The following is a 72089-nucleotide window of genomic DNA, read 5'->3' as shown; positions in this document are numbered from 1 at the left end:
GAATTAAGAGTTGTCACCTAACAAATTAAGGCATGTTAGGAAACCTATCTAACCTAACTAAGTCTAACTTAACGTCAACAAAGAAGAGATTAGGGTAAGGGTTCAAATTACCTCGAGAGGAAGGTCTTGGGCATCCTTACAAAATTTCCTAGAAGCTATTTATTATCCTGAACCTACAGTGTTGGGCAAAACGGAAGATATATGGGTTAGTAACCCACAATTAATGTTTCTTATGCACAAAATCATCAATGCATGAGAAAAGGTATAATTTAGTCAAAATCATGTTTTTATGTTCAATAACTCAACATACACATATATAGAACATTATAAATCAACCCAAAATGATATTAACCCAACATATAAGCAACCAAAAATAATACTTGTGCAATGGCAAGAATAGAACCCCATAACTCTATCCAATGCTAAGCATGACATTAAAGTCACTTATTACATGCATACAACAAAATTTCATACTTTATCATAACATCTTTGCTTTGTAAGTTCTTATATAACTTGACTAACATAACATGAATCAACTTACTCCTACAGGAATCCTACTAAGACCATCCCTTAGGATCCCACATGTGCAATGAGTAAGAGAAGTCCCATACCTCCCTAACCCTATGTAATAAACTTTAAGACAAGCCCTAATAATAGTTTTAATACTTGATATATTCATTTATCATGTTACATTAGGGAAAGCAGTGCAATAACCGACATGAGACCATGTGAACTACATGTAATATGGTGTTCTTCTCCCACACCAAAAATAAAGGGTTAACACTTGCCCAAGGTGTAACGAAATTTACATAGCAATATACATGGATCCACTATCCTATAGTCCTATGTGGGAACATAGTTAAGGGTCAAAGAGATTATTACTAGAAACCTTGACTTATTAACATGGAGGTTTCCATCTCATGATACCGCATATATCATGGGAATTCAGACTTGCTAAACATGAAGAAACCCATGTAGGAGGCTGGACATGCTAAACGTGATACCTCCATCTCATTTACATGACCTTTCACTACTAACTATTTATTCCCTTTATTAATCATCATACTTATCATATAAGATCACATTATTCTATTCTAGACCCGTGTGTGAATATCTTATTATAATAGCTCATAGGTATTCATAAGTGAGAACTACCCTTTAACTTTAGAAACCACATACAAGTAAGTAAATCCTTCACTCAATAATTTATTATAATTGTGAGAAACTACATTCAATCATATAATAATCATACCATAACATACTGGCATACTTCATAACCAATTCAATAGTTTTTATGATCAGGGAGAGCCCCCTAAACGTAACTGGCGTCGTCATCCTAGGAGAGGTTTAAGACTAGCCTCATAGCATTCGTCAATATATTTCATCGGTTAAAAAGTGTAGAAAATTAAATCTTCACATACATATATCTATATAATAAGGTTTAAATAGACTTCTTGCATACATAAGCTTCTCATTTAGATTAAGTAATTGAAACATAGAAATTAGTCTAATATTTCATCTCATATTGAATTATTTAAACAAGTAAAAATCATGGACATATCCAATAAAAATTCAACATGCTAATATAGGCTTACATCAATATCCAAATGGTTAAAGAAAGAACAATGTCATTATGACAATATAACTTCAAATCTAGAATGTAGAAATTAGTATCATCCCTGAATATGAGGACCTACCAACACTTGTAGAAAATAGTGAAAGTCTTCTTCAATTGGTCTTTTAGGAACTCAATGGCCGGAACCTACAATTTTCTAGAAAACATAGAAATAAGGGTTAGTAAAACACGTGTACTAAGTATGGAAACATATGCACATAAAACATTGAAATCATGCTAAAGGGAAATTTGTTCAAAAGATGCTAATTTACCTCAAAAACCCTTTATGCACAATCAATACCACATACGAACCAATGAGCACATAATTATCAAAAAAAAGACCATATACAATATAAGACAAACATCATCAAGTAAAGTCAAGTCATGATGTGAAGGAGCATATTGCAGTACATAACTAAAACACTTCAACAAAATCTTATACCACAACAAAGCATGTATAAAATTTCATAACATTACAACATGTGCAAGACCATTGTCCATAACCCATTACTAAATTGACAAGTGCAATGATAAAGTGAAGTCCCATAATCTCACCTAAACAAGTAAACCCAACAATGAATAACAAACAATGTCTAACTTCATATAACATGGCATCATAATTAGTCATCATTATAATTAGCAATATAGACCAATAACATATTCATAAGTGAAATTCACATAATATAGGTCGTCAACATGAAAATTCAACACATACATATCATTTATATTATATGAGCACAAGAACAACCTCCTAGAACTTCCCTCAAGGACAACTAGTGAAATCTATGAGTGGAGTCCCATACCCCTACCTAGACGAAGTCAAACCCCTTAAGTAACCCTAGTTAGTGTTCACTTTATTACTTCATTTTACATTCAAGAATAATTGCCTTAACAGAAATAGATCACATGAGGTAAACATGGAATCGGGCATCATGAAACCCTACACTGAAAGAAGGTGATCAACTTTCAAAGTAGTACCATAACATGAATATAGATTTCTTAGTGGATCCACTAGCTAGTATTCCTATGGAGGCAATAGAGTTAAGGAACTAAGAGATATATACTGAACCCTCCATGTGCTCATTAGAAATAGGAGACCTCATCTCATGAGAACACTTGGTGAATATCCCTTCTATGGGGAGTCAACACCTCTTATCATCAAGTTCACTCGGTGCTAAGTTGAAGTCCCTTTTTAAATGTCTTTGAGACTTTATTAATCACAAAAGATTAGTATAGGTCATAGGAAACTAACACCTTATTTATTCATAACATTATCTCATTAAGAAATTCATGAGAACTTCCTTCAATACAACCCTTACATGTGAGATCAACACATTATCATCATCATATCATGGTATGGCACAAAAGTGATTCACAATCATCCTTGAATCATCATACCTTAAAAAATCTCACAATGCATAAAATAAATACATTTCAATTATATTTATCATACCATCACCTATCTAATCTTATTACAATCAATACTATCAAGTGCAATCATAACAATTAAAGTAAGAATTCCAGATCATAGGTCTTACCAATTTACCTTCACAAGACTTTTTCCATGGTCTTACAATTAACCAACAATATTTATCCATTAATAGGATTAATAACATCATTTAGTAGTAACTAACACAAGAACTAAGTCAACTGTATGATCACTATTCAATTTTTTTATCAATTCATAACCTAGGGTTAGGGAAATATTATCAATTTATGATCTCTTCAATAGAACTAGATCTAACATGAAGAACTACCCTAATTTACCAATAAACAATCAAATTATATCCATAATATTAAAAAAAACCAAGCACGATACAGTTTGAAAGATCAATTTCAGAGTAGGAATGAAACTCATGTTCTACGTCTTGGTTTAAGATGTGAGGCTCTAGATTAGGTCTTAGACGATTGAAGTGGTAGATTATCCCTCCCCTTTAGGAACATTCGTCCCCGAATTACACTAAAATATTTTTTAGGGAAAGGATAGATTCAATTCTATTAGCCCAAACAAGAATAATATATAATAACAAGAGTTACAACTCGAATCAAGTAACAACATGGCATTTACACATAGAGACTCAAATCGCAATTTACTACATATAAGAGCTCAACATCATAACATGAGGAATTTCCTTGTCAACCTCAACATGATCTCAACATAATCATAAAGCGAATTACTCCAAAACGTTTTACAACATATTAACATACTTAATATCATTTGAAGAAGCCAACAATACACAAAACAAAACTACAATCCATTTCAAGCCAAAAGAGCACTTTCACATGAAAACTCATTTTATCACAAACCTTTTACCTCAATTATTCATTTTTTTTTGCAAAACAAGTCAAGTCCAAATTTATTCATTGTTTTCATTATTATTAGGAATAACTAACCTTAGTTAGGTAAAAGATAAGGATAACGGTACTTCATGTCGGTCTCAGTCTCCCATATTGCTCCCTTTACTAGTTGGTTTCTCCATAACACCTATACGGAGGCCACCTCCTTGTTCCTCAACTTCTTAACTGGTCTATCAAGAATCTCCATAGGAACCTCTTAATATGATAGACTCTCATCCACACCTAGCCCTTCAATTTGTAAAATGGATACTAGATCACTAATATACTTCTTTAGCATGGAAACATCAAACACCGGATGAACCGAAGCTACTATACTAGGTAGACTCCATTCATATGAACCCTTTTCAACCCTTTGCAAAACCTCATTGGGACACACTTACCAGATAATGAACTTCCCCTTTTCCCGAATCTCATCACACCTTTCATAAGTGAGATCTTTAAATAAATCATATCACCTACTTTGAATTCAAGATCTCTCCTCCTATTATCGACATAGAGCTCTTACCGACTATAGGTTGTTTTAAATCTATCCTTTATCACACGCACCTTCTACAAAGCTTCATAGATAATTTTGGGACCAAGGAGTGAAGACTCACCAACCTCAAACCACCCAACAGAAGACCATCTCCTACACCATAAAGTGTTTCAAATGGAGCCATGGGAATACTTAAATGGTAGCTATTATTATAGGAAAACTCAATAAACGACAAATGATTGTCCCAATTCCCTTTGAAGTCTATCACACAAGCTCTTAACATATCCTCAAGTGTTTGAATATGATGCGCCACTTGATCATTCATTTTGGGATGAGTGGTTCTAAGCTTCACTCTAATACCCAACCCTTTTCAAAAGGCCTCCAAAAACGAGAAGTGAATTGGTAACCTCTATCCAATATGATCGACAATGGGATCCCATGAAGACTCACAATCTCATGAAGGTAGATCCTTGCATAATCCTCCGTCATATAAGTAGACCTAATGGGAATAAAGTGAGGAGATTTTTTCAATCTATCCACTATCGCATAATGAGTCATTATGCCTTCGGGTTCGAGGCAACCTAACAACAAAGTCCATATTAATGTCCTCCCACTTCAAAGTAGGAACACCCATTTCTTGAATTAGACCACAAGGCTTTTGATGCTCGACTTTCACTTGTTGGGAATTTGGACACTTGAATATAAACTCCGCTATGTCTCTCTTTGGGCCATCCCACCAATATACCTATCTAAGGTCACGATACATTTTCATGGAACCCGAATAAATTGAGGAACCATGAGATTCCTCTAACACCCTATTACTCAAATCATCAACATCCGATACACATAATCTATTTTAGTATCTAAGCACACCATCCCTCCTTATCCCTTTTTGGAGAATGCCGAATTCAACTTACAAAGTACCAATTTATTCAACTGAATCAATAATGGATAGAGATGTTGATTAGACTTAACCTCAACAACTGAAGGTGACACGAAGTTATTATGGACCACAAAACCACCATGTGGGAATCTTCTAATCGAACACCCAATCTAGCCAACCTATGAACATCTTTCAATAGGTCATTTTTCCCTTCATTCACAGGAGAGACACTACTTATGTTTATACGACTTAAAGCATCCTCCACCACATTAGCCTTCCCTGGGTGGTAGAGAACACTCATGCCGTAATTTTTCAACAATTCCAGCCATCTTCTTTGTCAGAGATTTAAATCATTTTGAGTAAATACATATTGAAGACTCTTATGGTGAGTATACACATGTAACAACCCAAAGTACCCCCTAATTTTTGTGGCACTATTGAGTCAATTCATGGCGTATTTGACCTCTAAGAGGTCTTGTACAAGCCCTTAAACATCCTTCATTCCATACATAATGAAAAGTAGTGCAAAATTAACACTTTTTTATGAAATAATAACACTTAAAAATATCTATTTTATAGAATAACATAATTAAAGGCTAAGTCTCAAAGTCGCCACCTTAGACATATGAAATATATTGGGAAACGACCCATATTTCAACGTATAGAAAATAGCTAGGTCTATTAAAATAATTTCAAAAAGAAAATCTAAACATTATGATGTCCTCGAATATAGTGATGGCGTACGAACTCTTGCTTGAACGAACACTAATCCAAGATTCTACTTCCAGAATCCTTTCAAATACCACGTATGCCTTGAGATATAGACAAGAAGTACGTAATTAGTACAAAGTACACTAGCACTTATTATGGCATAATGCATAAAATCATGAAAAATGGACTTTTATATGAAACATGCTCTTTTTTAGAAAACCATTTAAGACAGTATAATAGTCACTTACAAATGAACATTTATGCATACAAGTCACTTTCCACAATATAGCACGAACATCACTTCAACCCATATAAACTTTTACACCTACCACCAAAGGTTATCCTAAGATTTACTTAAGTAAGACAAGAACAGATAGCTCATACACCCTCTTCAATCCTACCTAAAAAATTCTTAAGACTACTTAAGATAAGATTGTTCCATTTTATTTTCATTTAATCACTACCTAAGGTTACTCCAAGATTCACCTAACTAGGACAAGAATAGACCGCCCATACACCCTCTTCAAGCTAACCTAAGAACCTCTAGATAGAGGATATTCTAGTCAACATTCATTACTTAATGTCATAATCATTCATAATATCAATTAGAAGAAATTTCATTAATTAAGGACTTTATATAATGGTCTTAGAAAGACCTAGGGAACCTATACTCTTGCATTATCAAATCTTACTCGTGCCATTTCTAGATAGTTTCCCATTCCACTGCCTAAACGTTGTACACCTTATAAAACAGTGGAATGTATACCGCATGATGAGAATAGGCAATAACCGATTTACACCATACTAGCTAGGCATGAAATTTGTAGTCTACCCAACTCTGATGGAGGGTGTTCTACTTGACAAGGGTAGAACTAGGACAAGACCCATGTAGGCACATGATTAAGGAATATGATGTTCTTTTATTCACTCTAGTCTCCTTATCATGTAGATATACATTGCACTCTATTCTCCTTCTCAAGTAGAACTAAAACCCATAACATATTCACTCGATTCTACCCTTTGTTCTGATAGAGTAATGTCAATTCATGTAAGGAAATATGAAAGGGTACCATCTCTTAGTCATTACCTAATCACAATGCTCCTACCCAAGATGGGTCCACTAGAGCTGCCACTCAATGGTTCATAAGGATAGATCATTCTTAACCTTCTTTCTCTATAGAAGGTTCCATATATAAGTCATACTCAAAAGGACACCATCTTAGGTCTACCCATCCTAGACTTTCATTCAACATTCGTTCATAGACATAGAAGAAAAAGGTGCATAAGACTACAAAGTGAAGATATTAATACCATATCATTCATGTATCAAGTATGGGACATAGGTCTCCCAAAGAAAGACACACTTTATTATCATCTAACCACATATAACATAACATTCAAGGAGCACAGAGAGAAAACTAAGTAAACTTGGTAGTCATCCTAGTCTCTTCTTTAGAATCATCAATATATACCATCACAAGCCTCATATAAGTCTCAAGAAGAATCATACTTCAATATAAAGTCATTCTCATAGAGACTTCACTATAGCATACTAGTGACACCTATCATCAACTAGGAGAACTCATGCTTAGACTTCACGTAACACATAAGTCATAAAGACCTTCAAATTACTCAAATAATCAAGTTATAACACGATAATATCATAATACATAAAGTAATTTCAATGAGTTCACATTGTTTCACAACTAATAAAGCAATGCCAACGAGGTCACCTTATTCACAAGTATAGAACACAAACCCGCCACCATAAGAGGGCCATTCTAATCATATCACAGTTCAGAACCTATATTACATATTATAAAGAGAATTAGGGCAGAATTCCATCAATTGACTCTAACAACTTCAATCCATAGCCAATGCAACCAACACAATACCCAAAAACCCTTACCAATGGTCATGATCACCAATTCAACCAAATATTCATAATATACAATGAACTCAAGGTAGTTTGGATATGAATTTTTCAATATAAGACAACCTACACATGATTCTAACATAATTCTTCCATAAATCAACATCACCAGTCAAACTACACAAGAATTCAATAGAATAGCGACATGATCACTTAACCCATAAAATAGTCAAAACTTGGATAGCATGGTTTGCATGGGTTCATAGAGTTTTAGCATTAAAATCATAATATTAACATAATTTGAATCATAATACAATGTTTAAAAATATTTTTTGCAATAACCCATGGGTAGATATTGTATTAGAAGGAATCATGTTTTGATCATCTTTGAAAAATCATTCGAATTTACTCCATGAAGAATGTGATTTCAAGGATAAAAAAGCATACCTTATTTGTGATTAAAAACCCACACGATTGATGGAGAAAAACATGAGAAGAACAGTCTTCTTCCTTGGAGATCCCAAGCTTCAGCAATAGAGATTTTGGAGAGAATAATAGAGAGGTTTTGTTTTGAGTTGAGACTTTAGCTTTGATTGGTAAGCATAGGGGTTTTGAAAGACTCTATAACCGTCAATGAGTCATCCCAAATTACCCAAAAGACTCATTCACTTATTAGACGTTTTAACAAATTTAGATTTGACATAAAAATAACATGACCAAATCTTGGATCTCACTACGTGTCGCGGAGGCATTTTCAAATATTTGTTCTGGAAAAATTTGAGACAGAATGGTTTGTGATATCCCCGCACCGAAGGGAAATATCATTACCCATTCAGTGCAGGTTGCGCAACGCGTAGCCAGTACCAGATCTTGGCTGGAGCGGCAGCTTGATTACCCAACATTGGATCCTGCTCTGAGACCCTAACCTGGTCCCCGAGGCATCGTTCTGGGATTTTTCGACCTTTTTCATTTTAGTATATGCGTAGGAATCATTTATACTCAATTTCACCCTCAAATTATTCCAAAAACTTCACTAGAAAACACTACGACAGACTAGTTAAACTTGCACTAGTTTCCGAACATCTTGGACGATCTTGGACGTTTGAACTACAAACACTTCAAAACTTTATATGCTGTCTCCAAAAACACATGTTAGGCTATTGTTTCACCTAGATCAATTTTAGGGACGTTACAATATACCCACATGGACAACATTCATCCTCTTATGATACTTGCAACACTTTGAACATTTGTAAGAATTAAGAATCAAAGACTAGCCTGTCAATAACCATAACACACAATATACCATACACTTATATATATGAGGAACATCAACTCCACATAACAAAGAGACTAAAAATTCAATAAGAAGTTATGAACTTTCATCTACAACTCATAATGCAACAATACTAAAAAATTTCATTTCATATAGGAGGAACTTCCTTCTGCACATATTATCATGCTCATGTACATCAGTTATTTACACATTATAACCATTTTCATGAAAGAACAATTTAGTCAAAATTCTAAAATATTTATAGTGAACTACCCAAACCTTATAATGAAACATGCTCAAATTTCCAAAAGTGCAACTACTTAAGCAATTTATGATGGACACATGACAATATGAGAGATAAAACCATATAAAATCATTTTACAACATAATCATAACCTAATAAAATGCACAATGCAAGAAATCGATGAAATTCAATTTAAACTAGACTCCTAAACAAAATGTAACATGCAATATGCTACTATGGCATTCTATCTCTTAAGCTTTAATGGAATAGAAGAGGAGAGGAAAAAATTTACAACCCAACTACTCACCATACTCCCCCACATGGAAGGAAACCATCACAACTAAAAGGAGATACTAAAACTTAACGGTATCATCACACGTATTTGCTCCCTTAGATTGGAGAGCATAGAAATGATTCCACTTTGGTGCACCACCATCCTGAGCATTCAGAGGAACTTACTTGGCCTCCCTTCCTCAATCCGCAATAGTAGGACAATCTCTCACCTTGTGATCATACTTCCCACAACCAAAGCACCCACTAGTACCGACTAGACACTTCCCAAAGTGTTTCTTCCCATAAGTAGCACAAGAGGGCTTAAACACTTGGGAACCACTACTTTTCTCATAGTTAGACTTCGGAGCACTAAAACCATCTTGATTTGGAACCCTATTTTTAAACTTAGGTTTTTCTTTCTCCTTGTTTCTTCTCCTCTTAGCATCCTTACTTCTACTCCAAAGTTTTGACTCTTCAATGGATTGAGAATACACCATAAGATTTATAGTCATGTCACCATGGAGCATGGATGTACAACACGCTTCCTTCATAATATCTGACACCGGTCAAGAACCTATTCATCTCATCCCTAGGGTTAGACTCCAAGTATGGATCAGACATAGACAACTGGACAAACTTTCAATAATACTCCTCAACACTCATATTATCTTTTGTAAGGTTTATAAATTCCTCAATCTTAATCTTCCTCTTCTTATGGGGAAAGTTCCTTTCTAAGAATACTTCCATAAACTCTTCCAATTTTAAGGGACCCTATTAAACAGGTCAACTATCCTTCCATTGAGTAAACCACACTTCAGCGACATATTTCAATTGATACAAAGCTAACTCTGGTTTCTGCGTAGATGTCACTCCCATTGCATGCACTATCTTATGCACTTCATCCAAAATGTGTTGGGGATCCTCTTTCACCTTAGAACCAAGAATGATAGGAGGAATAATCCTTACAAAGTCCCTCAATCTAGAGTTCATAGTACTCTCCATAGTATTCACTCTAAGCCTAATTTCTCTATTTACTTGTGTAGTCATATATCAGGCTAGAGTAAGGAGAGTCTCTCTAATATACCCACTAGCCATAACAAGCGGAACCACCAAAATCTCATTACCTCCACCTTTTATAGGAATTTGATCACCTTGTGGAGGAATTTGATTGTCTTTATTAACTTAATCACATGCTCAACATGCTCAACTCGGGGAGGAACTTCCCCAATAAGCACCTCCTTATGAACCCTACTAGTCGGTGTCCTTTTCTTTTTCATGTCCTATAAACATAATAGGAAACATTAAGAAAGGACGCGTATAAATTTAAGCTCTACGGCATGACACAATCGTAGAGAAAAAGTGAAACTCTATCGTCCAATAGCCTCTAGCTCATGGATGTGTTGTGACTCAATCAATAAAAAAGACTTACTAGATAGGTATTTTTGAGACCTTTTGATTCCTAAGTACTCCTTCAAAACCTTATTCTCTATTACAAAGTTTTTAAGGACCCAAAGTATCTCCTAAAAGATAAGGCACACTTAAATCGATACACACTACACTTGACCTCTCATGAGGTCTTGTACAAGCCCTTACACATCATTGATTAAATATATGTATGAAAAGTAGTGCGGAATTAAATTTTTTCACACAGAATAATAATACTTCAAAATATCTCTTTTATATAAAAACATAATTAAAGGCTATGTCTTAAAGTCACCATCTTAGATATACGAATAAATTAGGACACGACCCATACTTCAATGTATAGAAAATAGCTAACTCTATTATAATACTTTCATTAAGGAAATCTAAACATCATGATGTTCTCGAATCTAGTGAAGACATACCAAGTCTTACTTGAATGAACATTAATCAAAGCTTCCACATTGAGACCTCTCTCAAATGCCACCTATACCTTTAGAGATAGACAAAAATATGGAACTTTTATGAACACTTGTACGAAGTATGAAATAATGCATAAAATCCTGATAAACAGACTTTTGTACGAAAAATGCTCTTTTTTAGAAAAGCTTTTATACAAGTATAGTAGTCACTTACAACTAAACATATATGCATATAAGTCACATTTCACAATATGGCATCAACTTCACTTAAACCTATATAAATGTAAACATCTCCCACCAAAATTTTATTCTAAGACTTACTTAACGAAGACAAGAAGAGACCGCCCATACACCCTCTTCAAGCCTACCTAAAAAATCCTTAAGACTAGCTACATAAGATTGTTCCATTTTACTTTCATTTAATCACCACATAAGTTTACTCTAATATTCAGCTAAGTTGGAAAAGAAGAGACCGCCCATACACCCTCTTCAAGCTTAGCTAAGCAACCCTAAAAGCTACCCTTGATAGAGGACACTCTTGTTAACATACATTACCTAAAGGCATAATCATTCATTGATTCAATGAAAAGATATTGTATTAATTAAGTAATTCACATAATGGTCTTAGAAAGACCTAGGGAACCTACATTCTATCACCATCAAAGCCTACTTGTGCCATGTCTAGATAACGTCCCATTATACTACCTTAACATTTTAGAACTTATCAAATACTAGAATGTAACCCACATGATGAGAATATGCAACTACAAAATTAGACCATACTAGTTAGGCATGGAATTCGGAGTTTACCCTACTCCGAATTAGGTGTTCTACTAACCAAGGGTAGAACTAGGGCAATACTTATGTAAGAACATGGTCAAGTAAAGATACATTGACCACTAGTCTCCTTCTCAAGTAGAACTACAACCCATAGCATATTCACTCGGTGCTAGCCTTTTCTCTTATAGAGTAATGTCCATTCACATAATGGAATATGAAAAGGTACCATATCTTAGTAATTACCTAATCATAATGCTCCTGGCAATGATGGTCCAGTTTGATAGATCATTTTTAACCTTCTTTCTATGTAAAAGGTTCCTCATATAAGTCATAGTTAGAAGGGCACCACTTAAGTCTACCCATGCTATACTATCATTCAATATTTATTCAAGAAAAAGGTGTATAAGACTATAAAGTGAAGATTTTCATACTAATATTCTTCATGTATCAAGTAAGGGACACAGGTCTTTCAAAGCAAGAGAGACTATATTATCATATTATCACAAATAGTGTAACATTCAAGAAGCACATAGAGACAACATTGCTAGTCATCCTACTCACTTCTATAGAATCATCAATATAAATCATCACAAACCTCATATAAGGCATTATGAAGCATCATACTTCAATATCAAGTCATTGACATAGAGACTTCACTATAGCATACTAGGGACGCCTATCATCAACTAGGAGAACTCATGCTTAGACTTCACGTAGCACATAAGTCATAAAGACCTTCCAATTACTCAAATAATCAAGTTATAACATGATAATATCATAGTACATAAAGTAGTTCCAATGAGGCCAAATTGTTTTACAACTCATAAAGTAATGCCAATGAGGGCACCTTATTCACAAGTATAGCACATAAGCACCGCCACCATAAGAGGACCATTCCAATTATATCACAATTCAATACCTATATTAAATATTATAAGGATATTTAGGTCATCATACAACCATGCACTCTAACAACTTCAATCTATTGTGAATGAAACCAACACAATACCCAAAGGCCCTTACTAATGGTCATGATCACCAATTGAATCAAATAATCATAATTTACAATGAATTCAAGGTATTTTCAATAAGATTTATCAATCTATGACAACATGCACATGATTCTAACATAATTCTTCTGTAATTCAATAGCACAAGTAAAACTACCCAAGAACTCCATAGTATAGAGACATGATCACTTCACCCATAAAATAGTCAAAACTAGGAGTGCATGGTTTGCATGGTATTATAGAGTTTATGGTTACAATAATAAAATTAACAATAATTTGGATCATAATACAATGTTACAAAACAAGTTATGCAATAACCCATGGCTAGAATTGAATAAATCATCTTTGAAAAATAATTGGAATTTACTCCTTCAAGAAAGAGATTTCGAGGATGAAAAACCGTACCTTAATTGTAATGAAAAGACGCAAGATTGATGGACAAAATTTTGAGAAGAGCAGTCTTCTTCCTTGGAGCTCCCAAGCTTCAACAATGGAGGTTTTGGAGAGAAGAATGGAGAGGTTTTGTTTTGTGTTGAAGGTTTATCTATGATTCATGAGTTTAGGTGTTTAAAAAGACTCAGTAACAATGAATAAGTAATCCCCAAATTACACAAAAGACCCTTACACTTATTGGACAATTTAACCAATTCAAACTTGACTTAAAAATGCCGCGACCAAATCTGGTAGTTTACTACATGTCGCGGAAGCATTTTCAAATCTTTGTTCTAGAAAATTTTGAGACAGAATGGTTTGTGACAGGCCCACATCGCAGGGAAAGAATTTTTCCCATTCAGTGACAGCTACGCAACGCGCAGCCACTGCCAGATATTGGTTGATGCGGCAACTTTCTTAGCCAATATTGTGTCCTCCTCTGGCACACTTAGGCTAGTCTCCGGGGAGTTATTCTAGGACGTTTCGACCCATTACATGTAAGTATATGCGTAGGAATCACCAGTACTCAATTTCAGCCTCAAATGATCCCCCAAAACATCACTACAAAACCTTACGACACACTACTTCAACTTCGACTAGTTTCCAGATGTCTTGGACGATCTTGGACGTTTGACCTCCAACACTTACAAACATTAAATACTTCCTCTAAACATAATTATTAGTAATTTTAATAATTTAAACCATAACGACACAACTGTTAGGCACTAGTTTCACCTAGCTCATTTTTAGGGACTTTACAATCTTCCCCACTAGGATAACATTAATCCTCGAATGATACTTGCCACACTTTGAACATTTTTAAGAGTTAAGACCGAAAGACTAGCATGTCATAAAAATAAAACAGAGTGTACCATACACATATATAGGAGAAAAATCAACTACACATAACAAAGAGACTCAAAACACAACAAGAAGGTATGAAGTACATCTACAACTCATCATTCATTAAGCTTACATTTTTCATATCATATAGGAGAAAATTCCTTCTCTATATTTTATCATGCATATTTACATCAGTTATAGGAGAAAATTCCTTCTCTCTATATTACAGTGAACTATCTAAACCTTATAACAAAACATGCTCAAATTTTCAAAGATGCAACTACTTAAGCAATTTATGATGGAAGCATGAAAATATGAGAGATAAAACCATATAAAACCATTTTACAATATAATCATAACTTACTAAAATACACAATGCAAGGAATATCTCTAATTTAATTTCAACTAGACTCTTAAAGAAAATGCAACATGCTAATATGGCATTCTTCCTCTCAAGCTTGAATGGAATAGAAAAGGAAAAGCATCAACCTTCATTCAAACTAATCACTTGTGAAATCCCGAAACCACACCCTAGAATATAGGGGCACTCTCGAATTGCAATTGTCTTAATTGACCTCTCGGAGGTCTTATACAAGCCCTTACATATTATTCATCGCATAGCCATAGTGAAAAGTAGTGCGGGATTAAAACTTTTCAAGAAACATATCATAGTCTTTAAAAATCTCTTTCATATGAAGCAATAGGAAAGACTAAGTCTCAATCTCATCATCTTAAGACTCAAGAATACTTGGGACACGACCCATAAAAAATACTCATATAGAAATACTTAGTCTATTAAAATACATCAAATGGAAAACATAAAAGACACATATACGCTCGAGTCAAATGAAGTCATACTTCAACTTCTCTTGAACGCATCTATGATCCAACTCTTCACTTCCCACAAGCTCCTAACCAACCAAGAACTATATTGATAGATAAAACCATGGAGTTAGTACAACCACATGAACTAAGTATGGCATTATGCATAAAAATCATGACAACAAACATTTTTTGGAAATATGCATATTTTCATTTAAAAATCATATTATAATCATAAGAACAACATTTATCAACTTATATACACATAAGATAATATTTAAACGAATTAATGCATTTTTAAGATTATTTAACAGTGAGTCGATTCACTGTTATAGTGAAGTCTCTTCACTGTACAATGAAGTACTTAATCTTCACTTTAGGCACCTTTTAGCATGTAATTTTCCCACTCAAAGCTATCCTAAGATTCACTTAAGTCACACAAAGTGAGACCGCCCATACACCCTCTCTATATATGCTTAAACGACCCTTAAGATTACATATAATGAGTCACACACACACTTCAAGACATCAAACATATCAACACATAGACACTTTGACATTTCATCATTGAAGGCTATAAAAAGACTTACTTATGGAAATCAATAAGATAATGTCGAGGATTGAGCTCTTCAAGACTACCTAAATAATCCTTAAGACTTCCTAAGTTCAGATCATGTCCACATAATCAACATCTTCCCTAACTACAGTCTTTCTTAAGACTCATCTAGGAGAGATTGAAGTGACCATTATTATGACCCCTTCACATATTGACTAGACAACCCTTAACTATTCTAGATAGGTACTTATTATATTTACATACATCATAAAATAAGTCATTAGTTCATTAAGAATCATATATCACATAAAGGACATTCAAGTAATGGCCTTAGAAAAGACTCAGGGACTCTAACTAAATCCTTTAAAGCATACTATGCAATGTCTAGATAGCGTCCAATACCAGTACCTAAATTTCATAGAACCTCTCTAATGTTAGTAAGTATCCCACATGATGGGAATAGGCAAAAATCAATATAGACCATGATAGCTATACATGGAATTTGGAATTCTAAACTACTCCGATGAGGGTGTTCTACTTGCCAAGGGTAGAAATAGGACACATCCCATGTAGGCAAATGGTGAAGGAATATGAAGAGCTTTTACGTACTCTAATCTCATTATCAAGTAGAGGTATATTGTAATATAGTCTCATCACAAGTAGAGCTACTTCCCATAACTTAATCACTCGGTGCTAGCCTTTGTTCAAATAGAGTAATTGACATTAAAGGATCAGAGGAAGAGGGTCCCTTATCTAGTTCATAACCCAATCACATTCACCTTACGAATGAGGTCCGCTAGGCCTACCTACAAATGGTGACTATGATTTCTCATTATGACTTTCTTAAGTATCAATATTATGGTATTTTAAACAATTAACCTTACGTCCATGATTCCTTTACAAGAAGGATACCATTACGACTCTCAAGTTCAACATTCATACATTAACCTTTACTATGTAAGTGACCTTTTTAGCATCCTCTAAGGTCTCACATATCAATCATTCATACATGAAGAGGGTGCACTAAGCCTACCTAGATAAACCATTTCTTAATCTTATAACATTCATTCATATATCAAGTAAGGGACACAAGTCTACCAAACAAGACACACCATTCTTTCACTTTATCACATATAGCATATCATTCTTTAAAGCACTTACGATAACCCGTATATTATTAATGACATCCTATACATTAATATATCATTATCAATTTAATCCTAATAACTCATATATTCAAGTAGGAACAATCATGTATCAACATCTAAGACTACACATCTAAGCACATAGTCATAGTCAAACATGATCACTTACATAACATCAATAAAAAACTTATACTTTCACGTTGCTTAACATGTAGATAGATATCATCATACTTCACATAATTAACTAGATATATATCCACATTACTTCAAGTAGTGCCGACAAGTCCATGATCATTATATTGCATAAAGTAACACCGACAAGGCCACGTCAATTGCAAGTAAAGCACATAACACCGTCATCATAAGTGAATCATACCAATCATAATAGAATTGAAGTATAAATAACATCAAAATTAAGGAAATAGGGCATATTACCACCACCAAATCCTCATCATCTCAGTTCGATGATAAATCATCAAAATTAACAACATAAGGCCCTTACCGATGGCCATGACTAATAATTCAATGTAGAAACTATGATAATCAATGAAAATAGTTCAATTAAATAGATATTCATCCATATAATATAACCTATACATCAATTGAATAAAATTCTTACATCATTACAAAGCCCATAGAAATCTACACTAGAATTCAACATTAGGTCAATATCAAGTTACCCATAGGTTAGTCAAAAACTGGGTTTCATCCAATAATTGGGTTCATAGGTAATTTAGGTTAAAATTATAAATAAAATATCAATTTAACCCATAACAAATGTGTAAAAACAACTGATGCAAGAACCCATGATAGAATCATTAAATTGGACAATTCAACTTAGAAAACTTTAGAAAACATCTTGAGATTTGGGGATCCTGAATGGAACGAGTTTAAAGGATTAATATCCATAACTTGATGCATATATATCTTAACTTTGATAAAGAATCTCCACTCAAAAATTCACACCAAGCTCTTCCTTGACTTTGGACTTCAATGGAGTCTTTGGTGTTCTTAAGGAATTTTGGGGTTTTTATTTGGAAGATTAAAATATTCTTAATATTAAACACTTATATACATGTTTAAAATACCGAAAAGACCCTTAATAAACCGCCAATAATCTTATTTGGTAGTGGGCTGAAATTACAATATTACTCTTGAACTTAGGGTGAGACAGCGAAGGAAAACAGGCCCATGATTGGTTGGACAGTCAACAAACTATTTGTCCACCAACAAACCGTCTTATCCTTCCGTTGGGTTGGTCAGAGACTTGTCAATATTCCCTTCTCACCCAAGAATAAGTCTCCACCGACGAAACCAATCGACTGGGTGTCGATTGTCCCACGAGCCGTCGATGCCTCCGTCGTTTCAGCTGCCTGGTACTGTCTTGACACCAAGTTTTAGGTCATTCCTTAAGGACCCTTGATTGGTCCATAGAGATGTTTTACCGGACATTTGCAAAACAAATGATAATTTATGATTTTAGCACCTATCACATGAATTTTATAAAAAACGAACATGTAAACTCGAGGAAACATGCATAGACACCCAAGGTCATTTCAATGCATATCTTTCGAACGTCATGGACATTCTTGGGCGTTTGACATCAAAACTCCATGAAACTTTACACACTACCTATAAATGCAATAATAACTCATTTAAGGACCTTATAAATCCATTAATCACAAATAAACACATAAAACCACATATGAGACACATAGGTGACTTATTCGTCGAACGTCTTGCTCGTCCCTTGACCTTTGACTTCCAATGCACATAATACTTTAGATACTGCCTCAATACCATATATTATACCTATACCTTAGACCATCAATACCAACATGTTAGGATAGAGTTAACCTAAGTCATTTTCGGGGTCTTACAATCCCCCCCACTTGGATAACATTCGTCCTCGAATGACACTTTCTACTCTCCGAACTCTTCTAAGAATAGAGATTCGACTAGAATCTAATAAACATTCCATACAACACGTAATAAAAAAGAAAACACCAATTTCACATAGTAAAGAGATTTACACACAACAAGAACTAGAAGACAATTTTATAACTAATCATGCTTCAAAACACACAAGCTTCATCCTCAATAGTAAAAACTCATTTTATTTTTAATACCATACTATATACATCAGTTCTATCCACATTACAACAATTTTAGACAAATGAATCAAAGAGTCAATTTTCCAAAAATTTTACAGTAAACTGTTTTAATGGTACAATAATTTTACAACTTTTTTTTAAAAAACTACTTCTTTCAGGCAATTCATGATATGAACATTCTAATATGCAAATTAACATCATATAAACACATCTTACAATATAATAACAACTTCTTAAAATACACAATGCAAGAATTTAATGAAATTGAATTTCAACAAAACTCCTTAACATCATGCATATGCAACAAGCTTCTATATCAATCTAGCCCATTTACTAACAACACTCCCCCACTTAGAAGGAACTCATATTAACACAAAGAAACAAAACTTACCAACATCATCATAACTCTAATTCTCATCCGGCTTTGATCATTTTGCTCAGAGTGCATAGAAACAAGCCTCTGCCTTCGGAGCATCTTCTTTTGGAGCACTAGGAGAAACTTGCGTACTCTCCCTTCCTTTAGCTGCAATGGTAGGATAATCTCTCACATTATGATTATTCTTATCACAACCATAGCAACAACTAGTACCAACTAGACACTTCACAGAGTGCCTCATCCCACAAGTGACATATATAGGCTTTTCATTTTGAGAACCCCATCCTTTCTCGAATTTCACCTTAGCTCTCCTAGGTTTTTCTTTAGTTTGAGACCTCTTTTTAACTAACACCTTCAAAGTCTACTGTGCAATGTCTATATATCATCCCATCCAACTACCTAAACTTCATAGAACATCTCTAATGTAAGTAAGTATCCCACATGATGAAATAGGTAATAACCAACATAGAGCATGATAGCTAGACATGGAATCCGGAGTTCTAACCTACTCCGATAGAGGGTTTTCTACTTGCCAAGGGTAGAATTAGGACACAACCCATGTAGTCACATGGTTAAGGAATGTCAAGGTCTTTTAGTAACTCTAGTCTCCTTCTCAAGTAGAGATACATTTTACTCTAGACTTACTCTAAAGTGGAGCTACATTCCGTAACATATTCACTAGGTGCTATCCTTTGTTCTCATACGGTAACGTTCATTAACATAAGGGCATATGAAAAGGTACCATCGCTTAGTCATTACCCAATCATAATGCACCTACAAAAGATGGGTCAACTAGGGCTACCCCGCAATGGTCCATATGGATAGATCATTCTTAACATTTTTTCAAATATATAGAAGGTTCCACATATAAGTCATACTTATTTGGGCACAATTTTAAGTTTTATGAATCCTAGACTTCCATTAAACATCCATTCATAAACATACAATACTAAGGTGAATAAGACTACTAAGTTAATATTTTCATACTCATATTCTTCACGTATAAAGTAAGGGACGTAGGTCTACCAAAGCAAGACACACTTCATTGTTATCTTATCACATATAACATAACATTCAAGAAGCACATAGAGACAACTCAGTATACTTTCTAGTAATCCTACTCACTTCAATAGAATCATAAATATAAGCAATCACAAGCCTCACATAAGTAATCAAGAAGCATCGTACTTCAAAATCAAGTCATTCATTCAGAAATTTCACTATAGCATACTAGTGATACCTATCATCATCTAGGAGAACTCATGCTTAGACTTCACATAACACATAAGACATAAAGTCCTTCCAATTACTCAAATAATAAAGTTATAATGTCATAATATCATAATACATAAATAACAACTACAAGGACACATTGTTTCACAACTCATAATGCTAACGAGGACACATTATTTACATGTATAGAACATAACACTGCTACCATAAGTGGACCATTCCAATCATATCACAGCTCAATACCTATATTAAATAATATGAAGAGAGTTAGGGAAGAATACCACCAATCCACTCTAACAACTTCAATCCATAGAAAATGCAACCAACACAATACCCTAAGGCGCTCACTAGTAGCCATTATCACCAATTTAATCCAATAATCATAATTTACAATGAATTCAATGTAATTAAATATGGATTTATCAATGTACGATAACTTACACATGATTCTAACATAAATCTTCCATAATTCAATTGCCCAAGTAAAACTACACAAAATTCAGTATTATACAGACATGATAATTTCACCCATAAAATAGTAAAAAGTAAGACTAAATGGTTCGCAAGGGTTCATAGAGTTTTAAGGTTAAAATCATAAAATTAATATCAATTCAATAATAATACAATGTTTCAAAACATTTATGCAAGAACCTTATGCCTAGATGTTGAATTAGAAGGAATGATGTTTTGATTATCTTTGAAAAATAATTGAAATAGATTCCTTGAAGAAAGAGATTTCAAGGATGAAAAATCTTACCTCAATTGTGATGAAAATTACCCAAAATTGATGGATAAAAAACTTGAGAAAAGCCGTCTTCTTCCTTGAATCTCCCAAAAAACTATGATACACTAGTTCAACTTCGACTAGTTTCCGAAAGTCTTGGACGATCTTGGACGTTTGACCTCACACACTTCCAAACTTTATATACTTCCTCTAAGAAAAATTATTACTCATTTTATGACTTTAAACAATAATGACACACATGTAAGGCTCTTTTTTGTGGACGTTACAATACATCCACAGGAACATGACACAAGTAATGTCTCCATATATTCAAGGCAAATACTTTGAGTTGGGTAATTCTTCTCATGAACCTTTATTTTTCTATAGGAATAGGCTAATACATTCCTATATTTCTTGATAACATACCAAAAACCCACTCGAGATGCTTAATACTATACCACAAAACCCTTTGTACCCTCTGATAAAGTCAAAATCGGAGCGTAGGTGAGCCTATGTTTTAATATTTAGAAGCTTCTTTCACATGCCTCCGACCACTCAAATTTCACACTCTTTTGGGTCAAGGTAGTCAAAGGAAAAGCAATGGACGCATAACCATCCACAAACCTACTATAGTACCTGACTAAACAAAAAAAACATCTAGTATCGGTTGGAATCAATGGTCTAGGCCTACTCTTAACAACCTCAGTTTCCTTTTAATCAATCTATATTTAATCAATCTATATACCCTCAGTAAAGATGCTATGACCAAGAAAAGCAACCTATCTCAATCAAAACTAACACTTGCAATACTTGGACAATAGTTGGTGTTTTTCAGAATTCTAACACAATCTCAAATGAACCATATGAACACCCTCATTTTTTTAATACACCAAGATACTGTCTATGAATACAATCACAATGAAGTCTAGGTATTTTCGGAAAACCCTATTCATTAGGTCTAAAAAATCTGTCACGGCATTCCCGAGAACAAACAATATCACAAATAACTGATAGTGCCCATATCTAGTTCAAAATGTTGTTTTAGGTACATCGTTACATCTCACCCTAAATTTTTTATACCCTCATCTTAACTCAATCTTAGAAAAGTAGCTAGCCCCTTAGAGTTTACCAAACAAGATGTCAATCCGAGGGAGAGGATAATTGATCTTAATGGTGACTTTATTAAGTTGACAATAATCAAAACACACCCTAAGGGACCCATCCTTCTTCTTCACAAGCTAAACCACAAATCCCCATGGTCAAATACTAGGTCAAATGAAACCCTTATCTAATAAGTCCTTGAGTTGATACTTAAATTATTTCAATTCCGCCGGAGCCATCCCGTAAGGAGGAATTGAAATGGCATTTGTATCCAGTGTTAAGTCAATACCAAAATCATTTTCATGTGGAAGATAAATTCTACAAGATCTCTTGAATGAATTTAAGAATTTCCCTCACTACTGGGAATGACTCAATAGGAGGGATGTCACCCTCAAGATCCTTGTCTCTTATGATATTCTAAGGACACCCTTTAGAGATCGTTTTACCAGCATTTAGACATGAAATTAGACGAACTATAGGAATTGAGTTACCCCCATTCAACTCTAAGACGGGTTCATTAGGAAAATTGCACTAAACAATTCTCGTTTTATAATCAATAAAAAAAACAAGCATGCAACCAATCCATTCCCAAAACAACATTCAAATCTACCATATAGAGTTCTACCAAATCAATCCAAGTAACTCTATTGGGTAAAAATGTATAACAACTCCTAAAGACTCTTCTAGACACAACGGAGTCACCCACCGGTGTTGTAAGTGAAAATGGTTCAATTAGAATATCAAGTAGAAAGTAAAACTCTTTATATACAAGAGGAGTTACTACTGAAAATGTACCACCCGGATAAAGTAAAGCATAAACATTTATAAATAAGACTTGTAACACACCGGTGACCACATTGGGGGAATCTTCTTGTTCACCCCTAGAGCGGAGAGAATAAAAGTAGTTCCTGTTTAGGGATTCAGAACTAAGAGCACTTAATTGAGTTTAAGCACTCCTCTTCTCATGAATCCTCACATTAGGGAAATCCTTCACCTTATGACCGTCTTTTACACACCCAAATAAACTTCCCGTCCCAATAGACACCCACCCCTATGCTTCTTACCACAATTTGCATAAGTAGGTTTATAATTTGGTGAATTTAAACTTCTAGACTTTTGGGACATAGGGTTAGACACTCTATCCTTGTTTACGTTAAGAAATTTACAAAGAACTTTGTTAGGAAACATATTTTTAATCCTAGGATTTTCTTGAATCTCAAGACTACCCTTGGAAGTACCCCCTTCATAAGCATTGTCCCTCTTATACTATCTATTCTTCCTCTTATGTCGAGTCTCCTCAAATGGTTGGGATGAACCATAAACCTAGAAATATATATATTGTCATGGAGCATCGTTGAACCACACTTTACAAACAAATCCTCAGACACTCCCATCACAGAGTGATTCATCTCATCCCTTGGGTTACACACTAAGGAAGGAGCATATTTGGAAAATTTGGTGAACTTCAAGGATTACTCTTGCATACTCATACCTCCTTGATGAAGATCATTGAATTCCTCCACTTTTCCCTCCCTTTTCTCCCTGGGAAAGAAGCGATCAAGAAAATCTTTTCTAAACACCTTTCTAATGACTCGCTCTCAAGTCCCTATTGTCTCTCCATTGGGTGTACCATGTTTAAGCTACATCCTTGAGTTTGTAGGAAGCTAGCTCAGCCTTTTAATTCGAAGTAAAATCCATAGAATAAAGAATCTTGTAATCCTCACCAATGAAGTCTTGGGGGTCTTCATTCCCTTTTCACCTGAAAAACATAGGAGGGTTCATCCTAGTAAAGTCCTTCATCCAAGAAGCCATGTTACTAGCATTTTGTTGAACACGAGGTACAACACCCCTATTTGCTTGAGTCACCATTGCTTAACCTTGAGTGTCTAATGCTTGTGCTTGGCTAGTAATAACTAGATCTAATGTCAAAAATATTGACCTTATCTCTCTTTCGATCATAGGTGGAGGTATGACTGGAGCTTGTTCTTGAGGAGGCACTTGGTTTTCTTGTGGATGGACTTAGTTTCCTTGGGGAGGAACTCCCGCATTGGTATAATATTCCTCCACTCTTTTTGTCGCTGCACGTCTTGTAGTCATTTCCTATATCCAAAAGAAAAGGATTAGAAGAAAGAGGACACATAGAGTATTAACTCTTCAAGGCACGACATTCAATATTACCAATAAGTGAGAATTCCTAAGTGTCACATAGGCTCTCACTCATAAGTGTGGCATACTTTAAACCAATGAACAACACTCTACGTAAATGTGGTTTTGTGAGACATCAATCCCAAGATTTCTCAAACCTCATACTCTGATACCAAGTTTATCACGACCCAGGCACCCCTTAGATGTAATCGGAGGCGGAAGACTAGCTTTTCAGCATTTGTCATTACATTTAATTGGTGAAAAAGTGCGAAAAGTTAAAACTTTTCATACATATATCTATATAGTGATGTTTACATAGTCCTCTAGTATAATGCATGTGGCGTTCACTTAGACTCCTAACATATAAAGCATACTTAGGCTTCTAAATTAGATTACCTAATTGAAACATTGGAATGATTCTAATACTTTGTCTCATACTGAACCATCTAAAAGAGTAAAAACCTTGGACATATCCAATATAAAGTCAACATGCCAATATAGCCTTACATCAATATCCAAATGATAAAGGAAAGAACAATGTCTTTATTACAATACAACTTAAAAGTTAGAATGTAGAAATAGGTATATCCGCGAACATGAGGACTTACCAACACTTGGAAAAAAGAGTCCAAGTATGCTTCAATTAGCCTTCTAGGAACTCAATGGTCGGAAGCTACAATTTTATAGAAAACATAGAAATATCGTATAGTACATCACTTGTGCTCAGTATGAAAACATATGCACATAAAACATTGAAATAATGCTTAAGGGGACATTTGTTAAAAACATGCTAATTTACTTTGAAAATCCTTTGTGCAAAATCAAGACAACATATGAACCAACGAGCACATATTGATCAAGAAAAGACCATATACAATACAGGACCAATATCATCTAGTAAAGTAAAGTCATCATGTGTAGGAGCATATTGCAGTAATAACCAAAACACTTCAACACAATCTTATACCACAATAAAACATGTATAAAATTTCATAACATTCCAACATGTGCAATACAATTACCCATAATCCATTACTAAACTTACAAGAACAATGATCAAGTGAAGTCCCATAACCTCATCCAGCCAAGTAAATCCAACAAGGAATGACAAGCGATGTCCAACTTCATATAACATGGCATCATACGTAGTCATCATCATATTTAGCAATATATACCAATAACTTATTTTTAAGTAAAATTAACATCATATAGGTCGTCAACATTAAAATTTAACAGATACATATCATTTACATTTTATTAGCACAAGAACAACCTTCTGGGACTTCTCTCAAGGACAACTAGTGCAATGTAAAGGTATAGCCCCATGCCCCTACCTAGGCTAAGTCAAACCCCTTAAGTCATCCTAGTTAGTGTTCACTTCATTACTTCATTTTACTTTCAGGATTAATTGCCTTAACCACATAGAACATATGAGCTAAATGTGGAATTATTGTCATGAAACTCTAATAAGGTGGTCTACTTGCCAAGGTAGTAACATAAAAGGAACATAACATTCAAGATAGATCCACTAGCTAGTACTCCTATGGAGGAAACATAGTTAATGAACTAGGAGATATCTGTTGAACCCTATACATGCCTATAAGCAATTGTCGCCCTCATCTCATGAGAACACTTGGTGAATCTCCCTTCTATGGGGAGTCAAAACATCTCATTGTAAATTTCACTTGGTGCTAAGCTAAAGTCCTTTTTTTGAAATGTCTTAAGCCTTTATTAACACTCATAGCTTTGTATAGGTCATAGAAGACTAACCCCTTGTATATCCATAACTTTAGCTCATTAAGAATTGCATGAGAAATTCCTTTCAATACAACCCTTGCATTTGAGATCAACACATTATCATCGTTATATCATGGTACGGCACATAAGTGATTCACAATCATCCTTATATCATCGTAACATAAACATAATCTCACAATCCATAAAATTGAGACATTTCAATTACATTAATAATATCATCTCCTACCTAATGTAATGACAGTCAATACTTCAAGTGAACATCATTATCAAGTACAATCCATCATAAATGAAGTAAGAATTAAAGATCACATGTATTACCAATTTACCTTCACAAGCCTTCTTCCATGGTCTTACAATTAACAAACCATATTAATCCATTAATAGTATTGATAAAATCATTTAATAGTAATTAACACATTAACTAAGTCCATTGCATCATCACTATTTATTTCATCATCAATTCATAACTAGAGTTAGGGAAATAGGGTCAATTCATGATCTCTTCTATCAAACTATGTATAGCATAAAGAAATACCCTAATTCCCCAATAATTAATCACAATATATCCATATTAATCAAAATAAACCAAGAATAACACAATTTGAAAGATCAATTTCGATTTAGGAATGAAACCTATGTTCTTATAAACTTTTGGAAATCAAATTTGAGTAACTCTTTGGGGAAAGGAGTCGCAAAGGTGAATATATTCCATAATTCATTTTTTTTATGAATATTGATTGAGATAATGTTGAATATTGGAGCCATGTGATCTTAAATGTATCTTCAATGTGGAGTCTTGTGGAATAAAGAGAGAAAGTAGAGTGAAAGAAGAGGATTTTGAGCTTGAGAATTAAAGTGAGTGGTGTTAGTTTAATTAGTTTTTGGTACCTTATTAACCATAGAATCAAATTATTTAAATAAATTAAAAATTTAGATAGCAAACAAAAGCTGACATATGATACCCCGACCTACTATCTGTAGGTCAGTCGCCTACTCATTCCCACCATACTGTATGTTTGTCAATAAGTTCAGAGACTTGAATTTTCATCACATTTAATGAAAAGGGATAGGTGTTGAACAATGGGTCCATCAACATCCCATCCTCTAGATAAATTCTCGTAGTTTGGTGACCGTAGATAGCTACTGTCTTTTGACAACTTTTGGTCGTTTTGGAAGGGTCTTCCTTAAGTAGCCTTAGGGTAGCCTTGGGGAGTCGTACCTGAATATTTAGATCCTAAACATATTTAATACATGTTAAACACCTTTCTACCAGTTTCAATGAATTCCAACTCTTAAACCTCCATGAAACATGCCAAGGCACACTAACCTCTATATCGCAATTCACCTGATGTCATGCACGTTCTTGACGTTTTGACTCTTGAACTTCCCAAATGATTTTTATACCTTATTTTAGTCCTTCAAAAAGTATTCTAAGTCTTTATTGACTATGTGAAGATCTATATTAGCTCTTTGACATTCGAAGTGTTATAATAGTCTAGGATTAAGGATGAGGAATACTTGCTATCAACATCACACCCACACATTAGAAATAGAAGCATTACAATCTAAGTAACTCATACATCATAATTGAATTCAATAAGAATCAACCTTCATACCTTCTTGCCCTTTCATTGAGTCCATACTTCAATTACCAAGGAATACATAGACAACACATAATTAAGGGTAAACTCAAGAAAAAATTACATAATAAACATCAATGTATTCAATCAACAAATTCACCATGTTAACAATTCACCATAACAATTAAAAGTTTTCATGTAATTGGGGAATGATATGGGTCAATGGTAATCTTGAGTGGATAAAAAGAATTAACAATGAATATATACTTAAATAACATTAGTTGACCATAATTCATCATAATTGATTGTTAATTTTGTATCTGAAAAAAGACCCATGTGTAGAGAAAAACCCTAGATTGGGGATGTTTGAAAAATTCATTGAAAGGAAATCTTGGGGAAAGGAATCCCAAGAGTGAAATAAACCATACCTTAATGTTCATAAAGTCATTAAATAGATTTTAAAACTTGAGAAGTTAGTCTTCTTATCCAAGCTCCACATTGCTATTCAACGAAGGTTGAGTAGAGAATGAATTCATAGAGAGAAGTTAGATGGATTTGGGGAATTGATTTGAATTAGTAATAATGACATAATACTGAACCTAAATAAACATATATACCCCATATAAATATTTAAAATACCCCTCACGTAATTGGGTCTTTTGGTGAAGTCAAATTACTTACAAACGACGCGAACGAATATGGGAAGTGGTTGTGCATTGCGGGAGCAATTCCAATTATTTTTTTCTAAAATCCGGGTCAAGGAAGAGAGCCTCATGAAGTCCCCACGTTGCGAGGCACAATTTTCCTAGACAGTGATGACTTTTGGACGCACAAGGTGCTCCACATATTTGCTGTATGATGGCTTGTTTTGAAGCCTTCTTGTCAATGTTAAAGTCCTCCTTAAGGACCCTTCGGGTGGTTGTTGGGGAGTCGTGGCTGGACGTTTTGACCCTATAAATATTATTTTATTTAAAGACTTTTTACAAGTTTATGACTTCATTTTACAGTCCTAAACCTTCACAAAACATAGGGAAGTCTACTAGTTAAATTTCGCTTGTTTTCAGTTTTCATGGTCTTACTGTGACATTCAGGTTCTAATACCTCTAATTCAACTTTGTTACATTAGTATACGTTTTTAAACATAATTTTATTAAGTATTTAATAGGTATACTCTAGTCTAGTTCATTGGACTTTCTGGGTGTTACATTATCCCCCAATTTGGAACATTGTCCCCGAATGACACCAAAAATCTTCTTATAGTGACAGGATGAATCACGACTAGCAACCCAACCAGAAACAACATAAAACATAAAAAAAACATTATGACAAAAACAGCCCATATGAGAGATTCACAACTAAAATAAACACATAACTATGACATTACACATAGCAACTAAAAACTCAATTTTCCGTATATAATAGCTCAACATTACAATACGAGGAACTACCTTCTTAAAATCAACATGAGACCAGTATATTCATCAAGAGTCACATTTGCTAACCTTCTTAAAACATATTAACATTCTCAATTCTATTTTATGAAGGCAACATTACATAATACACAAATAAGCAAAAGAGTATATTTCCATGAAAACTCATTTTTGCATGAATCTCTACCAATGCACATACTAGAAAAGCAAGCTAAATTCAACATTATTAACTAGTTCATTTTAAGAGGATTATGAACCTCAACTTTTTCTAGGATTTAGAGGAAAAAAGTGAGGGTAACGGGACTTCATGTCGGCCTCAGTCTTCCATGTAGCTCCCTCAACAAGGTGATTTCTCCATAGGACTTTTACGGAGAATACCTTATGTTTCCTCAACTTCTTGACATTGCGATCTACAATTTACACTGGAACCTATTCATAGGAAAGACACTCATTTACACTTACCCTTTCAATGGGGAGGATGGATACGGGATCAGTAATAGACTTCTTTAAAATGGAGACATCAAAAACTAGATAAAATGAAGCTAGTTCACTAGGTAGTTTCATCTAATACGCAACCTATTCTATCCGTTGCAATATTTCATAGGAACCCACATACCCGGACTTAACTTACCCTTATTTCCAAATCTCATCACTCCATTTGATAGGTGAAATTTTAAAGTGCACCATATCCCCTTCTTCAAATTCTATATCTCTTCTTCAATTGACGGCATAGTACTTTTACCAATTATAGGATGTTTTAAACCAATCCATTATCATTTGAACCTTATCTAAGGCTTCATAGACTATTTCATGACAAAATAGTGAATACTCACCGACCTCGAACCACATACTCGGAGACCTACATCACCTACTATACAGTTCTTCGAAGGGTTTCATTGAAATACTCGAATGGTAGATATTATTATGGGAGAACTCAATAAACGGTAGGTGATCATCCCAATTTCCCTTGAAATCTATTACACAAGCCCTTAATATATCCTCTTGGGTTTAAATCGTATGCTCCACTTGACCATCCGTTTGAGCATGAATACGGTGAAAAGCTTCACTTGATTAACCAACCTTTTTTTTTGAAAGATCTCCAAAATTGAGATGTGAATTCAGAACCTTTATCAGATATGATGGATAAAGGGATCCCATGTAGACTCATAATCTCATCAATGTATATTCTTGCATAATCCTTCGCCAATAAGTAGACTTGACAGGGATAAAGTGAGTGCATTTTCTCAATTTATCTACAGTAACAAAAAATGAGTCATTTTTCCTCCGGGTTTGAGGCAATCCAACAATAAAGTCATTATTAATTTCTTCCCACTTCCATGTAGGAACGTTTATTACATGAGTCAAACCACCCGACTTTTGTTGCTCGGCCTTAACTTGTTGGAAATTTGGACACTTGTCCACAAACTCTTCTATGTCTCTTTTTAAGCTGTCCCACCAATAGACCTCTTGAAGATCACAGTACATTATGGTGGAACCGCGATGTATAAAATATCGGGAACCATGAACTTCTTGCGGAATTCAATTCCTCAAATAATCCATATCAAATACACACAATCTTTATTGGTACATAAGATATCATCCCCTTGGGAGAATAACTCATTAAACTTGCCAAGAACCGATTCCTTCAAATCAATCAATCAGGGATCAAGATGTTGCTTAGACTTCACCTCAACAACTAAAGACGATTTGGAGTTATAGTGGACCACAAAACCATTTTTTTGGAGAATCTTATAAACGAATACCCTATCGACATAACCTACAAACATCTTTACTAGGTCTTTTTTACCCTCTTCCACATGAGACACACTTCCCATGGTCATACAACTTAAAGAATCTGCAACCACATTGGCTTTGCCGAGGGGAGCGGGGTAGAGAACACTCATGTCGTAATCCTTGAATAATTCAAACCATCTTGTTTTTCGGAGATTCAACTCATTTTGAGTGAAAACATATTGAAGACTTTTACGGTCGGTAATAACATCCACATAAACACCATAGAAGTAATGCCTCTATAATTTCAAAGCAAACACTACAACGTCTAATTCAAGGTCATGATTTGGGTAATTCTTCTCATGCACCTTGAGTTGGATAGAGGCATAGGATACTACATTCCCATGTTACATAAATACACAACCAATCCCACTCAAGAAGCATCACAATAAACCACAGAACCTGTGGTACCTCCGGTAAAGTCAACAGCGGAGCGGACTTACGCCTATCTTTAAAAATTTGGACGCTCCTTTAACATGACTTTGACCTCTAAAATATAACACTATTTTGGGTAAAAAAGGTAAAAGGATACACAATGGATGTAAACCCATCCACAGATCTCCTATAATATCTGATTTAACCAAGAAGCTTCTAATGTCGGTTGGAGTCAAAGGTCTAGGCTAATTTTTCACTGCCTCTATCTTTCTTGGATCCACCTCTACACCCCCGATTTAGATGATATGACCAAGTAACACAACCGATCATATACAAAACACACATTTTCTATACTTGGAAAATAGTTTGTGTTCCTAAAGGACTCGCAAAACTACCCCTAAATGATCCATATGTTCATCTTGACTCTTCGATTACACCAAAATATCATCAATAAATACAATAAAAAGGAGTCAAGGTAATATTGGAATACCCTATTCATTAGGTCCATGAAAGTCGTCATGGCATTTGTTAGATTAAAGGACATGATTAGGAACTCTTAGTGACCATACCTAGTTTAGAAAGTCATTTTAGGTATGTCCTCTCCTCTAACCCTATTTTTGTGATAATCCGACCTCAAATAAATCTTAGAAAAGTAGATTTCCCCTTGTTATTGATCAAACAAATTGTAGATCCAAGGGAGAGGATACTTGTTCTTTATGTTCACCGTATTTAGTCGAGGTAGTCAATGCACATCCTAAAAGGGACACATCCTTCTTCATTAGTAATCACAGCGGATCACACCAAGTACAAATACTAGGTCTTGTGAAACCACTGTAAAGTAAATCATTGAGTTTAAGCTTAAGTTCTTGTAACTTGGCCGGATCCATCCGATAAGGAGGTATTGAGATAGGTTTTGTATCCGGTAGCATGTCTATGTTGAAGTCTATTTCAAATTTAGGAGGAACTTCGGATAGTTCATTTGAAATGACTTTTGGAAAATCCCTTACTACGGGGATCTACTATAAATGAGGAACCTCGGATTAAAGGTCCTTAGCCCACACAACATGGTAAACACCTTTTAGACATCATTTAATAATATTTTAGACATGAAATAATTTGACCTCTAGGGATTGAGTTACACCCCTTTTATTCTAAGATAGGTTCATTTGAGAATTGAAACTTGACTACCCTTGTTCTACAATCTATGGCAGAAAAACAAGCATGCAACCAATCCATCAACAAGATGACTACAAATCAACCGTATCAAGTTCCACCAAGTCAACCAAAGTAACTATATTGGGAAATGATATTGGACAACTTCTAAAGACTCTTTTAGCCACAACATTGTCACCCACCGGGGTTGCAACCAATAAAGGTTCCATTAGGACATCGAGCAACATATTAAAGTCTCTAGATACTGAAGGAGTAAATGGTTAAGTATCACGCAAATCTAGTAAAGCATAGATATTAATAAAGAACACTTGTAACATACGGTGATGAAATTGGTGGAGTCTTCTTGATCACCTCTATAGCAGAGAGCATAGAAGCAATTCTTCTTAGGAGGGTCGGGATTGGGATCACTTACTTGTTCTTGAGATATTTCTCTCCCTTGCGCCTTCATCATAGGATAATCCCTCTTCTTTTTACCACTCTTACCACAACCATAGAAATTTCCCAAACAATTAGACACTTTCTTTCATATTTTCTATCATATTTAGCACAAGTAGACTTCTCAACAAATGGACCACTACTTTTTTTCTCCTTAGGCTTGGGTGTAGACCCTTTACCTTTGTTCACCCTTGGAATGGTATATAGACTTTAATTGGGGAACCTCTTCTTGAACCTTGTCTTATCTTGTACCTCAAATCTAGTGTTAGAAGAATTTCCATCATGGCCCTTGTCCTCTTGAATTCCTTACCAACTTACTTAAGCTTTTGCTCCGCACTTTGTTTTGTATGAACCATGAGTTGAGAGATATCCATGTTACGAATCAACATAGCTGACCTAGATTCATTTACCACAAGATTAGATATCCTCATAACAAATTTTTGTATCTTGGCTCTAGAATACTTCATAATAGTATGAGCATAATTTGATAGTTGAGTAGACTTGAAACTATATTCCTTCAAACTCATAACCCCTTGGCGTATGTTGATGAATTGATGCATTTACCTCTCCCTTAGTTCCAATGGAAAGAACATATCAAGGAAAGTCATCTTGAAACATCCCCAAGTGATCTGACCTATTATAACCGGCCTCTCATCCTTCCATTGCTCATACAAAACTTGAACCACATCTTTGATTTGGTAGAAAGATAGTTTTCCTTTTCTTAAGAAGTCACCCCCATAGAATATAGTACTTTGAACACTTCATTAATTAAACATTGCGAGTCCTCCTTCACCTTGGAGACAAATAAAGTAGGGGGATTCATCCTTGTGAAATCACTTATCTTTGATGTGATGGTGATATCATTGATGTTTACTTGTACCCTAGAATCCCAAGAAACATGAGTATACAACACTTTGGTCAAGCTATGAATGGTTGCCCTTATCTCAACATTATACATAGCCCCTTTTTCAATAGGAAATTGAGGGTTTTGAGGAGCCGCAGGGGGAACCGCCTCATTCACATTCTAGTCTTTGACCCTTCGAGCGTTGTTACTTTTTTTATTCATTTCTTACAAGCACAATAAAAAGATTATAAGATAAGGACATGTAGATTTAAGTCTCTAGAGACACGACTTCAAGAATAACAACAAAGTGAGACTTTCTTAAGAATCACTGAGCCCCTCATTCATAATTGTGGCGTGCTTCACAATCATGAACAAGAATCTACTTGACGTGGTTTAGTGAGACACCAATCCTAAAATTATTTAACCTCATTCTCTTATACGAAGTTTGTCATGATCGGGGAGCACCCACTAGAAAAAACCGGCGTCGTTGTCCTTGAAGAGGAGTAAGACTTGCCTCATAACTTTCATAATTGCATTTCATAGGTCAAAAAGTGCAAAAAATTTAAAACTTTTTATATACATGAGGTTTACATAGACTTCTTGCATACTACATATGGAGTTTACTTAGACTTTTCGCATATGAAGTTTACATAGGTTTCTCGTTTAGTTAATATGATCAATTATATGAATAAGTATAATCCTTTTGTCTCACATCAAACAATCTAAACGAAGTACAATATTTTTGAATAGACCTTACACAAGCATATTGCCACCAAGGCTTACAACAAATATCTTTAAGAATAAGGAAGGAACGAATGACTTTTAGACTATATCAATACTACTAGGATAGATCAAAGGAGCCATCCTCGAACATAAACGATTCACCACTACTTGGATAAAGAAGTCCAAGTATCCCTGCAATATGGCCTAGAAGCTCTTAAATGGCCAGAACCTACAATGTGGTGGAAAAAGGAATGAAATATGGGTTAGTACAAAACACATGTACTGAGTATGGTTCCTATACACAGAATCATAATTACATGAGAAAATACATATTTTAGTTAAAACCATGCTTTATGTTCAATAAATCAACATACACATATATGGAACATTATAGGTCAACCCAACATGATATTTACCCAACACATATGAAAAAAAAAGAACTTTTGCAATGTCATTAATAGAACCCCATAAACCTATCCAAATTTAAGCATCACATTAAGTCACTTATTAAATACATACAACAAAATCTCATACTTTATCATAACATGCTTGATTAATAAGTTCATATATAACTTGACTTATATAACATGAAATCAATTTACTCATACAAGAATCCTACTAAGACAGTCCCTTAGGATCCAACATGTGCAATGAGTAAGTGAAGTCCCATACCTTCCCTCATAGTATATAATAACCTTTAAGACAAGTCCTAATAATAATTAACATACTTGACTTATTTATTTACTACGTTACATTAGGGAAAGAAGTGCAATAACCAACATGAGATTATGTAAGCTACATTGTATCCGGTGTTCTCCTCCCATAATGAAATGAGAATGTTAACACTTGCCTAAGGTATAACCGATCTTACACAACTATCTAGGTGGATCCATTTAGATATAGACCTATGTGGGCACATAGTTAAGCGTCAAGTAGATTGTGACTATAAAACCATGACTTACTAACGTGGAAATTTCCATTTGATAAGAAAACACATATCGTGGGAATCCGGACTTGCTAAACTTGAAGAAAACTACGTGGGAGGTCGGATATGCTAAGCTTGAAACATCCATCTCATTTACATTCCCTTTCGGTGCTAAGCATTTATTCCCATTAGTAATAATCATACTTATCATACAAGATCACCTTAATCTCTTGTAGACCCCTATTTGAACAACTTAACATAATAGCTCATAGGTATTCATAAGTGAGAACTACCTTTTCACTTTAGAAACCACATACAAGTGAGTAAACCTTTCACTCAAAACTTTATTATAATCATGAGAAACTACTTTCAATAATATAATAAATATAACATAACATACTTGCATACTTCATAACCAATTCAATAGTCTAGGGTTAAGAATAAGTAATACTTTACAATCTATGTAAATCATACTTCACATTTAAATTCAAGAAGAATCAACCTTCATTCCTTGTTTCCTTTTCATTGTCTCCATACATCAATTACAAAAATATACATATCCACTGCATAATTAAGGTAAATTCAAGAAGTAATTACACAATAAACATCAATGTAGTCAATCAACAAATTCATCATCTTTGCAATTTACCATATCAATTCAATGTTTTAATGAAATTGTAAAAAGACATGGGTCCATGGGAATATTGAGTAAATAACACGAATTAACCATGAATATATGCTTAAAACAAAATTAATTGACCATAATTCATCACAATTGATTCCTTATTTAGTGTTACAACGAAGCCCATGTGTAGAGAAAAAAACTTGTTTGAGGAAGTTTTAAAATCTCTTTGAAAGGACCTCTTGGGGAAACGAATACCAAGAGCGAAAGAAATTATACCTTAATGTTGAGAAATTGGTTTTCTTCCCCAAGCTCTAAATTGTTCTTCAATAGATGTTGAGTAGAGAGAGAAATTTTAGAGAGAACTGAAAAGGACTTGGAGAATTGATTTTGATAGGTAAAATTGACTTATTACTTTCCCTAAATCAATATGTATTCCCCATACAATATACGCAAAATACTTCACACTTAATTGGGTCTTTTTGTGAAGTTAAATTGACTTTAAAATGACGCAAACAAATCTGAAAAATGTCTGCGTAGCAGGGGCAATTCCAATTCTTTTTTCTGAAATCCGGGTCGAGGCAGAGAGCCTCGTGAAGACCAGCTTCGCCAGGAAAAAATTTCCTATCCAGTGATGATTGTGCAACACACAAGGGGATCTGTATATTGGTTGCAAGCAGGCTGCTATGCAGCCTGCTTGCCAATGTTAGGGTCGTCCTCAAGGACCCTTCGGGTTGTCCTTGAGGAGTCATGGCTAGACTTTTTTACCCTATAAACATTATTTTACCTATTTAAAGTATTTTACATGTTTTGGACTTCATTTGACAGTCCCAAACCTTCAAAAAAATAGGGACGTCTACTAGTTCAATTTCGCTAGTTTCTGGACATCAAGGTCTTTCTTTGACATTAAGGCTCTAATACCTCTAATTAATCTTTGTTACATTATTCTAGGTTTGGAAACATCATTAAAGTCACTATTTAACAGGTGAGGCTCTAGTCTAGTTTATAGGACTTTCGAGGTGTTACATTAACTATTTTAGCATGCAAGACTATATGATATCATAATACTAAACAATTTTGATCACATTATTATTTTATTTATCTATGCAGAATCCGTGACTAGGTGGTGATAATATTAAACATAACCAATTATAGAAGATAAGCAAGAAGACAGAAATAACACATTTGATATAGAAGATAATTTTAATTTTATTAATGTTACCCCAAAAAATATAATTAAAACAAATAAAGGGACCAAATGTAAGGGAGACTCTAAGAGACTTTACGAATCAACACTCCACTTCCTTTATCGGGAGAGAAAAACAAATGTTTATCATTTATGGCTCGAGGCAATGTCATTATCTCTGTGAGGTTCAACTACCTCTACCCCACCACCACAGGCATTTCATCCAAAAAGGTGCCTAGCGTCCCCACTAGTTTTGTTGAAGTGAGGACACTAGTTGCAATACCGAAAATATTAGCACCTCCGTGAGGAATTGAAAAGGATAGGTGTTAGTGCATGGTCAGTCTTTGTCATGGTCTGATTCCACATAATTCAAACCTAATAGTTATAGCATGCATAAATATGATAAGACAGATCGGGATTGATAGCTAAATGATTGCGAAAGATAAAACATGGATACTATTGTACAAAGATTTTGTATTGAGTCATAGTGCGTCGCTTGAGTACAAATAATGAGTTTAAGTTGAGGGTGTTGATATACCGTTGTTTCACGATATTTTTAATAATTTTTCCTTAAGAATAGTGTGTCCAAAAGCGTTTTTGTATTAATTTTTATGTAGGTTTCTCTTTATTTGCACGAAATCTTTCTAAAAGATGAATGCAGAGGTTTTTGAGCAAGAAATACAAAAAGGTACCACCTACGGAGCTTCTGACGGTTTTTCGTGTTTGTGAAGGTCCATAGGTGGCATCGTAGTGCAGCTGCTGAAGGAAGATGGGGAAGTCTTACAGATTGTGGGGTTAAGGAGTGCGTGACGGTCCGTGTTAGCCATGACGGTCTGTCCTACTGGTTCGTCATGAATATTAGAGAAGTAGTCCCAGTACACAATTTTCAAGAATTCAAGTATTATCGAACTGAGAACCCCGACAGACCGTTGTGCTTGTGACGATCAGTCATACCTTCCATTAAGGGTGATGAAGAGGGCACTAAAACAAATTGCACAAGTATGGGATGACGGATTCCATGATGGACTGTCTTTACCACGATAATTCATTACGTGGTCCGTCGACCCAACCGCGTTTTGACAAATTTCCAGCAAATAGAGTCCTTATTTAATTAGGTTTTTATTTTTTATAAATAGTTTGAAAAACCTCGTTTTTGGGGTTAGACTCTTGATTATTTTTAGACTCTTTGTAAGAATCTTGGTTTTTTGAGCTTCTTTTGTGGATTAGACTTGGTGATTATTGTTACACTTTTGGAGAATCTTTAGTCTTCAATTAATTTCAGTAATTGAGTGTTGGTGACTTTTGTTGATTACTCAAGTGAACTTTTGGATTTTACTTTTTCTCATTGAAGTAAGTGAATGAATTCTTATATTACATAATTAAAAATTCTGATTATGACTGTGGGTAACTAAACTTCATAACTAGGGTTGTGCAAACCATAGGCGAATAATGAGGTAATACCTAACTAAAATAACGATTCTAAAATAGTTTCTAGCATGTATTGATAATTCTTTGGCTTAGAAGTCTTTTTAACGGATGGCCAACGTTAGAACGCGCCTAAATGCTACCTGGCCGATCAAGGAGGTAGATGATAGGAAAGGAATTATCCACATAGATTTGTTGTAAACTATCTAATAGGCTAGTATTGATTGGTACGAGGTAATAACTTAGTCAAATATCATATACGATGCTTAATATGAGGTAAAGGTAAGGGTTAGTATATCAACATACGTAGCCGGACCAAGGTGCGGAGTGAAATTTTCTAGATACCGGACCAAGGATTTAGAAATACATAACTTATCACTTTGCATGCAAGATACAAGGAAAGAATTGTAAACCCTAATTACTTTCATTAATTGATTAAACTCCATCATTTGAAGCTGATAGTGTCTGCTTTAATTTAGCTAGGTATTTTCATACATTTAGAAGTAAAAAAACCCCTTTTTATTGTCTTTGCTTTCCAAAGAAATAATTGACTAAATAATAGTAATAATAGATTGAAGTTAGGTCTGAACTATTTTCCTCGTGGAAATGATCCAAACTTCATTAGTTGGGTTCTTTACTTGATACGACCGCTTTACTTCTTTTTGAAAAGTAAGTTTGACCGTATCAAATTTTGGCACCGCTGCCGGGGAAAGTAGTTGTTAGATTAACTTAAACTTATTACTAGAGTTTAGTCAATATTTTCTTAATTTTACTTTTTTTATTGTTTTTAGTTCTTGCAGAACCATCTTCCTTGTATGTCAAATACACTGAGAGGAAGAGAATTCTTGTTTCCCTACGATCACGAATTAGAGCGCACACTACGCAACATGAATCAAAACTCGGGAATTAATGATGATGATCAAAACAAGAACATTCCAACTCCGGTTGATGCTCATGGTCAGTTGTTAGATGATGCTCCGGGTGAAACCAACAGAGGTGACGAAATTCCGCTCCACGGCCCCAAGAACACGAAAGAGGCTATGACAATATAGCAGACTCCGATGGGCCACTTGTCTTTCCTCCTTTACCACCAATCCACACCTTTGTGGTAACTAGTAGCCTGATGCAAATGCTCACTACCAGAGGTTTGTTTTCAGGGCTACCTTATGAGAATCCACATGCCCATATAGCTAAGGTAAGGGCAGTGTGTAAAAGCTGTGTAGGGAGGCCTGCCTTGGACTTGGATGTAATAGGGATTAGAGTGTTTCCTCTTTCACTGACGGGAGAGGCTGCTATTTTGTTCAGTGAGCTCCCTTACAAGTCAATTTTCATTTGAAATCAACTAAGGGACGTTTTCTAAGAACGCTACTACCGAGTATCCAAGAAACTAAACCAAAAAGACAGAGTAAACAACTTTGTGTCACTACCAGGAGAGTCAGTTAGTAGTTTATGTGATAGATTCACCTCAATTTTTAGAAGCGTCCCAAATCACCATAGATGATAAGTCACTAAAGGAATACGTCTATCGCGAACATGATGATAATAATAAAGAGGTGTTGGATACTATTACTGATGGTTCTTATGGGGATTGTCCTTATGCTCATAATGCTTAAAAGTTAGAGAAAATCTCCCAAAACAATAAAGCTTGGATTACTAGGAAGTCAGATATAGGGAGAAATACCTTCGCAGTGCAATCCCCTCACAACCCGGCCACAAACGAGATTCGCAAATATATGGCTCAGATGAGAATAGAGCTTGGGTTGGTATTAAAACATGTCACTGGGGGTGCCAAAAAAATAAATGCAGTCAACTACTTGTCAAAACCACCGCCACAAAATGATGAGTACTTTTATGAGGAGGATCCCTATGTGGTAAATGAGCAGACGGGGGGTTTTTGACCGAGTGTGCAAGGATCTAATCAGGAGAATTGGAGCCAAGTTAAGGGAACCAAGGTCGGATCTGTGGTAACTATAACAGTCAGGGTCATTATGTACGAGATAGAAACTACAACCACGACAACAACATCAACAGGGGTAACTATGGTAATAGAAATGATAGGAATGGGCCCTATGTTCCTCCTCAAAATCGTGAAGTTACTACTAGGGATGGTGAAGGTAGTATGGCATGAGTTGAGGAAATGTTGCATAATGTTATGAGGAGGTTCGATGCTAGTGATGAGCACAATAAAGAGTTGAGGAATGATTTAGTGGGTATTGGGCAAAAAGTTGATACAAGTATAATATCGATTAAGCAACTTAAGTTACAATTGGCCCAATTATCTGCGAATGTGAACACATGGAAACCAGACACTCTTCCGAGAAACACTGTCTAAAATCTGTAAAAATGATGGACATTGTATGGCAATCACTACTTGTAGAGGTTAGCAAACCATTGACCCAACTATACCGTCTAATGAGAAAAAGGTGACAAAAGATACTGATAAAGTGGTAGAGCTTAATGGTGAAGTAGAAGATAACACTGGAAAAGATGATGAAGTGCCTAGAAAGGTAACTCCCATGCCTATACCACCACCCCCATTTCCTCAAATATTAGTGAAAAAGATTGAGGATGGTAAATATCGGCGCTTTATAACAATGTTGAAGAAATTTTCTGTCAATGTCCCTTTGGTAGAAGCTTTAGAACAAATGCCCGGTTACGCCAAGTTTATGAAAGATCTGGTTACAAAGAAAAGATCGGTAACATTTGAGGATGATGATAGAATGATGCATTGTAGTGCTACTACTACAAGATCTCAGGTACAAAAGAAAAAAGATCCGGGTGTGTTCACTATTCCTTGTACAATCAGACTATTACATTTTGCGAAAGCATTATGTGATCTGCGGGCAATCATAAATCTCTTGCCCCTTTCAATTTACAAGAAAGATTTTGGTGATCCAAAGCCCACTACGATGTGGCTAGTGATGGTTGATTGAACTGTAAAAAGGCCTATAGGGATACTCTATGATGTGCTAGTAAAAGTGGAGTCGTTCTTATTTCTAGCAGATTTTGTTATTCTTGATTGTGAAGTCGATTTTGAAGTGACCATTATTCTTGGGAGGCCATTCCTTGCTACGGGAAGAGCCTTAGTAGATATGGAAAAGGGGTAGATAAATTTCGGTTGAACAATGAGTAAGTGACGTTTAACATTTGTAGGTCCATGAGGCAGAGTGGTGAGATCCAATCGGTATCTCCTATATCCTACAACATTTGTTAGACATCTGAGACATAAAATAGAAGAACGTCTAGGTGTAAAAGCATTAACGGCAGTGATAATGAATTTTGATAGAGATTGCATTGAAGAGTATGAATCATTAGTCGCGACTCTTGTCAAGGTGATGTTCGGTTTAAACCGAAGAAATATGAGTTAGATATGAAGAATCGTGAGTCCCCACCCGCGTAACCATCTATAGAGGACACTCCAAAGTTAGAAATAAAATCTCTCCCACCTCATCTCAAGTATGAATTCTTAGGAAATGGTGATACTTTGTCGGTAATCATTGCATTAGACATGAATGAACAACAAGTTGAGAGTTTGGTGAAAGTGCTAAAAAGGTTCAAAAGAGCTATTGGGTGGACTATTGCGGACATTATTGGGATCCCTCCTAGTATTTGCTCTTATAAAATCCAACTCATGCCTCATCGTAAGCCAAGTATTAAGCTCTAGAGACAGTTAAATCCATCAATGCAAGAGGTTATGAAGAAGGAAATCATTAAGTGGTTGGATGCCGGAGTAATTTATCCGATCGCCAATAGTAGTTTGGTATGCCATGTTCAGTGTGTACCTAAGAAAGGGGGAATGATTGTGGTCCCCAATGAGAAAATGAACTTGTCCCAATAAGACCAGTTACTGGATGCAGGGTGTGTATGGAGTACCGCAAATTAAATTCATGGACTGAAAAAGACCACTTTCATATGCCATTCACGGATCAGATGTTGGATAGATTTGCCGAAAAAGGGTGGTACTTTTTTATTGATGGATATTCGGGGTATAATAAGATTTCTATTGCACCAAAAGATCAAGAGAAAACCATTTTACTTGTCCATATAGGACCTTTGCATTCAAAAGAATGTTGTTTGGGTTGTGCAATGCACCCACCAGATTTCAGAGATGTATGATGTAGATATTTTCCGACATGGTGGAAGATACTATAGATATTATTATGGATGATTTTCCTGTGGTTTGTCATTAATTCGAGTGGTATTTGAAAAATTTATCTAAGGTCCTTAAGATGTGAAGACTGCAATTTAGTACTAAATTTGGAAAAATGCCATTTCATGGTGAAAGAAGGTATTATTTTGGGTCATCGCATTTCAGAAAAGGGCATAGAGGTTGATCGAGCTAAAGTCGAGGTAATAGAGAGACTTCCCCCACCTATCTCTGTGAAAGGTGTGAGAAGCTTTCTTGGGCATGCAGATTTTTACAGGAGATTCATCAAAGACTTTTCAAAGATTGCACATCTATTGTGCAAACTGCTGGAGAAAGATTGAAAATTTTGCTTTTATGAATCCTTTCTAAAAGTATTCGGCGAGCTAAAAGAAAAATTGGTGTCTTAACCTATCATTATTTCTCCTGATTGGAACAGTCGATTTGAGGTAATCTGCGATGCTAATTGGGTTGCTCTTTGTGTAGTATTAGGACAAACAAAGAACAAAATCCTTCACCCCATTTACTATGCTAGTAAAGCCCAAATGAAGCTCAGAAGAACTACATAGTGACTGAACAAGAACTCCTTGCAGTAGTCTTTGCTTTTAAAAAATTTCGTCTTATTTGCTAGGTACTAGAGTTATAGTGCATATTGACCATTCAGCATTAAGATATTTGATGGCAAAGAAAAATGCGAAACCTAGGTTGATTTGTTGCGTATTACTGCTACAAGAATTTGACTTTGAAGTGATGGATAGAAAAGGATTTTAAAATCAATTTGCTAATCACTTGTCCATCTAGAAGATTAATCTATGAGAGAGTTAGGGGATAAGACTGATATTGATGATACTTTCCCCGATGAGCATGTATTGGCTGCTTCACTAGACTTGATTCCATGGTTCACAGATTTTGCGAACTATCTGTCTAGTGATATAGTTTCATCAGACTTGTCCTTTCATCAAAGAAAAAAGTTCATATACAATATGACTAAGTTCTTTTGGGATGAACCATACTTATATAGGAGTTGTGCCAACGGGATTATTCGACGTTGTGTGAAAGAATGTGAGATGTTGACAGTGTTAGAAGCATGTCATTCCTCACCCGTTGGTGGACATCACAGCGTACCCGAGCCGCTTATAAAATATTACAATGTGGATACTATTGGCAACTCTTCATCAAGATGCTCATGAGTTTGCTAAAGCATGTGATCGATGGCAACGAGATAGCGGCATCTAATGAAAGCAAAAGGTCCCTCCAAACCCCATTCTAGTGATTGAGTTATTTGATGTTTGGTGTATTGACTTTATGGGCCCTTTTGTGAGTCTTCATGGAATGAAGAACATTCTAGTAGCGGTTGATTATGTATCTAAATATGTGGAAGCTATCACCCTTGCAAACAGTAAAGGGAAGAGTGTCACTACGTTCTTAAAAAAGAATATATTCTCTCGTTTTGGCACCCCACGGGCAATTATAAGTGATGGGGGCTCCCACTTCTGCAACAGATTGTTCAAGGGGTTATTGGAGAAATATGGGGTTCGCCATAATGTGGCCACGCCTTACCACCCTCAAACTAGTGGGCAAGTTGAAGTGTCAAATCAGGAGATCAAACAAATATTGTCAAAAACAGTGAACGCTAGTAGAATGGATTAGTCAAGGAGGCTTGATGATGATCTTTGGGCCTACCGGACAGCGTATAAAACTTCCATATGTATGGACCCTTACCAACTTGAATATGAGAAATCTTGTCATTTTCCGGTTGTGTTAGAGAATAAAGCCATGTGGGCTATGTAAAAGTTGAAAATGGATTGGAGCGAAGCTGCAGAACAACAGGTAACTTGGTTGAATGAACTCAATGAATTTTGCCTGAAAGCTTATGAAAGCTCAGCCCTCTACAAAGAAATGATGAAGAAGTACCATGATCAAAAAATTGAAAAACGAGAGTATATGGTTGGGGATTTGTTCCTTACTTTGTTAACCAACTATTCCCTCATGGATCAGTTGAGATGGAAAATAAGAAGGGTGTGCGGTTCAAGGTTAATGGACAACGTATAAAAATCTATTTCGGGCATACTGAATCAGCGAATGAAGTGATCGAGGCATACCATCTTGATGAAGTCTGAGTAATCAAGTGTCCTCAGTCGTGCCGTGACGTTAAAGCAAGCGCTTGTTAGAAGGTAACCCAATACTTATAGTTTTTGTTTCTAGTAATGGTAGCATTTTTTACAAATGGGTTTTAAATTTTCGGGCACATCACCAGGAAATTTTGCAGAAAATCACTCTGCAGCAGTCACTGATGGATACATCGACGGACCTTCATGCATGTGACAGATCGTCGCATGAATTTGTTGTGCCAGGTACATCTTTCTGTTATTTTTAATACTAGGGCACACGCGACGAAACCAATGACGGACCGTCTCAGCTTCAACAGACCATCGTTGGGGACTCGTCGCGTCATTAATGAAGCATACCCGACCCAACCCGGCTGGGGGTTTTCAAAAAATTAGTAACATTTGAAAACCCAACCCCCTTTATTTCACCCCATTCCTTCCCTCTTCCTCCCATTTCCCCCTCTTTTTAACTTCCAAGTTCATAACCACCCTCTCTTACAACCGATCATTTTCCCAAATTCCCCAATTTCTAAAATTCACTATCTACTAGTCGGAGTCTGCCGCTGTGATTTTTTACTTGATCACCAAGTACCTTCTCAAATTATTAGGTATGTGTCTCTGATTTCTACCAATTTACTTTGCATTTTATTTATCAATTAGTATTAGCCTATTTCTTATTGATGGGTTCATTCTTTAATACATATTCTGTCTGACCTAGGTTGAGAATATTCAAAATTTCCTTGTAAAAACTCTAGATATAGGTGCTTTAGCATTGCTAGTTTACTAGTTATTTGGGTTAGACAAATGTAGGTTAAAACAATAACAATTTAATTTGGGTCGTAGTGGATGAATGGGGCATCCCCAGTTCTATTACTAAATGACAGAACGAGACCCTGATAACGGACCTTTGTACCCACGACGAACTGTCATTGGGTCCATTGATATATCCCTAACACCCCACTGTACATTTTTCTCCAAGTGTCTACTAACGGACACATGCAACGGACCGACGTTCCCACGATGGTCTGTCTTGCACAACCGTTCTGCTTGTAAGAGACCCTGTTACTAAGGGTCTCTCACTTTTTCTAAGTGTCCTAAGACGGACACATGCGATGGACCGTCATTCCCATGACGGTCCATCCTGCACAACCGTTATGGTTGTAAGAGATCCTATTCCTAAGGGTCTCTCACTTTTTCTAAGTATCCCCCAACGGACACATGCGTCGGACCGTCATTCCTAGGACGGTTTGTACTGCACATACCGGCATGACGGTAAGAGACCCTATTCCTAAAAGTCTCTCACTTTTTCCAAGTGTCCTCCAATGAACATCTACGATGGACCATCATACCCTCGACGGTCCGTCTTGCATAACCCTCATGATGGTTAGAGACCCCTCTCCTAAGGGTGCGCATTTTTTCCCAAAAGTTTCCCACGACAGACATCGACAACGGACCGTCATAATCACAACGGTTCGTCCTGCATATACCGTCATACTTGTCAGAGACTTTCCTTTAGGGTTCTCCACAGAAACATAGTTTAAGTAAGACATAACGGACCCCATGACGGTCGGTCGTACTCATGACGAGCCGTCACCTGGTCCGTCGTGTTTCACTGTTAATATAGAAATGTCATTACATCTTAACTCTTTTATTTATTTTGTGTCATTTTGCTTGTCTTGTTTGATCCTTCTAGTACTAATAATGATTCCTTACATGTACTATCTATTATAGCACCAAAACAAGATCGAGTCTACGCACGCAGGCAATCGAAGTCTGTTGCCCCATCTGCCCGCTTGGTCATTGGCTCTGATTATGAGCATGACCCCGAGAACGTGGCCCCAGGAACTTCCACCACATCTCGAGTTGCATGTGCTGCCAGAGCCACACCCAAAAAGGTGGCGTCAGGCGTAGTCACTGCCTCCAAGTCTGATGAGGAGTGAACACTTCAACAACTAATGAAGAAGGAGCGTCTGTCTCCTTAGGAATTTTGTGGTCGGAGGAAGCCTCCGGATCTGCTGAGGTCCCTGCACCTGCTACCTCTGCACAGTCTACCTCGTTTGATGAGGCTGACAATTCGGAATCCCCACCCTGTTCACCGATTCGTGCTCTTACCCCGATTGCAAACCAGCCCAACCGGTGGTGTGTCGATGGGCAATATCAAGTCTATTCCGACACAAAGTTTCTTCATGACAAATGATTCATGACACGGACACTTATATTGGAGCGGTGGGTCCTTATGGGAAGTCTCCCAGCTATGCCAGAGATCCACAATCTCTTCACCCGACATCGATTGGAGTGGACAACCTGTTCCTTGGGACGTTATAGTGAAGAGTTGGTCAGAGAGTTCTACGTCTCTTTCATGGCTACTCTCATATCACAAATTGAAAGGAGGGCTGCCCCCGCCAGATAGGCCTTACTGGAGCATGTCCGAGTACGTGGCATTCAAGTTGATATCTCCCTGCCTTCCATCCGTCGGTATCTATACTGTGAATATGTTGATGCCAACCGGACCCCTCTCACCGCAGAGTTTGACTATCGATGGCAAATTTTAAAAAATGTCCAATTCCTGCGTGAGCCATCGCTAAGAGAGACCACCATGAGGTGGATGTCTCTGCACTTATCTATTGATGGAGAGGGTGCTAACTGAGTGACCTAGCCGAAGGGATCTATCAAGAAGGCTAACCTGACCTTCACAACAATGTTTTGATAGTTGATTGCCCGCCACAACCTTCCCCCATAGCCGCTGATAATATAGTCACATGATATGGTGCAGCACTGATGGCGGCGATGATAGCTGGGTTTGAGGTGGAATTTGCTTGGCTTCTACAGGAGGTCATACACAAGAATGCTTTTAATGTTAAACTACTTACCCTTTCCCGTACATGATATTTTCTCTATACAGGTCCACATGTGTGCCTATATGGTACGTTAATCAGCTTAAGACCCCATTAGGCACTGTTGATATCGGCCTCATCACGGATGAGGCCAATGAGTTGGCTCCACAAAGACGGCCTCGTCCAGAGTTTCCTCCACTTGGTGACTATCTGGATGATACGGTAGTGCATGCCGCATGGATACGCATGCGTCTTCCACTGACACTACCCCAGTCGACTCTATCTCGGGTAGTTGCACTACCCCGAGCTCCTCTTGTTCAGCCCCTTTCCCCGCTCTGGTCTCCCTTGCTAGGGTCCTGAAATTAGAAGCACAAATGGCTACACTTCTGCATCACATCCAGCCTTGGATGCAGAGGTTTATTGATGAGGCAGAAGAGCGTTTGGAGCGGAGAATGGTCCAGCACACAGAGTGGAAGATCGCTTAGGTTCATTAACGCTTGGACGCTTTTCAGTTGTAGGTTTTAGCCCGGCCATCCCCTCATGTGGATTTGTCGACCCTTTAGGATGCGGTCGACAGTCTTCGCACAGACATCGATATGATCTTAGAGTATAGGGTGCCTGAGTATGAGGCCCCTTCTGCAGAGCCTACTGAAGACACAGTGATGGCGGTATTATTCGCCACTTCTGAGATTCCACAACCTCGCCATCGAGATCATGCCAAGAGGCGTAGGGCAGAGAGAATTATGAGGCTCGATCATGGAAGAAGGAGCTCTATGAGATGGAGGCTTTGAGGAGAGCCTTGCTTGCATATGAAGAGGCGCGTCAGATGAGGGTAGTAGAGTTAGCTGTTGGGCCATCTAGCTCCAGAAATTTGGAGATAGTGGGAGGAATAACTGATAGTGTTGTCGATGCTGTGGATACTACTGAGGGTGTCCAGATTACAGAGGTAGTGGGTTCCGGGGAACCAGACCCACCAGTTGTCTGATCGTCGATGCTTTGCACCCCAAGTTTGCTTCACCTAACATTCTTATATTTCATTTTTTTATGCATTGGGGACAATTCCATGTCTTTTTGTTGGGGGTGGGGTAAATGGAAAGTTAGTGCTAGGGTGAAATTTGAGTAGCCCAATTCACTATCCTCTTTTGAGATTTTCTTTCCTGTGTTGTTTTTCCCCAAGAGACTGATTATTTTTTCTGTTGAACCAACATGTCTAGATCTTGTGTACATAGTTTAATTATGAAGCATGATTGCTAAAATGATATCCTGATAAAACGGAAAATGATGCATGACTAGGTGTAGTAATTGATAAATGTGTGGCTCTAAGAATGACATAGAGGTACACCACTGCATGACCCTAAGTCTAAAATTCGAACTAGGTGTCTGATAATCTTGTAGAGTAATGAGAGGTCAAGTGAGTGTGAGGAAGATTTGAGTAGTCCACTATTTGTACTGAGGTAGAACTTGCCTACTTAGTCGTGCTAAAAGTAAGTTGTAATAAATAATTAGGAAAGGACCATAGGTCTTTGTTCAATATAACTCATTTTTAGCCTCGATAAAAGAAAACCAAATGACATTAATCCTTCTTTGATCCAAATGATTTGAGCTTAAATTAGACCTTTCTTTTTCACCCCAACTAATCTTTTTCTCGGAATAATGTGTTGGCCCTGGTCCCTCCTTTGACATATGCACCTCAGCTGATGCCAAAATCATAAGTTGAGGGTGGCTAATGCAGTAAACAACCTTTTTATGGCTCTGACCCAACTTTAGGTATTGTATACTTTGACTCATCGCAAAGCCATGAGTTGAGGGTGGCTATTATGAGGAATGCTCAGTAAAGTGGGGTTGAAAGAACAAAGAGAGGTAAAGAACAAAAGTAAAGTGACTCAAGAATCAGTTGAATGAAAAGTGAAAAAAATACAAGAAATAAAAGCAAGAAAAGAAGAGAGTCACTCACACAAATGAAGAAAGAAGGGAAAATAGCAAGGTGAAAGAATATGAGAAATTAGGAGAAATAAAATGATGAAAAGAGGAATGTTTAGCGGATATGTCAAGGAGGGAAACAAGTCACTAAAGTATACCTAAATATACCCTATTAACCCTCATCCTCTTTTACAAGCTAAGAATGTACTATCGTGATCCTAAGAGTTGTATAGCGAACTTAAAGCAGTTAAAATAAGGGCAAGCTTATGGCTATATGTATGAATGAGTGTGAATTTGTTCTGAGAGTGAGTGTTGAAAAGTAATCCTTATACTTAAACTGAAATCATTGTGTGAAAAATGAGGATATTGTTTTGAAGTGAGGACACTAGTTGCAATACCAGAAATATTAGCACCTCGGTGAGAAATTGAAAAGTATAGGTGTTAATGCATGGTGAGTCTATGTCATGGTCTAATTCCACACAATTCAAGCCTAATAGTGATAACATGAATAAATATGATGAGACGGATCGGGATTGATAGTCAAATGATTGCGAAATATAAAACATGGATACTATCGTACAAAAATTTTGTATTGATTCATAGTGCGTCGCTTGAGGACAAACAACGAATTTAAGTTAAGGGTGTTAATACACCGTGGTTTCACTGTAATTTTAATACTTTTTCCTTAAGTTTACTGCATCCAAAAGCGTTTTTCTATTAATTTTTATGTAAGTTTCTCTTTATTAGTAGGAAATCTGTCTAAAAGATGAACGCGGAGGTTTTTGAGCAAGAAATACAGAAAGGTACCACCCACAGAGCTTCTGACGGTTCGTCATGCATGTGACGGTCCGTAGGTGGCATCGTAGTGCAGCTGCTGAAGGAAAATGGGGAAGTCTTACCAAGTGTGGGGTTACGGAGTGCGTGACGGACCGCTGTAGCCATGAGAGTCTGTACTGCTAGTTTGTCATGAAGATCAGAGAAGTAGTCCCATTACCGAATTTTCAAGAGTTCAAGTGTTATGGAATGGAAACCCCCGATGGACCGTTGTGCCTGTGACGATCCGTCATACCTGCCGTCGAGGGTGATGAAGAGAGCAGCAGAAGAAATTGCACAAGTACGGGATGAGGGAGTCCATGACGGCCCGTCGTAACCACGACGATCTGTCCAGTGGTCCGTCGACCCAGCCGCGTTTTGACAGATTTCCAGCAAAGTGTTACATAATTAGGTTTCTATTTTTTATAAATAGTTCGAAAAACCTCGTTTATAGGGTTAGACTCTTAATTATTTTTAGACTCTTTGTTAGACTCTTTGTTATTGGAGATTCTTTTGTGGATTAGACTTGGTAATTATTTGTACACTCTTGGACAATCTTTAGTCTTCGATTAATTTCAGTAATTTATGGTGGTGACTTTTGTTTATTAATCAAGTGAAATTTTGGATTTTATTCTTTCTCATTGAAGAGAGTTCATGGATTCTTATATTACATATTTGAATATTGTGATTATGACTGTGGGTAACTAAACTCCATAACTAGGGTTGTGGGAACAATAGGCGAATAATAAGGTAAAACCTAACTAAAATAACAATTCTAGAATAGTGTCTTGCATGTATTGATAATTCATTCGCTTAGAAGTATTTTTAATTGATTGTCAACGTTAGGACTCGCCTCAATACTACTTGTCTGACCAAGGAGGTAGATAAAAGGAAAAGAAATAAAAACATACATTTAGTTTATACTATCTAATAGGCTAGTATTTATTGGTACGAGGTAATAACTTAGTCAAATATTGAATATGATGCTTAATATGAGGCAAAGGTAAGGGTTAGTATAGCAACACACGTAGCCGGACTAAGGTGCGGAGTGAAATTTTCTAGATGTCGGACCAAGGATTTAGAAATACATAAGTTATCACTTTGCATGCAAGATACTATGAAAGAATTTTTATAGTTAGAATTATCAAGTTGTGAACATGTGGGGAACACCTAAACCCTAGTTACTTTCAATAATTTATCAAACTCCATCATTTGAAGCTGTTAGTGTCTTCTTTAATTTATCTAGTTGTTTTCATTCATTTAGAAGTAAAAAAACCCTTTTTATTGTCTTTGCTTTCCAAGGAAATAATTGACTAAATATTAGTAATAATAGATTGAAGTTAAGTCTGAACTATATTCCATGTGGGAACGATCCCAACATCATTAGTTGGGTTCTTTATTTGATACAACCACTTTACTTCTTATTTGAGAAGTATGTTTGAGCGTATCAACCCTCGACGGACCATCGTGCTTGGAACGGTCTGTCATACCTTTTTCGTTAAGGGTAATGCAGAAAGCAACAGAAGAATTTATGAAGTATGGGACGACGGAGTCCATGAAGGTCCGTCGTGACCACGGTGGTCCATCACGAGGTCAGTCGATTCAGACGCTTTTAGACAAATTTTGAGTAATTAGAATCCTTCATTTATTAGGTTTAATCCTTCTTTTATTAGGTTTTTTTATATATTATAAATACTTCAAAAAACCTCATTTTTAGGGTTAGACTTTTTGATAGTGAGTCTTTTTGTTAGACAGATAGACTTTTCGATAATCTTTACTCCCCTTGTTCAAGTATTTAAGGATTAATTTCAGTAATTGATACACTTTTTCTGGAATTGATTGTTGGTGTTTTTGTTTATTAATCAAGTGAATTTCTGGATTTTATACTTTCTCATTAAAGTAAGTGCATGAATTCTTATACTAAATATATATATAGTATGATTATGTCCATGGGTAACTAAACTCCATAACTAGGGTTGTGGGAACCACGAGTGAATAATGAGGTAAAATCTAACCAAAATAGCAATTCTAGAATAGTGTCTTGCATGTATTGATAATTCTTTCGTTTAGAATTCTTTTTAACAGATGGCCAACGCTAGAACTCGCCATAATGCTACCTGTCGGACCAAGGAGGTAGATAATAGGAAAAGAATTATCAACATAGATTTAGTGTACACTATCCTAATAGTCTAGTGTCGGTTTGTACGAGGTATTAACTTAATCAATTATCGAATACAATGCTAAATGTGTGGTAAAGGTAAGGCTTAGTACAGCAACACGTAGCCAGACCAAGGTGGGGGGTAAATTTTCTTGATGACGGATCAAGGATTTAGAGATACATAATTTATCACTTTACATGCAAGATACTAGGAAAGAATTGTTATAGTTAGAATTATCAAGTAAGGAACCTGTGGGAACACTTAAGCCCTAGTTACTTTTATTAATTGATTCAGCTCCATGATTGGAATCTGTTAGTTGGTTACTTTAATTTAGTTAATTATTTTCACTAATTTAGAGTTAAAAACCCCTTTTTCTGCCTTCTGCTTTCTAAGGAAATAATTTACTAAATAATAGTAATAATAGAATAAAGTTAAGTCTGAACTATTTTCCCTGTGGGATCTACCCCAACCTCATTAGTTGGGTTCTTTACTTGATACGAACACTTTACTTCTTATTTTAGAAGTAAGTTTGAGCGTATCAAATTTTGGCGCCGCTGCTGGGGAAAGTAGCTTTTACATTAACTTAAATTTATCACTAAAGTTTAGTCAATATTTTCTTAATTTTACTTTTCTATTGAATTTGATTCTTGCAGAACTAACTTCCTTTGAAGCCAAATACACATAGAAGAAGAGAACCCTTGTTTCCCTACGACCATGAATTAGAGCATAAAATACACAACGTGAACCGAAACTTTTGTATTAACGATGATGATCCAAACTAGAACATCCCAGCTATACTTGATGCTCACGGTCAGTTATTACCCGATATTCATAGTGAAAATCAACAAAGGGAAAAAAGTCCCGCTCCACGTCCTCAAGAATACTACAGAGGTTATGATAATATTGCAGACTCTGATGGGACACTTGTCTTTTCCCCTTTACCACAAGGCCACACCTCTGTGGTAACTAGTAGTCTGATGCAAATGTTCACTGCTAGAGGTTTCTTTTCAGGGCTACCCTTGGAGGACCCACATGCCCATATAGCTAAGGTAAGGGCAGTGTGTAAAAGATGTGAAGGGAGGCCTGATTTGAATTTGGATGTAATATGTATAAGGGTATTTCCTCTCTCGCTGACGTGAGAGGTTGCTATTTGAATCACTGATCTCCCTTATAATTCAATTTTCACTTGGAACCAACTAAGGGACATTTTCTAAGAACTTTACTACCCAGTCTCCAAGAAACAACATCACAAATACAGAGTGAACAACTTTGTGGCACTACGAGGAGAGTCAGTTAGCAGTTCTTAGGATAGATTCACTTCATTTGTTAGAATTGTCCCCTATCACCGCATAGATGAGGATTCACTGAAGAAATACATCTATCGGGGACAGGATGATAATAATAAAACGGTATTGGATACTATTGCGGGTGATTCTTATGGGGAGTATCCTTATGACGAGATTTCCAAAAAGTTAGAGAAAATTTCCCAGAATAATAAATCTTGGAGTACTAGGAAATCAGATATTGGAAGAAATACCTTCGCAGTGCAATCCACACACAATCTAGCCACAGATGAGATTTGCGAAGAGATGACTCAGATGAGAACTGACCTTGGGTTGGTATTAAAACATATCATTGGGGGTGCAGAAAAGATAAATGCAATGAACTACTTGTCAAAACCACTACCACAAAATGATGAATATTATTATGAGAAGGATTCTTATGCGGGAAATGAGAAGACATGGGGTTTTTGACCGAATGCCCAAGGCTCAAGTAAGGATAATTAGCGCCAAGGTCAAGGAAACCAATGTCAGAATTATGGTAACTATAACCACGAGTGTAATTATGTCTGATATAGAAATTATAACCGCGGTAACAACTTCAACATGGGTAACTATGGTAACAGAAATGATACAAATGGGCCTTATGTTCCTCCTCAAAATCGTAAAGTTGCTCCTAGGGATGGTGGAGGTAGTATGGCGTGAGTTGAGGATATGTTACACAAAATGATGAGGAGGTTCGATGTTAGTGATGAGCATATTAAAGAGTTAGGGATTGATTTAACGGGTATTGGGCAGAAAGTCGATACACATGCAATATCGATTAAGCGGCTTGAGTTGCACATGGCCCAATTATCTGCGAATGTGGACACACGGCAACCGAGCACTCTTCCTAGCAACACTGTCCAAAATCTGAAAAATGATGGACACTGTATGTAAATAACTACTCGGGGTGGTAATCAAACCATTGACCCACCTATGCCGTCTAATGAGGAAAAGGTGATAAAAGATAATGATAAAGTGGTAGAGGTTAGTGGTGAAGTAAAAGATAACACTGGAAACGATGATGAAGTGCCTAAAAAGTAACTCCGTTGCCTAGACCACCACCACCCTTTCCTCATAGATTAGTGAGAAAGACCGGGGATGGTAAATATCAGCGTTTTATAACAATGTTGAAGCAGCTTTCTATCAATGTCCCTTTGGTAGAAGCTCTAGAACAAATGCCCGGTTATGCCAAGTTTATGAAAGATCTTGTTACAAAGAAAAGATCGGTCACTTTTAAAGATGATGATAGAATGCAGCATTGTAGTGCTACTGCTACAAGATCTCTAGTACAAAAAATATTCGGGTGCGTTCACTATCCCTTGTACAATCAGGTCATTAAATTTTGCGATTGTATTATGTGATCTGGGGGCAAGAATTAATATCATGCTCGTCTCGATTTACAAGAAGGTGGATTTGGGTGATCCAAAGCCCACTGTGATGTGGCTACTGATGGCTGATCGAACAATAAAAAGGCCTATAGGGATACTCCACGATATGCTAGTAAAAGTGGAGTCGTTCATATTTTCGGCATATATTGTTATTCTTGATTGTGATGTCAATTTTGAAGTGCCTATTATTCTTGGGAGGCCATTCCTTGGTACGGGTAGAGCCTTAGTTGATATGGAAAAGTGGCAGATGAATTTTTTGTTTAACAATGAAGAAGTGACCTTCAACATTTGTACGTCCATGAGGCAGAGTGGTGAGCTTCAATCGGTATCCGCTATATCCTACAAAGTTGGTAAGTCATCCGAGACACATATAGTAGAACGTCTAGGTGAAGAATCATTAGCAGCTCTTGATCATGATGATGTTCGATTTAAACCGAAGAAATATCAGTTAGACATGAAGAATCGTGAGTCTCCAACTGCGAAACCATCTATAGAGGAGGCTCCAAAGTTAGAACTAAAACATCTCCCACCTAATCTCAAGTATGAATTTTTAGGAAATGGTGACACTTTGGCTGTAATCATTGCATCAGACCTGAATGAACAACAAGTTGAGAGTTTGGTGAAAGTGCTAAAAAGGTTCAAAAGAACTACTAGGTGGACTATTGCGGACATTATTGGGATCTCTCCTAGTATTTTCTCTCATAAAATCCAACTCATGCCCGATCATAAGACAATTATTGAGCACAAGAGACACTTAAATCCACCTATGCAAGAGGTCGTGAAGAAGGAAATTATTAAATGGTTGGATGTCGGAGTAATTTATCCGATCGTCGATAGTAGTTGGGTATGCTCTATTCAGTGTGTACCTAAGAAAGGGGGAATGATTGTGGTCCTCAATGAGAAAAATGAACTTGTTCCAATTAACATGGTTACTGGATGGAGGGTGTGTATCGATTATCGTAAATTAAATGCATTGATTGAAAAAGGCCATTTTTCTATGCCCTTGATGGATAAAATGTTGGATAGACTTGCCGGAAAAGGGTGGTAGTGTTTTTTGATGAAATCTGAGTAATCAAGTGTCTTCAGTCGTGCCACAACATTAAATCAGGCGCTGGTTGGAAGGCAAACCAATACATATCCTCTAACCCAACTATAGTTTTCTTTCTAGTAATGTTAGCATTTTCTACTAATTGGTTTTAAATTTGCAGGTAGCACATCACAACAAAATTTTGCAGCAAATCACTCTGCAACATTCGCTGATGGATACATCGACGGACCGTCACAAATGCGATGGATCCTCGCATGAATCCGTCGTGCCACGTACGTTTTTCATTTATTTTCAAAATTAGGGCACCCGTGACGGAACCCATGATGGACTGTCACATCTGAGATGGATCGTCGTCGTGGACTTGTTGCGTCATTAACTTGCAACCCGACCCGACCCGGCTGGGGAATTTTAAAAGTTTTCAACTTTTTTTTTAACCCCCCACCCCTTCATTTAAACTGCTTCTTTCCCTCTTTCTCCCATTTCCTCCCCTTCCAACTTCCTGCCTCTCTCATCCTCTTCTCTATCAACTGATCCACAACACTTCCCTAAATACACAAATCACAAAATCTCCTTTGTACTGGTTGGAGTCTACTGTTGTGGTTCTGCTCTTGATAGTTGAGTGCCTCACTTACTTGTTTTTCTCCTCTTCTCAGGTATGTGTCTCTGATCTCTATCCATTTGTACTGCATTTTTGTTTTTCAATTACTATTGGCCAATTTCATTTTGGTGGGTCTTTGCTCTTTGATCCAATTTTATCTGACCTAGGTTGAGAGTCCCTCGAGTTGCCTTGTTAAAATTTGATAAATTGGTGTTTTAGCATTGTTAGTTTGTTAGGTATTTGGGTTAGAAACATGTAGGTTAATATTAAGTATTCTTTTTGAGTAACTGGGGATGATTGTGGCATCCTCAGTTCTGTTAATGTATAAAAGAACGAGACCCCGACGACGGACCGTCATAGGGTCTGTCCCAACACCCCACTATTCATTTTCTCTAAGCGTACACCAACGGACATATGTGACGGATCGTCGCTCCCACGATGGTCCGTCCTGCACAACCGTTATGGTTGTCAGAGACCTTATTCCTAAGGATCTCCAACTTTTTCTAAGTGTCCTCTGACGGACATCTACGACGGACCATCATACCCACGAGAGTCTGTCCTGTACAACCGTCATGGTTGTCAAAGACCCTTGTCCTAAGAGTCTATATTTTTTTATAAGTGTCCACTAACGGACATGTATGACGGACCGTCATACCCTCGACGATCCATCATGCACAACCGTCATGGTTGTTAGCGATCCTTGTCCTAAGGGTCTCCATTTTTTTCAAAGTCTCCACTAACGGACATCTATGAAGGACCGTCGTACCCTCGACGGTCCGTCCTGCACAACCGTCATGAGGGTCAGAGACCCCTCTCTTAAGGGTCTCCATAATTTTTAAGTACCCCACGACAAACATCGACAGCGGAACGTCATTATCACGACGATCCGTCTTGATGATCTGTCATAACTGTCAGAGACTTTCCTTCTGAGGGAATCCAAATAAACATTGTTGGAGTAAGACATGATGAACCCCGTGATGGTCCGTCACCTAGTTCATCATGTTTCACTCCTACTACAGAGATGTAGTCACAACTTTTCTCTTATGTGCATTTTGTCTCGTTTTTGCTTGTCTTGTTTGCTCCTTCTAGTACTAATAATGATTCTTTACATGTACTATCTCTAATGGCACCAAAACAATATCGAGTTTACGGATGTGGGCTTTCAAAGTTTGTCGCCCTATCTGCCCGACTAGTTATAGGCTCTGATGATGGGCATGACCCCGAGTACGCGCCCCCAGGCACTGCCACTCTAGTACGAGTTGCTTGTGCAACAAGAGCTACGTCCAAAAAAGTGGAGTCCGGCGCAGTCACTAGCTCTCAGTCTGATGAGGAGCGCACACTCACAGGCACACCTTCTGAGTCTGCTACACAAGAAGAAGGAGCATTTGGTTCCTTAGGAGTTTCGTGGTTGTAGAAAGCCTCGGGGTCCATAGAAGTCTCTGCACCCGCCACGGCTCCACAGTATGCCTCGTCTGATGAGGCTGATAGTCCTGATTCCACTCCAAGCTCACTGACTAGAGTTCGCCCCGGTTGCCGACCAGCCCAACTAGTGGTGTGTCGACGGGCAATACCAAGTATATTCAGACGCTAAGTTTCTAAATGATAAAGGCGTCATGACACGAACCATTACACTGGAGAGGCGGGTCCTTACAGGAAGTATCCCCACCATGCCAGATATCCACACTCTCTTCACCAGACACCGACTAGAGTGGACAACTCGTTCATTGGGCTGCTATAGTGAGGAGTTGGTTCGAGAGTTTTACGCCTCTTATGTGGCTACTCTCCGATCACAAATTGATAGATGGGATGACCCCGCCAAACATGCCCCACTTGAGCACGTTAGAGTACGCGGCATAGAGGCCAACATCTCCATACCAGCCATCCACCAGTTTCTGTACGGCGAGGATGTTGATACCACTAGGACTCCTCTCACTGTCGAGTTCGACTATCGGTGGAAAATTGTTAAGGATGGCCGTTCTTGTGTGAGCCATAGCTAAGAGAGACTACCAAGAGGTGGATGGCCCAACACTTATCTATTGATGGAGAGGTTGCGATTTGGTAATGGAGCCAAAGGGAGCCATCAAGAAGTCTAACTTGACCTTCACGGCTAAGTTTCTATGGTTGATTGTCCGCCACTGCCTCTCGTCCACGGCTGCAGATAATATAGTTACACGCGATCGTGTAGTTCTGATGGCAGCGATGATGGTCGGGTTTAAGGTTGACTTCGCTTTACTTCTACAGGCTGTCTTTCACAAGAGGGCTTTCAAGGTCACCACTACTTACCCTTTTCCGTGCATGATATTTTCATTATGCATGTCCGCAGGTGTGCCCATCTGGAACATTGATCATCTCAAGACTCCGCAGGGCTATGTTGATATCACCCTTCTCAGGGATTAGGCCAATGAGTTGGTTCCACGCAGAGGGCCCCATACAGAGGTGCCTCCACTTGGTGAGAATCTGGTTGATACTGTAGCGCATGTTAAAATGGGTACGCAGGCTACTTCAGCACCCATTGACACTACCCCACTCGAGTCTATACCAAGTAGTGGCACTGCTCCAAGCTCTTCTCCCTCTTCCCCTTCCCCCGCTCTAGTTCTGGTTGCTAGGGTCCAGAAACTAGAGGCTCTGATAGCCACACTTCTGCATCACATCAAGCCTTTTATGCAGAGGTCTATTGTTGAGGCGGAGGAGAGCCTAGAGCGTAAGATCGCACAGCATATAGAGAGGAATATCGCGGAGGTTCATCAAAGCTTAAACGCTTTTAAGTTGCGGGTGCTAGCCCGGCTAGCCTCTCCGGTGGACGTGTCGACCCTTCAGGATGTAGTTGAGAGTTTGTGAGAAGATCTTGATATGATCCTGAGGCTAGGGTTCCTGAGTGAAATGCCCCTTTTGCAGAGCCTGCTGAGGATACAATGTTGGCTGTTTTATTCGCAACTTTTAAGATTCCACCACCTCCCCCTCGAAATCATGCCAAGAGGCATAGGGATCGAGATGAGGATGAGGCTATGTCAAGGAAGAAGGATCGGTGAGAGATGGAGGCTGCAAGGAGAGTCTCGGTTGTTAATAAAGAGGTGCATAGGATTAGGGACGTATAGTCAGCTGCCGGGGCATCTAGCTTCAGAGATGTGCAGACAGCGGGAGGCATGACTGATAGTGCTGTTGTTGATGAGGACACTACTGAGGGTGTCCAGACTACATATGTAGTAGGTTCCGGGGATCTGGACCCACCAGCTTGTTGATCGCCGGCGCTTTGCGTCTTAGGCTTGCTTCACCTACCACTCTCGTATTTTAGTTTTTTTAATACATTTGGGACAATTTCATATCTCTTTGTTGGGGTGGGGTAAATGGAAAGTGAGTGCTAGGGTTAAGTCTGCGTAGCCTAACTCACGATCCTCTTTTGGGGTTTTCTTGCCTGTGTTATTTTTCCCCTAAAAGATCAACTACTTTTATTGTTGAACCAACATGTTATATATTTTGTACATAGTATAACTCTAAATTATGATGGCTAAAAAAATATGATATCCCAATATGAAAATGACGCATGACTAGGCATAGTAATTGATAAATGTGTGTCTCTAAACATGACATAGAGATACACTACTGCATGACCTTGAATCTAAGACTAGAAATAGGTGTCTAATAATATGGGAATGTAATGAATGTCAAGTGAGTGTGAGGAAAATCGAAGGATCCACCGTCGATGCTGAGCTAGAACTTGCCTTGTATCTTGCTAAAAGTAAGCCCAAATTAACAATTAGGAAAAGATCATAGGCCTTTGCTCAAAATAGTCAATCTTTAGCCCAAATAAAAAAAACAAATGAAGTTAATCCTGTATTAATAAAAATTATTTGAGCCTAAAAACATATGTTTTTTTTTACCCCAACTAATCCTCTCTGGGAACAATGTATTAGCCCTGGTCCCTACTTGGACATGTGCACCTCAGTTTATGCCCAAAGCGTATGTTGAGTGTGGCTAATGAAGAAAACAACTTTGTCATGGCCCTGACCCAACCGTGGGTATTTTGAACCTTGACAAATGGCAAAGTCATGAGTTGAGGGATGCTGTTCTAAGGAATACTCCGTAAAGTGGGGTTGAAAGAATGAAGAAAATGAAAAAAAAACAGAAGTGACTAAAAAAAAGTCACTTACATATAAGGATAAGAACGGGAAACCAGCAAGATAAAAAGAAAATTGAGAAATTGGGCGAAATAAAATAATAAAAAGATGGTACGCTTATCCGATATGTCAAGGAGGGAAACAAGTCACTCAAGTATACCTAAATATACCCTACCAGACCCTAAGCCTATGTTAAAAGCTAAGAAAATCCTATCGTGATCCTATGAATTGTATAGGAACGTTAAGTAGTGAAAATAAGGGCATGCTAATTGGCAATATGTATGAATGATTTGTGAATTTGTTCTGAGAGTGAGTGTTGAAAAGTAATCCTTATACTCAAACTGAAATCATTGTGTAAAAAATAAGGATTTGTTTGAACTGAGGACACTAGTTGCAATACCGGATATATTACCACCTCAATGAGAAATTGAAGGGGATAGGTGTCAGTGCGTGGTGAGTCTTTGTCATGGTCTGGTTCCACATAATTTAAGCCTAATAGTGATAACATGCATAAACATGATGAGAATGATCGGGATTTATGGAGAAATGATTGCGAAAGATAAAATATGGATACTCTTGTACAAAGATTTTGTATTGAGTCATAGCGCCTCGCTTGAGGACAAACAACGAATTTAAGTTGAGGGTGTTAACGTACCGTGGTTTCACAGTATATGCTTTTTCCATAAGTTTAGTGTGTGTTGAAAAGACTTTTTGTATTGATTTCTATGTAAGTTTTACTAATTTGCAGGAAATCTATCCAAAGATGAACTCGAAAGTTTTTGAGCTAGAAATACAGAAGAGACCACCTACGGAGCTTATGAAGGTCCATCGAGTTTGTGATGGTCAGTAGGTGGTATCGTAGTAAGGAGAGAAGCTTCTAAAGGAAGATGGAGAAGTCTGACCTAGTGTGGGATTATGAAAATCCATGACGGAACATCATAGCCACGACGGTTCGTCCTAATGGTTCTTCGTAATGATCATACAGCAGTCCTAGTACCCAAATTCCAGAAGTTAAAGTATCATGGAACGGAGACCCTCCACGGACCATCATGCTTTGAATGGTCCATCATACCTATTCGTAGAGGGTACTAAAGAAAGCAGCAGAAGAATTTGTGAAGTATAGGACGACTGAGGCCATGACGGTCCGTCGTGACCATGACGGTCCTTCACGAGGTCCGTCGACTCAGACGTGTTTTGACAGATTTTCTATAATTAGAATCCTTCTTTTATTAGGTTTTTATTTTTATTATAAATAGTTCGAAAAACCTCGTTTTTGGGGTTAAACTTTTCTATAGTGAAACTTTAGGTTAGACGGATAGACTTTTCGATAATCTTTAGTTGTCTTGTTCAAGTAATGAAGGATTAATTTCAATAATTGATACACTTTTTCTGGAATTTATTGTTGGTGCTTTTGTTGATTAATCAAGTGAATTTCTGGATTTTATTCTTCCTCATTAAAGTAAGTGCATGAATTCTTATACTAAATATATGAGTAGTGTGATTATGTCCATGGGTATCTAAACTCCATAACTAGGGTTGTGGGAACCATGGGTCAATAATGAGGTAAAATCTAACTAAAATAGCAATTCTAGAATAGTGTCTTGTGTGAATTGAAAATTCTTTCATTTAGAGGTCTTTTTAACGGATGGACAACGTTAGAACTCGCCTAAATGATACTTGACGGACGATGGAGGTAGATAGGAAAAGAATTATCAACATTAGTGTACACTATCTAATAGGCTAGTGTCGGTTGGTACGAGGTAATAACTGAGTCAAATATATAATACAATGCCTAATATGAGGTAAAGGTAAGGGTTAGTACATCAACACACGTAGACGGTTGATACGCTCAAACTTACTTCTCAAATGAGAAGTAAAGCGGTTGCGTCAAGTAAATAACCCAACTAGTGAGGTCGGGATCGTTCCCACGAGGAAAATAGTCCAGACTTAACTTCAACTTGTTATTACTATTGTTCGGTTGATGATTTCCTTAGAAAGTAAAAACATAAAAAGAGGGGTTCTATCTCTAAATAAGTGAAAATAAACAACGAACTTGAAAGAGACACTTAACAGCTTTTAATTTTGGGTTTTAATCAATTAATCAAAGTACCTAGGGTTTACGTGTTCCCCACAGGTTCATAACTTGTTAATTCTAACTATAACAATTCATTCCTAGTATCTTGCATGCAAAGTGATAAGTTATGTATTTCTAAATCCTTGGTTCGGCATCTTGAAAATCTCACTCCGCACCTTGGTTCGGCTACGTCTGTTGCTTTGCTAACCCTTATCTTTACCTCATATTAAGCATCGTATTCGATATTTGACTAAGTTATTACCTCGTACCAATCAATACTAGCCTATTAGATAGTATACACTAAATATATGGTAATAATTCTTTTCCTATTATCTACCTCCTTGGTCCAGCAAGTAGCATTAAGGCGAGTCTAACGTTGATCATCCATTAAAAAGACTTCTAAGCGAAAGAATTATTAATACATGCAAGACACTATTCTAGAATTGTTATTTTAGCTAGGGTTTATCTCATTATTTGCCTATGGTTCCCACAACCCTAGTTATGGAGTTTAGTTACTCATGGCCATAAACACAATATTCAAATATATTAAATAAGAATTCATGTACTTACTTCAATGAGAAAGAATAAAGTCCGAAAATTTGCTTGATTGATCACCAAAAATCACTTGTATGAATCTCCAAAAATCAAACACTAATCCACAAAGTCTAATAATATGATGTCTAATCTAGGAGATTCTAACCTCAAATACAAGGTTTTTGGAACTATTTATAAAAAATAAAAAACTAATTAAACAAGGATTCTAATTACTGGAAATCTGCCAAAACGCTGGGTCGACGGACCATGCGACGGACCATCATGGACTCCGTCGTCCCATACTTGGTGCAATTTCTTCTGCTGCTTTCTTCATTCCCCTCGACGCCAAGTGTGACGGACCGTCATAGGGACAACGGTCCATCGAGGGTCTTCGTTTCAAAATACTTCAACTCTTGGAATCTGGGTAGTGGATCATTTCTCTGATCTTCGCAGCGAACCTGCAGGCCGAACTGTCATAGCCATGATGGACCGTCACAAGCTTCGTAATCCCACACTTGGTCAGACTTCCCCATCTTCCTTTAGCAGCTTCTCTACGCTTCCACCTACGGACCTTCACAGGCACGACGGACCGTCATAAGCTCCGTAGGTGGTCTCTTCTTCATTTTTTTGCTCAAAATCTCCGCTTTCAGCTTTGGACAGATTTCCTGCAAAATAAAGAGAATCTTATATCAATATTAGCACAAAAAAGGCTTTCGGACACACTAAACTCAAGGAAAAAGTATTAATTATACCATGAAACCACGGTATATCAACACCCTCAACTTAAATTCATTGTTAGTCCTCAAGCGACGCACTATGACTCACTATACAATCTTTGTACAATAGTATTCATGTTTTATCCTTTGCAATCATTTGGCTATCAAACCCGATTAATCTCATCAAATCTACGCATGCTATCACTATTAGGCTTGAATCTTGTGGGATTCGAACATGACACAGACTAACTATGCACTAACACCTATCCTCTTCAATTTCTCACCGAGGTGCTAACAATTCCGGTATTGCAACTAGTGTCCTCACTTCAAAACAAAATCCTCATTTTTCACACAATGATTTCAGTTTGAGTATAAGGATTACTTTTCAACACTCGCTCTCAGAACAAAGTCACACTCATTCATACCTATTGCCATAAGCTTGCCCTTATTTTCAGTCTTTTAAGTTCGCTACACAACCCTTAGGATCACGATAGGACTTTTTTAGATTGTAACATAGGCTCAGAGACAGGTAGGGTATATTTACGTATACTTTAGTGACTTTTTTCCCTCCTTGACATATCGGCTAAACCTTCCACTTTCTATCACTTTATCTCGCCCAGTTTCTCCCATTCTTTCACCTTGCTATTTTCCCTTCTTTCTTCATTTATGTAAGTTACTCTTTTCCCTTCTTTCTTTTTCAACGAGTTCTTGAGTCACTTTACTTTTGTTTTTTCTCTCTCTTTGTTCTTTCAACCCCACTTTCCAGAGCATTCCTCAAAACAGCCACCCTCAACTCATGGCTTTGCCATGATTCAAGGTACACAATACCCAAAGTCGGTTCAAGTCCATAACGAAGGTTGTTCATGCATTAGCCACCCTCAACTTATGCTTTTGGCATAAGTTGAGGTGCACATGTCCAAGGAGGGACCAGGGCCAACATATTGTTCCCAGAAAAGATCAGTTGGGGTGAAAAAGAAAGGTCTAATTTTAAGCTCAAATCATTTGGATCAAAGAAGAATAACTTTCATTTGGTTTCTTTTATTTAGGCTAGAAATGGGCTATCTTGAATAAGAGCCTACGATCCTTTCCTAATTGTCTGTTACAGCTTACTTTTAGCAGGACTAACCAGGCAAGTTCTAGTTCAGTACAAGTAGTGGACTATTCAAATTTCCTCACTCACTTGACATCTCATCACTATACCAGATTATCAGACACCTAGTTTGACTTGAATATTTAGGGTAATGCAATGGTGTAACTCTATTTCATGTTTAGAGCCACACAATTATCAGTTACTACGCCTAGTCATGCAACATTTTCCAGTTTTATCAGGATATCATTTTAGCCATCATGCTTCAGAGTTAAACTATGTACAAAAGATATAACGTGCCGGTTTAACAGAAAAAGTAATCAGTCTTTTGGGGGAAAAGAACACAGGCAAGAAAACCCCAAAAGAGGATAGTGAGTTGGGCTACTCAGACTTCACCCTAACACTCACTTTCCATTTACCCCACCCCCAACAAAAAAGCATGCAATTGTCCCCAATGCATAAAAAAATCTAAATATTAGAGTGGTAGGTGAAGCAAACTTGTGGCGCAAAGCGCCGTCGATTCAACAAGCTGGTGGGTCCTGTTCCCTGGAACCCACATCCTCTGCAATTTGGACACCCTCAGTGGTGTCCTCTACAACACCCGCATCATCAGTAGTGCCTCCTGCTGTCTCTACAGTTCGGAAGCTAGACTCCCCAGCCGCTGTCTGCGATGTTCTGATTTGGTGTGCCTCCGCCTCAGCAAGTGAGGCTCTCCTCGCAGCCTCCATATCTTGGTGCTCCTTCTTCCTTGCTCGCGCCTCATCCTCCGCTCGACCCCTACGCTTCTTGGCACTCTCTCGAGGGGGAGGTGGTGGAATTTCAGTAGTAAATAGGGCCGCCAATACTGTGTCCTCAGCAGGCTCGACAGAAGGGGCCTCAGAATCTGGCACCCTTGCCTGTAGTATCGTGTCGATGTCTGTACGAAGACTGTCGACTCCAGCCTGAAGAGTCGACACATCTACCGGAGGGGCTGGTCGAGCTAACACTCTCAACTCAAAGGCATCTAGGCGCTTGTTAATCTCAGCAATCTTTCGCTCGGTAAAGTGTTGCATCTTCCTCTCTAGACGCGCTTCAGACTCAGTAATCGACTTCTGCATCCACAGCTGGATATGATGTAAGAAGAGTGGCCATTTGTGCCTCCAGTTTTTGGAACCTAGCAAGCGGGACCAGTAACAGTAGAGGGGCTGTGCGAGAGGAGCTCGGGGTTGGGCTACTACCCGGGATAGACTCGACCGGGGTAGTGTCAGTGGACGCCTGTGTAGCTGTGCGGGCCTGGGCTACCGTATCCGCAAGATCATCAGCAAGTGGTGGCAGCTCTGGACGGGGCCCTCTATTTGGGGCCTACTAATTGGACTCGTCTCTGATGAGGTCGACGTCAACGGTGCCCTGCGGGGTCTTCAACTGATCTATGTGCCGTATTGGCACACCTGCAGACCTACAAAGGGCAATGATCATACACGGGAAGGAGTAGGTAGTAGTGACCTTGAATGCTCTCTCGTGCATGAATGCCTGCAGAAGCCATGCGAAGTCAACCTCGAATCCGGCTATCATTTCCTCCATCAACACTGCTCGATCCCAAGTGACGATGTTATCAACAGCTGTGGGGGAAAGGCAGTGACGGACGAGAAGCCACAAGAACTTTGCGATGAACGTCAGATTGGCCTTCTTGATGGCCCCTTTCGGCTCAGTGATCCTATCGGCACCATCTCCATCTACTGACATGTGCTGGGCCATCCACCTCTTGGTGGTCTCTCTCAGTGCTGGCTCGCGCAAGAACTGTCCATCCTTTACTATGTACCAGCGGTAGTCAAACTTTGTAGTGATGGGGGTCCGCGTAGAATCTGCACTCTCGCCGTAAAGGAGCCGACGGATAACTGGCAGGGAAATGTCAACCTGCACGCCCTGGACTCGAACCTGCTCCAGTGGGGCCTGTTTAGCGGGAGCATCCCGCCTATTGATCTGTGATCGGAGAGTCGCTACATAGTGAGGTTGGTATCGTACCCACGCAGAAAATAGTCTAGACTTAACTTCAACTTGTTATTACTATTGTTCGGTTGATGACTTCCTTAGAAAGTAAAAACATAAAATGGGGGGTTCTATCTCTAAATAAGTGAAAATAAACAACGAACTTGAAAGAGACACTTCACAGCTTTTAATTTTGGGTTTTAATCAATTAATCAAAGTAACTAGGGTTTACGTGTTCCCCACAGGTTCATAACTCGATAATTCAAACTATAACAATTCTTTCTTAGTATCTTGCATGCAAAGTGATAAGTTATGTATTTTTAAATGCTTGGTCCGGCATCTAGAAAATCTCACTCCGCACCTTGGTCCGGCTACGTGTGTTGCTTTTCTTACCCTTATCTTTACCTCATATTAAGCATCGTATTCGATATTTGACTAAGTTATTACCTCGTACTAATCAATACTAGCCTAATAGATAGTATACACTAAATCTATGTTAATAATTCTTTTCCTATTATCTACCTCCTTGGTCCGGCAAGTAGCATTAAGGCGAGTTCTAATGTTGATCATCCGTTAAAAAGACTTCTAAGCGAAAGAATTATTAATACATGCAAGACACCATTCTAGAATTGTTATTTTAGTTAGGGTTTATCTCATTATTTGCCTATGGTTCCCACAACCCTATTTATGTAGTTTAGTTACTCATGTTCATAAACACAATATTCAAATATATTAAATAAGAATTCATGTACTTACTTCAATGAGAAAGAATAAAGTCCAAAAATTTGCTTGATTAATCACCAAAAATCACTTGTATGAATCTCCAAAAATCAAACACTAATCCACAAACTCTAATAATATGATGTCTAATCTAGCAGAGTCTAACCTCAAAAATGAGGTTTTTCGAACTATTTATAAAAAATAAAAACCTAATTAAACAAGGATTCTAATTACTGGAAATCTGCCAAAATGCGGTTGGGTCGACGGACCACGTGACGGACCGTCGTGGTCACAACCGACCGTCGTGGACTCCGTCGTCCCATACTTGGTGCAATTTCTTCTGCTGCTTTCTTCATTCCCCTTGACGGCAAGTGTGACGGACCGTCATAGGCACAACGGTCTATCGAGGGTCTTCGTTTCAAAATACTTCAACTCTTGGAATCTGGGTACTGGGATCACTTCTCTGATCTTCGCGACGAACCTGCAGGATGGACCGTCACAAGCTTTGTAATCCCACACTTGAACAGACTTCCCAATCTTCCTTCAGCAGCTTCTCTACGCTGCCACCTACGGACCATCACAGGCACGACGGACCGTCATAAGCTCCTTAGGTGGTCTCTTCTTCATTTTTTTCGCTCAAAATCTCCGCTTTCAGTTTTGGACAGATTTCTTGCAAAATAAAGAGAAACTTATATCAAAATAAGCACAAAAAAGGCTTTCGGACACACTAAACTTAAGGAAAAATTATTAATTATACCGTGAAACCACGTATATCAACAGTCCAAGGTGCGAAGTGAAATTTTCTAGATGTCGGACCAAGGATTTAGATATACATAACTTGTCAGTTTACATGCAAGATATTATGTAAGAATTGTTATAGTTAGAATTATCATGTTAGGAACATGTGGGGAACCCTTAAGCCCTAGTTACCTTTACTAATTGATTAAGTTCCGAGATTTGAATCTGTTAGTTGGTTACTTTAATTTAGAGCCTGTTTGGCTTAGCTTAAAAGCTGGTCAAACTGACTTAAAAGCTGGTTTTTGACTTATTTAGTTGTTTGGCAATACTCAAAACAGCTTATTTTAAGTCAAAAAAACTTATTTTAAGCCAAAAGTTAAAAGCTAGGGTAGGGGTGCTTTTTTTTTTTAGCTTATAAGCTGTTTTAAGTTGACCACATTTTTATCTTTTTGTGCTTAATATTTTTGTACAATCTCCAAATTACCCATATAACCCTAACATTTCTTTCTTCCATTTTTCCCTTTTCACGTTTGACATAACAACTTCAGCACTTTTATCCAAACGCATAACTGCTTATTTTAAAAATAAGTTTCAGCACTTTTAAAAGTACTTTTTTAAAGCTGCTTTTATTAAGCCCATCCAAACGGGCCCTTAGTCAATTATTTCGATTAATTTAGAGTTAAAAACCCCCTTTTTTGTCTTTTGCTTTCTAAGGAAATAGTTGACTAAATAATAGTAATAATAACATAAAGTTAAGTCTGAATTATTTTTCTCGTTGGATCGACCCCAACATCATTAGTTGGGTTCTTTACTTGATATGACCGCTTTACTTCTTATTTGAGAAGTAAGTTTGAACGTATCATGAATCTCCCTTCTAGGGGAATTCAACCCCTCTCACTGCCAAGTTCACTCGATGATAAGCTAAAGTTCCTTTTTGAGATGTCATTATATCATTCTTTAAAAATCATAGCTTAAATTAGGTAATAAAAGACTAACCCCCGTAGACCATATCGTTTAGCTCATTAGGAATAGGATGTGAACTTCCTTTCATCACAAACCATCATTAGTGAGATCAACATATCATCATCTTATGTTCTAAGGCACACAAGAAAAATCATCTTCAAACTTGCATTAACATATCCTCACAATGATATCACATTCAATATAATCATATCATGTCATCATACTCATCACATCATATTTCCTAATTTAATCACAAATAATCATCAACAATATCATCATCAATTCATAATAATCAAACAATAACTCCTCATAATCATCACAATAAAGTGATTTAAGAAATAACATAACCAATTCTAACAACGCTAATCATCTTCAAGTCCAATTCATAATTAGGGTTAGAGTAAAAGAGACACTTCATCACAAACTAAGGAAATGATCATGACATAAATACTATAAAAACCATTATATCATTAATAATCAAACGAAACCAATAAAATTCGATTTGAAAGATGAATTTCATAATAAGAAGGAAGTTTATGTTTTTGACATCTCTTGAAATTAATTTGAAGGATCCTCTTGGGAAAAGAAATCTCAAGAGTGAAGAGTTGTCATACCTTAACAATCCTTGAAGCTTAATGGAGAGAAAGGTTAAATCTTGCAGCCCTAATGCCCTTGAACCTTGTCTTCAATGTTTTTCTTTGGGTAGAGAGAAAGAAATTAGAGAGAATGTAAAGAGATTCGAGTTTGGGAAATAAGGAATGTTAGGAACGTTTAATGAGGATTAGGTGTTATGTAGTCTCTTTAATAACTAAATTAAACAACCCCTAACCATTAATAGACCACCAAAGTAACTAACTAATAAAATCACTCACTTAAAATTTCTGATGGTTAAAACAGGACCTGATCTACGAGACTTCGACAAATAAGGTCCGAAGGTCAATCGATGACCACGTACTGCACGGATGTCATTTTGATCAAGGAGTGTTTTTTGGACCACTTTTTGAATTTGGATAAGTATGGACCAACGATCACCATCCATGCGTTGTTGACCCATTGACGGCTCGGCGTTTGATCCGTTGTTTAGCCACTGTCAATTTGACAACATTTGGTCAAATGCAAGGGTACTCTCCAAGGACCCTTAAAGATGTCCTTGGGGATCCGTACCTAGACGTTTATGCCCTAAACACACTCTAATACCGTTTTAACAGCTTTACACAAATTTTCATTAACTTCCGACTTTTAAAGCCCCGTTAAATATACCAAGGTACATTAGTGCACATTCCATTATTCATCGAACATCGTGAATGCTTCTTGAAGTTTCGACTCTAACATTTCCTAAATGTTTCAAATTTTATTTTAGTCCTTAAAACAATTTTCTATGTCTTAGTTCTTCATGTGAGGCTCTCATTAGGTCGCGGACTTGCGGAATGTTACATATGGCCTTACAGAGATTGAAGAGGCCATGGTAGATTCAGTTGTACATGATTCTTTGGGAGATACATCCCTAGTGGAGCGGGTACATTTAAAGCACTATAGGAACTTATTCCAGATTGTGAGTGTCACACCAGGCACTGATTCCCCAATAGATGGACCAATTGTCTAGATAGGATTCCCTTACCCCTCTCTTCGGATTTTTATTTTAGTTTTCAATATTTTTCTTTCATTTGAGGAAAAATAGTTTTTGTTTTTTTTGTGAGGGTAAGGCCCAATTTTTGTGATTATTGGTCTGTGTATATATTG

At 37.1% G+C, this 72089-nt stretch overlaps 1 protein-coding gene across 1 annotated transcript; it reads left to right on the top strand.

Moving 5' to 3' along the window:
* Positions 1–41443: 41443 nt before the first annotated feature.
* Positions 41444–42033, top strand: LOC138348094 (uncharacterized). Its single transcript, XM_069296703.1, has 2 exons — positions 41444–41479; positions 41524–42033. The coding sequence occupies exons 1-2, from the start codon at positions 41444–41446 to the stop codon at positions 42031–42033; spliced, it is 546 nt and encodes a 181-aa protein (XP_069152804.1).
* Positions 42034–72089: the final 30056 nt, after the last annotated feature.

The sequence above is a fragment of the Solanum lycopersicum genome, chromosome 4 (assembly GCF_036512215.1).
Source record: "Solanum lycopersicum chromosome 4, SLM_r2.1".
Lineage (NCBI taxonomy): Eukaryota > Viridiplantae > Streptophyta > Magnoliopsida > Solanales > Solanaceae > Solanum > Solanum lycopersicum.
This window is presented reverse-complemented; position numbering and strand designations above follow the sequence as displayed.

What these genes read in the sequence shown, in the direction of transcription:
- LOC138348094 (XM_069296703.1), top strand. Translation starts at nt 41,444, where the DNA reads ATGATGGACATTGTATGGCAATCACTACTTGTAGAG. An exon ending in GGCAATCACTACTTGTAGAG is followed by an intron (nt 41,480 to 41,523) that starts GTTAGCAAACCA and finishes AATGAGAAAAAG; the next exon opens with GTGACAAAAGATACTGATAA.